This window comes from Marmota monax, unplaced genomic scaffold (genome assembly GCF_021218885.2).
Source record: "Marmota monax isolate L192 unplaced genomic scaffold, Marmota_monax_Labrador192_F-V1.1 WCK01_AAM20220418_F8-fsc00667, whole genome shotgun sequence".
NCBI lineage: Eukaryota > Metazoa > Chordata > Mammalia > Rodentia > Sciuridae > Marmota > Marmota monax.
The window spans coordinates 1,318-73,406 of record NW_026694790.1 but is presented as its reverse complement, the minus strand read 5'-3'; the positions used below and the strand labels follow the sequence as shown (position 1 = coordinate 73,406).

The window sequence follows — 72,089 nt, the reverse complement described above, 5'->3', positions numbered from 1 at the left end:
CTATCTCACAACTTGAGAGCTACTCCCTGCAAAACGACAATATATAAATTTTATCATAAACAAGTCAGCACAAAAGTCCTCCCCTCCTCACTTAATTTCAGAAGACACTATGCTAATCCTTTAATTAAGCAGCATGTTTATCTGTCAAACTGACTTTCCCTCTGCTGAAAAGTATTTTGTTATCACAGAAGCTGTTGATAAATATCCTGCTCAAAGAATTTATACTGTTACAGAAAAATTCCCTTTAAAAAAACAACAGCAGAATGGAAAACTTAATCTTTTAATCCTTTCAAGAAAGCAAGCATTACCCAGGCCTAATCAGGAGCCACTACCCTCATGCCAGCTTCCTGCTGAAGGAGATGCAGACATACACCCTGGAACATGGTCTCAGTACAGGCAGCCACTCAGGGTATATTTCCAAAAGGATGTTGGAGGATTTAACTGAGTAGAAGCCACAAAAAAAGGTCTCAGATCCAGCTGAAGCATCGCCTGCTCCCAGGCTGGAAGAAGGTATGCCTCGTGGTGGGACTAAGACTGAGTGGAAATGGGCCAGCTGCTGTTCAGAGGAAACATAGTGGCCTGAGTCCCAGCTCTGCCATTTGGGAGCTGTATGAGGCTGACAAAAATCCCATAATCTCTATGTGAGGCACTTTCCAAAAGTAGGAATAGCAGCTCTGTCTGGGAAGTCTTTTGTTAGGAAATGAGAGAGTGCATATGAAAGCACTTTGCAAAGTATAAAATAATGGTAGAATTAGCTGGTTGCTCCAGTGGATTGTGTTTACAGGTATGTAGAACCCAATCAAAAAAAAAAACTAAGCTTATCTATCTTACTCTACTTAGTTCTCCTAGGTCCCAGAAACTCAAAAGAAAAACAAAAAAAAACTTTATTCTGGGAACCTGTACATAGTTGATTACATTCTAACAATGAAACCTTTCTGGTATTAAAGCCAGAAATCAGGATAGACTAAAATGCCCAGGAAAAAAAAAAAAAAAAAGGAAGGCATCTCAAATAAATGAGAAAAAAAAAGGTACGGGGAAAACTTGCTAGTAAAAAAAAAATCAGAAAAACAACTTCATACTTCAGTTCTGAATCAAATTGATTTTAAATGTATGGAAGATCTAAGCATTAAATAAATCATAAAAAGTACCATAAAAGGCATGATAAGGAATGCTTACAATTTTACTGAGGATATCTAAGCATAATTTTTAAAAAAAAAGAAATATTGATAAATTCAACCACAAAAAGACATTTAGTATTGGAAGTGGTTAAAAAAACACACACACAAAGCAAATACACACACACACACAAAGCAAATGTAACCAAAATTTTAAAAAACTCACAACATACCACAGCAGACAGAAAATTAAAGAACACTATTTTAGGGTCTGGGGTTGTGGCTCAGTGGTAAAGCGCTTCCCTGGCATGTGTGAGGCACTGGATTCAATCCTCAGCACCAAATAACAATAAATACATAAAATAAAGGTATATATATTTTTTTTTAAAAAAGAACACTATTCTACAATAAGAAAAAGCTGGGCAATCTAATTGGGGGAAAACATGTCAAGAGTTTTTCAATACTTTTCGAGAAAAAGAAATCCAAAACACACTAAATAAGTGAGGGGTTCTGCATGATAATGAAATTCATATAAAAACAGGCATGAAATACCATTTTCACCTATCATACAGGAAATAAAGTTTTTGAGTATATCCAGTCTTTGGGAGCAAGAGGATAGAAATAACTTTTTGTTAGAAGACTATTATGAAAGGCCATTTAACAGAAAATTTTAAATCATATATTCAGCAATAATATTTCCAGAAAAGTATATTGCTTACAAGTGTACAAAAATTACATGAAGAAGAACATTTAGGCCAGGCATGGTGGTACACACCTGTAATCCCAGTGGCTCCGGAGGCTGAGGCAGGAGGATTGTAAATTCAAAGCCAGCTTCAGCAAAAGTGAGGTGCTAAGCAACTCAGTGAGACCCTGTCTCTAAATAAAATACAAAATAGGGCTGGGGATGTGGCTCAGTGGTTGAGTACCCCCGAGTTCAATCACTGGTACCCCACCCACCCCAAAAAGAACATTTGTTGAAATAATGTTTGCTTTCAAAAAAAAAAGCATCTTAAGTGCCCATTAGTAGACAAATAAGGTAGGAAGTATTCATACAACAGAATTCTAAATGCCTATTGAAAGAAAAAGAGAAAGTTATTTATACTGACATGAAAAAATGCTCATATATTGTCAACTGACAAATCCTACTTTGCAGAAGAATACAGTTTATTCAGGTTAACACTAACATGTACTTTGATTATATAAATATATAAAATATATAAATGGTCTTATAAGTGCATAGAAAAATCTATAATGCTACCCAATAGAAGTGAAATTTAGAAAACTGGGAAAGAAAAAGTACTTTTATTTATTTTTATTTTTTACTGATTTTTAAAAAAATAAATGACAATGGAATGCATTACAATTCTTATTACATGTATACAGCACAATTTTTCATATTTCTGGTTGTATATAAATGTCAATTTATATATTGTAAGAAAATTTTACCATAAAGAATAGAAGGGAGACCAGTAGAGTAGAGGAAGAGAGCCAGGGGGCGGAAGAAGGAAAAGAAAGGGGGAGGTCCTGGAAAATGAAATTGATCAAATTATACTGTTATATTTGTGTGTATGTACAAACAAAATAAATCAGACTATTATGTATAATTGTAATGCATCAATAAATGAATAAATTTTTTCATTAACTTTTATTAATTTTATAATATAAAATAAGAAAAGATAGTTTCACATTATACATGCATAAAGTCCAACAAAATTAAATGAAGAATATTCTCAGAAATAAACTAAATCTATTGTCCATGATGAGTATAAAACTCTTGGGAAGTATATGAATCTTTACTTGGGAATGTGAAGAACAATAAAAACGTCAAGATGAATTCTTAAAACTTCTAGAACATGGAATATCTGCAATTTTTCTTAAATATAATTGTTCCCTATCTTATTAAATTACTTAGGAATGACTCAATACCATTCCTAAAAGAATTTGGGACTTATTAAAATATGCAAAAGTAGTTTAATAAGATTTAAATATGTGTGAAAAATCAAACAGGAAATAGGGGAGGAAAAATAAATGAAATAATGTTAGTAGGAAAAAAATGTATGTTGTAGCATCATGTCTCCATAACTTAATTTCCTAACATTTCTGCCAACAAGGAAACACATATCTCCCTAGACTTCACAGTGTCCATAAAGTCAAAGCAAAACAATTGCTTATGAAGAGCCCCATTATTGGAGTAGTGATTCCTGAGAAAAATTTCTTTCATGATAAATTAACAAGGTTCTCCAAAAAATTCCTACAGAAATTAATTTCATAGAGTGGTATTTATTGAGGTAAGAAAAGCAGAGAAAAAAAGAAGCTGCTGGTACTCTTTACTTTCTAGTTCAGGATCTTTTTCAAAGCAAGAAAACCAACACTAACTTGCCTACTTCACAGTCATGATATGCAATTTAGATCACTAAAATCCCAAGAATGCTAATGATAAAACAATTTTTGTAAACCTTCAGTCCTTGACACCTCACCCATCCTGGTACATGGTATGCATTCAAAAACTATTTCACAGAAGCATTAGAACACGGTGAACTCGGATTTTATGTGGACAGTCTATGGTCACCTGCTCCTCTGCTAGTCTTCCATGATGCCTTTCATCAATGACAATCAGGATTGCAAAGCAGTAAAACACACAAAGGAAGCTTGGAATGTCTTTCAAAACATACCTTTCTCCTGGCCCTAGGAGTTAGGATGTGGGTACAAAATTGTTAAAAGATATAGTCTTCGGGAACAAGACCAAAACAGTTCAAAAGATGCTATTGTGCAGCTGTCAGCCAAGGGGACTGTGCTGCAGAGCTAATAAGAATGATATGGGAAGCCTGCAACTTAATCAGCTACAGACTCCTGACCCTCAGTGCCTACATGGAGATGCATCCATCAGGTGTGTATTTCACAGAGTGGACATTTAAGAATTAGGGAAGAAGTTGAAGATGGGAATGGTCATTGACCCAGGACCTTCTTGCTATTAGAGAACTTCTCATGGGTAGCAGCTACATTACCTCATTATCTTTAAAAATTAAAAGGTAGATCCACCAAATAGACCTCATAGAGGTTACCCTCAAGTGACTTAATATTCCCTCTTCACTCTTTGGTCATAAAATTCAGTATATGACACTGAAATATTTCAACCTCTAAAGAACTAATTTAGAAGGGGAAATACCTGGGAATAACATTGGCCAAATTATATTGTTACATTGTGACTGTGTATGAATATGTTACAATGAATCCCATCGCTAAAATTATAATGCAGCACTAAAAATGGGGAAAAAATTAAAAAGCAAATTTTAAAAAGTTTTTTTTTTAATTTAAAAAATTTGCATTCACCAGCTAAGCAAGCAGCCTTTCCAAAATGAAGAGTAGGACACAACCATGTAAAAGAGACCTTTGGAAGAAATGTAAGTGCATCAAAATAAGAGGGTCAAACTGAGTGCAACACTGCACTCCTGTAATCCCAGTGTGGTATATGCCTGTAATCCCAACGACTGAGGAGCTTGAAGCAGAAGGATCACAAACTCAAGGCCAAGCTGGGCAATTTAGTGAAATTCTGTCTTGAAATAAAAAAGTAAAAGGTCCAGTGGGCATACTTCAGGGGTAAAGTGCCCCCTGGCTTCAATCCCCAGTACCATAGATAGATAGATAGACAGACAAATAAATAAGTGGATCTGTAACTGAGATATGAGACTAGAAACACCTGAAAGCAGCAAATATTCACTATAACCAAACCAGACAGCAGGCAGGAACAACAATGGGAAAGGTGGAATTATTAAACAGGCTTCCATTAGTATGTTCCTGTCCTTGTAAGATAGTCAACCGCAGTAGCAAAAAATTAAACTCCTGTTGGCAGCTGGGGAAGCCACGCCGCGTGCCCTCAGCCTGGAAAGGACACACACACATCAACAGCCATCTCACCCCGTAGGTCTGTAATAAGAAGGAGCACAGTGCACACAAGTAGCCACAGGTTTACATACTCATTTTTCACACTCCCACTCCTTTCCTTCCCTATTGGATCACAACAAGTTCATGACTTCTCTGTCCTTAACATCTCCATTATCAATAAAGAATCCTGAATAAGCTAAAGACCACTCGTAAATTATTGATCCCATCTGAGTAGTAAATAAAAGACATTTGTGCACACCACCTAGACAAAATAAAACAGGAATTTATTCTATTTTTAAAGTTTCCCAAAAAATAAAATTCCATGTATTTTATTTTGTAATCCAACCCTAAACCTTGGACTTAAAGATCAAAGTTTAAAAATTTTTTCACACAAGTAGGGGGGTATATGCAAGTGGGGAGACTACAAAGTGGTAAAGAATGCAATAAAAATTAACTTCTTTCCCCAGAAGAGCAAAGTTGGCATTGCTGTCTCTTCACAAATGGAAGTCAGCCATATAAGACAGAGCTAAATGAAAAAAGGGGTGTCTAGGGCTTGGCTGGGACTGGAATGGGAGAGTACTTGAGCAGTCCCAGGGTTCTGGCTACCAAATGGCCCTCTCCTTTTTATACCTGATACCTCAGGTCAATTCACTTAGCAGGCCACTGAGGTGTCACTGCTACCAAACAATGTACAGATGCCCCAAGAAAGTTCCTTCTGCCAACAGTATCTCTTACTAGACATAAACACCTACTTTCCAAGCTTGAAATTTATTAGCACCCAAATGATGTTTATTACCCCGCATCTTGTGATCGTGTCATGGATTCTATCAACCGAGGAGACTGGATTAGCTCACATACCTAGGTATTTATGACTCTGAAGTGAGCCAGTTTTCAGAAGGAGTCCTGAGGACACAGGGAACTGATCGCCAACAGGTGGATGAGCTCCCCTGGAACAGGAAGGCCAAAAAAACCAGCTAGGATGAAGGAGAAACTGCAAACTAATAAAGCAAGAGTCTAAACCATAACTAGCAACTGACCAGAACTAAAAGACATGAGCTAACCAGGGTGTAAAAAAAGCAACCAAATATTGCAGTAATATCATTTTTTAAAAAGCAGCAAGATTTTCATTCAAATAAAAAATTTAAAAAAGAACAAATGTCATTGAGATTTATTCTTCATGGAACACTCTGAATTATCTATATATGAATATGAGAGTAATTAATTAAATTTTTTTTGGGTGGTGGGGACTGAATCCAGGGCCTCATGCATGCAAGGCAAGCACTCTGCCAACTGAGCTACATCCCCAGCCCCAAGAGTAATTAATTTTTAAATAGTGGAGGTTTAAAAAGGTTTTTTTTTCAAACCAGAAATATGTATTCTGAAGTGTAATTCAATATCTGTTTAACCAAAACCTTGTAAGAGAAAATGGAAATTTGAAGAAACACTGATGGTTTATATGCTGGATTAGGAGGTCATGGAAATAGAAGCAGAAGGACCACTATGATGGAATAAAATACTAAATTTCCAAAAATATAGATGGTATAAATTATCCTAATCACTTCAGTATTTTGTTATCATCTTCTGCAGTAGTTGTTAATTTTTGTTAACTGTTGCTCATTGTTCTAAGGAACATACAAAAAGACAATTAAACTTGGGCTTTTCTTTTGGAGTCTTCACTCCAGAACAGGGGTAATTGGTATCAGGGTCTTTCAGAAAATTATTTCAGAGAGATTTACACATTCATTTCCTGGGCCTTCTCCCTACCTGACCAGTGTGTCAAGTTCTATCTTCACAGTCCCTTAACTTTGTCTATTTGTGTTCCCCATTATGTAGGTTATAGGAAGTTCAAGGTTCTTCACCAATTTTGAAGATACAATAAAACATTGTTTTCTAAAATATCTACTTCTGTCTGTTGCTGTCCCATCCCAAAACTTATTCTATGTCCAGCCACTAGCAAGTGAATCCATATGGGATATTTACTAATAAGTTTCTGTTCATACTTTCTCAGATATTTTTTTCATCATCAGATTTCCAGCAATGTAACAACTGGAATGTAGGAAATCTGAAAGTTGTAGGGTCAGGAAAAGTATCAAAATAGGCCCAATCACTCATTTCTTGGATCAACATGACCCAGGTTGCCAGACAGTCTATCATTTTCTATTTTGCAAGTTTCTCGCCTACCTGTTTTGCATTTTAACACAAAATTCTGGGAAGGAATCATCACCAGTATGATGAGAGAGAACTTTCTTTTAGTTTGAAATCTGGATGCTGTCAAGTCAATGGAAAAGTCAAATTGAACAATTAACTAAATAGGGGCAAAAGATGTTCATTGCCAATTTGGGTAACCGGCTGTGATTATCAGCAGGTTCTTGAATGCCCACAGGGTACATGTGCATGTCCATATGGAAAGACAACTAATGAGAATGTCTACATGGACTGTCACCCTCATTCTCTACCTCTCTGTCCTAGTGCAGACTGGCCTTGGTTTTTTCAGTGCAGCATCAGTCCCTGCAGAGCCAGATTCCCTTGGAAGAAGGAAAAGTCACCCAGGAATGGAATGTGAGAAGAACTGGGGAAGCCAGGCTCTCCTGATGTCTAACTCAGGGAAGAACTTCAATGTGCCTGTGGCAAAACATTGACCTATTTGTGTTTCCATCTCTCATTTGTAAATGGGGTAATTATAACCTCCCTGCCTCATATGGCTTGGGAAGCTTCATTAAAGTTGGTAAATCATTTTGAAGATGGGAGTTATTGCTCATGGCTCTGGCCATGAGCCTCCCTTGGCATTTCCTGGCAGCTAGCTTTGTCTTAGATGGAAGACAGAGTTCTTTCCTGTCCTTCTATCAACACTGAACATCCAAAGGGAAACTTTATTTATTCCCAAAATCTGTGTTCTCAGTTGTATATTTTTCATCACAATTCAGAAAGTATTAATGATTTTGGATGCAATAACAAAATAAATATCCTTGTAAAAATCCCACAAAGGCTATAGAATTATCATCAATAATAATTTCTATTCATTAAATCATGCTGATATCATGTTCAAGTGTATATTTCTATAAATTCAGAAACAAAGGAATCTTGAATATTCTCTCCATTGGGATTAATACCTAAATCAATTTGCCTTTGTTATATAGTCCCTTAAGGTCCATGTGTTAAGGTCATAGTCCCCAGCTTAGAGCTTTCAGGAGGAAGAAGAACCTTTAAGAGGTGGGGACTAGTAGAAGTTTTCTGGTCATTGGGGGCATACCCTCGAAAAGAATTGTGGGACACTGGTCTCTTTTTTGCTCTTTGCATCCCAACCACGAGCACTTTACTCTGCCACATGCTCCCTGCCATGGCTGAGAGCATGATGTGTTGCCTTGCCATGGGACCAAAGAAGCAGGGCCACTGAACTGAAACCTCCAAAACCGTGAGCTAAAATAAAACTTTTCCTTTTATAAGCTGATTATCTCAAGTATTTGTTATGGTAATGGAAAGCTAACACAACCTTCTTTAAAAAAAAAAAAGCATTACCATTTTTAAGTTGCTCTTCCATACCCATATACACACACCAATGTGCAAGGAACTCTTAAATATTTTCTTATATATTGAAACAAAAACAAAAATGCCAAAATATCTTTAAAACTAATTTTTGTGTTAGGATATTTCAAAAGAACTACATTTTAACCAAAAATCTATGGATATATTAGCTTGCTTTGGATGGTTGTTTTTAGTTTGGTTTCAGTTTTGGTTGTGTTAGGGGATGATGGATACATGAGCCTCATGCATGCAAGCATGAAGTATGTGCTCCCCCACCAAGCCACAACCCCAGCCCAGCTGCTTTTTTAGATATTTAAAAACATAAAGTTAAAAATAAATTTACTTAAAAATGCATGTTTACTTAAGTAATCACTATTAAGATGCTAGTTACATAAAACATGGTACATCCACTTTGTATATATGAACACATACATATATGCACAGAATAAAATTCTAGATATGTTTTAATTTTAAAAAAATATAAAATAATGCTTATTTTATCATATATATTTTATTTTTATATATGCTAAAAATGAGGTAATAAATTATAACATGTAATAAAGGAAATATTTATATTTATAAAACATAACATGCAGACTATCTCTGGAAGAACAAAAATAAAATAGGTAACAGTAGTGAAGAAATGAACAGCCTCAGTCATTTGAAGGAAACATGCTGATACTGGGCACTTTTTGCCTTTGCAAGTATAGTAGTAATTTCAGAAGGGTTTGTCCAATTTTAATCCTAAATAAATCCTAAAAGGCCTGGTGATACTTTCTGAACACACTAGGCCACGTGCAACCTTTCTCTTTGGATCTGTAAGGTTTTGTTTTAATCCAATATAATTCTGTATAACAAGACAGAAGAAATATTCCTGGACATATTGAATGCAAATTTGCCCCAAATTAGTTGCTTTTACTGTCTGAATTACTCCATACTCAATATGTCCAGGAATATTTCTGCTCTCTTGTTATACAGAATTATATTGGAAAAAAAAAAAAACACCTTACAGATCCAAAGAGAAAGGTTGCACGTGTCCTAGTGTGTTCAGAAATTATCACCAGGCCTTTTCAATCAATGCCCTTATCCCTGATTGTCAATGTTAGGCAGTGTCTGTATGGATTTTCTGGGATAGGACTACTTAGTAGATCAGAGCCCTTTACTGATTGATACTTACCAATGAAAGAAATATTCATAATATGAAATGCCATTGCAGTTATGGTCCTGGACTCAATATCTAATAACTGCCTTGTGAAATGATAAACTGAGGAGGAAACAAATGTTGGAAATGTGGGGGCAAAATGCATAAGAGACCAAATGTTATCTCTGATATGTGGATGCTAACCCACAATAAGAGAGGGTAAGGAAGGGAAGAACAGAAGTCCAATGGATTAAACAAATGAAGGGAAGGGGGAGATAGGAAGGACAATAGAATTAATCGAACATCACTTTCTAATCCTTGTTTTTGAATACACAAGCAGGATTACTCTGCATCATGTACAACCACAAAAATAGGATCCTAATTATAATAAGTTATATTTCATATATGTTTAATATACCAAAATGCATTCTACTGTCATGTATATCTAAAAGGAACAAATAAAATAAGAATCTAAAAAGAAGCATATTAGTTCACTATTCATTTTGAGGAGTGAGAAATCAGGATAATGGGAGCTACTCAATGCCCCATCTCTCTGAATCCAAGGGTCTCTTCTTAAAGAAAAAAAGATTTAAATAATCACAGTGATCCAAAAGAGGCTGAAATTCCAATCCAGGCTATCGGACAAACCCCAAGTCCTGGGAAAACAAAATCATTCATTAATTTTCTGTCAAATGTTCTAATGATCTACATGTTTGCTTGATCATCTATCCATAGCCACATAATAGAAGTATGTCTCCCCTCCTCTTTCTGCTCCTCCCACTAAAGCAGAAAGCATTTTTTAAAAGTTGTTTGGAGAGGTTGTTCTCAAGTTTGTGTGTGAGGTTAAATTTGTTTAACCTCAAGTTTACACAACACTTGGGGCTCTTCATGGAAGGTAAAATAACGTCCAATCTTAAATCCCATTTGCTAAGCAAGAAAACCTCATACCCTAGATAGGCCTGTGGTCAGCTAGACACTACCTTTGAAAGATAAGTGCCTCAGAGACTGAGGCCAAGGTCAGAATGTTCTGTTACAGCTTGGTTCTTCTGGCTGAAACTCATGTGCACTAAGAAGGATCTGGCCCAAAGTGAATGTTAGATACTAAATTCTTTCTTATTATTTCTACTTTTAGCTCACTCATAACTTATTTTACATTATTAAGGCCCATTAAGGCAGGAAACCAGTTTCTCTTCTGAAATAATTATAAATGACCTCTGAGCTTTGGCAACCATTAGTTCACAAAGGTTTCTGGTTCTTTTAAAATTGTTCTTTGCTTTGTCAAATAATTTTTCAAATTATAAAAGTATGCCACCATAAGATATAGGAAGGAACATCTATCCAATTCTTCCATGTGCATCTTCCATAATGTTTCTAGGCTCAAATAAAAGCACAAATTAAACACGAAAAGACACAGGACATATATTTAGACGGGTAGAATGATGGGCTTATCGTTAAATCATGCATGATTTAATAGCTTTGGCTTTGCAAATTAAAATACTACTTCCATTACTCTGGTATATTTTTTTCTTTTGCTTTTCTAGTATATAAGAATAGATTATCAATATATAACTTGATCAATAGATAGCAATACATACATGATCCATAGATCAAGTACTAACATATCTACATACATATACTAATTGTATGTAAATGAATCCTATCATCTTTGATAGAGATCTGCTTTGTGCAACTTTTTTTTTCTGTTTTTGCTTGCCTTCATTTTCCCTAAGCCCATAATTCCTTAGCATCCCATAACTGCAGCTAAAAACCATTGTCTTTGTGTTCATGTCATCATAGAAATACACACACATACACACACATAGAGAATTAATGGTCCATGTTTATTTTACAAATTGGATGATTTTATACAGTTTTTGTTCGTATCCCCTTTTTCCCCCCTCTTATTTAGTAATACTCTGCCAACAAGGATGACTCCAATCTATATCTAAAAATGTACCTCGGTGAAGTGATACCAATTATTTAACCAACAATTCCCTCAGATCCTCTTTGTTTACAGCTTATATTTTTTTTTTGTGGTTTTGCTCTTTGCCTTTATGAATGATGCTTCAATAAATATCCATGTAAATATAGCTTTCCATATTAATTTTGGTGATTTTAAAGCCACCTACCCTAAGGAGGACTGATTCGTAAGAGAGTTTTAATAATTATTGAGTGCCAAGAACATTATATGAAACTGAATTACTAAATTAGAGTTGGCTGGGCACATGAGGATGGTGTTGATCATGAGAATGCATAAGCAGGGCTTTTCAGAATGTTTACATTTCTGAGGAATACAGTCAGAAGAATGGACTGTTAGCATATGTATTTATAAATTTTAGTGGCTAAATTCATTGTTTCTTCCCCCTGAACATGGTAACAACTTAACTTGTTATTAGCCATGCATGAAAATGCCCTTTTCCCAGCCACCCCACAGCAACAGGTAGGAGAGCTTTAAATTTCTGCCAGTGTTATCTCATTGCTACTTTTTTTTTTTTTGGTACCAGGAATTGAACCCAGGGGTGCTTAACCATTGAGCCACAATCCTAGCCCTTTTTATTTTTCATTCTGAAATGGGGTCTCGCTAAGTTTCTGAGGCTAACTTTGAACTTGTAATTCCCCAGCCTCAGATTCCACAACCACTAGGATAACAGACATGTGCCATCATGCCCAGCTCGTATTATTTCTTTTATCTGTGTGCTCCTCATTACCAGTGGGTTTGAGCATCTTTTTATGATTCTTTAGCCCATCTGGAACTGTCAATATTTTTACTCAGTTGTCTTTTCCCACCTTGCCTCTTGAGTGATGTACCTGAAACGTGAGCAGAAAGTGGGTGGAAATTACAGCTAAAATTAAGAATAACCAAGAGTTACACGTGTAAATAAAAGAGCTAGGAAAGGGAGATCACACACAATTTTGCCAAAAGGCCAGTGATGACTAGGAGGCAGTTCTACTTTACACACAGATCTATGATGGGCTTTTGTCCTCTATTTTTTTTTTTTTTTTGCAGGAACAGATCAAGAAGACTTTCCCAAGAGCCCAGGAGCTGAGTTGACCTAGATTATGGAGGAAGTGTCTAGTGGAAGAAGAGGGAACAAAAAGCAAAGAGGTAAAGTGAAGGAAAGGAACACATAGTGAATACTTGGGCCAGATACTGTGAACATTTTAGAGTTATAATCTCAGTTATTCCTTGAAATAAACCTACAAGATGAGGTAGGTTCTTGTCTCCATGAAAATGCAAAAACAGAATTAGCGATGCCAAGTACCTTCTTCTGCATCATTCAATTAGTGAGGGATGGATCTCAGAGCACAAGCCAGGCCTCACTCCCACATCTATGCCCTTTACTAGTCATAGTGAAGATGCCAGAGGAAACCCAAGCAATGCACTTGGCCTGAATATAAAAGCCAGGGAGACATAGGCTCTGTAAACATCCTGAAAAGCCCTGCTTATGCATTCTCATGATCAACACTATCCTCATGTGCCCAGCCAACTCTAATTTAGTAATTCAGTTTCATATAATGTTCTTGGCACTCAGTAATTATTAAAACTCTCTTATGAATCAGTCCTCCTTAGGGTAGGTGGCTTTAAAATCACCAAAATCAACAAATTAAAAACAAATACTGGTATTGCCACAGGCTGAATATCTCAATTTTTGATCAGTTATGATTACAGTAAGATTTATCATTTACCAATTATTATTACACAATATGTCCTTAAAGTGAAAGATGGCTTTTGCAACAAGAACGTCTAATAAGACATCTCTCCAAAGGAATGTCCTTGGAATAACAGCTTCAGATACCAATCTAAATATTACATGTCTATTAAGGATTTCAGGGATTTGGGGGATTTGGAGTATTTATTAATACTTCAAATCCCCCAAATTTCTGGATAATGAGTATTATTTTTCTCCTTTTGTAACTTGACAGTTACCTCACTAATCAGTACCTTTTTCTTGTATCCTTGCTAATTCAAACTTTTTTGATCACAGAAGTCCACTAAAATCTCATTCTGGAATAAAATCCAATTGTTCAATGTTAATTCTCCATTTAGGGCTCCAGAAAATAACTTTGGATTTTTCCATGGAATAATTAATTATGCAAAATATAAATGATTACACATAATATGGAAGTTATCAGCACTGTACTGGAACAGATATGATGCAGCCAGCCCATCCAACCCATTTCAAAGGCTGTAAGGGACAGACACCCATTTGAGACATCTGCTTCGATTTCTCATTGCATTGTCAAGCCTCATTACATAAAGGTGGTTTGTGTTTCATATTAATTAGCCAATCCAATACCCAATAAGCATCCCTCTGCAATGAGTTAGTCTTTGAAAAAAAAAAAACAGTCCTGGCTTTCTTATATTTATTAAAGTGAGAAAATAGACATGCCATTCTCTTGAATGTCAGCTGAAGATATTCCTGCTTTATTCTTTTACATGAGTAATATTTCCTTCTCGTTCCATGTGCCTTGTGGGCACATCATTCAAGTGCAAAGACAGTGGGGAATGTCATCTGAAAAAGTTCAGTAAAAGGAAGCTGTGCGTATATGATGAGGGGCTTTCACCAAAAATACATGAAGTACCCCTACAACTCAATAATAAAAAGAATACAATTAAAATGTCAGAAGTAGACATTTTTCCAAGGAAGGTACACAAATGACCATTAAGCACAAGAAAAGATACTGGTCATCATTAGTCACTAGGGAAATGCAGACTAGAAATATAAACACATATACCACTTCATGCCTATTAGAATGGCTAGAATAAAAAAGACAGATAATGACAAGTGGTGGAAATGATGTGGCAAAGACTGAACCCTTATATGCTGTGGTGAAAGTATAAAATAGTGATTTGGAAAACCATCTGGTGATTCCTCAAAAAGTAAAACAAAATGACCCAAAAATTCTATTTTTAGGTATCTAAAAAATTAAATATATACAAAAACGTGTACATGAATGTTTATAACAACATTATTCATAATAGCTCAAAATTGGAAACAACCCAGATGTCCATCAACTGATGAACAGATAAACAAAATGTGGCAAATGAAGGAAAATGAATACATGCTACAAAATGAATGAACCTTGAAAATGATATGCCAAGTAAAAGAAGGTAATCAAAAATGTTCACATATTATAATTCCATTTATATAAAATTTCCATAACCAGGAAATCTATAAAGACAGAAAGAAGAGGTTTCTTCAAAATGGGGGTAGACAGTGAGGAGAGAAATGGGAGTAATAGCTACAGTCAATGGGACTTCTTTTTGAGGTAATTAAAATGTTCTAAAATTGACTTTGATGATAATTGTGCAAATCTGGGAATAGAACTAGAAAGCTATTAAATCATACATTTTAAATGGCTGAATTATAAAGTATATGAATTATAACTCAATAAAGCTATTTCTAAAAACACGTAAAAAGAAATCTATGAGTTCTGTGAATATAAGACCACTTGTTGGATGCTCCAGGTAAAAGCAAATGGTAGGGTAACCGGAGAATTGTATTAGAGTTAGAGGAACAGAACCATACGACTAATAGGTGATGTGGACAAATGATTGACAAATAGATAGATAGATAGATAGATAGATAGATAGATAGATAGATATAATAAAATGGGATTTGTTTATTAGATTGGCTTTCAGGACCAGAAGCTGAATAGTCCCATGATAGATGACTGCAGACTAGAGAGCTGGAGGAACCAGTATCTGCTCAGTCCAAGAAGCTGGAGTCTCATAAGAAGAGGGACCAATTTTGCACCCAATCTAGGACTAGAGCCTGGGAACTGCCTGGAGAGTTACTGGTCAGAGGCTGCTTTGGGGAGAATAAAGGAGCTCAACTCTGATATCCTCAGATTATGGCAGTAGCAATCCAAGATCTGTTCCAGAGAGAGAAAACAGCAACTGCAATGATGTTGGCTTCCTCCTTCCTCCACCCTCCTTCCATCTATGCCCCAGTCCATTGGGCTGCACCATCCACATTCAGGGTGGGTCTATCCTCCTCATGTGCTATCGCACATGTCAATGATCTCTAGAAACACCCTCACACACAAAAATCTCTGAATCAAATCGACAATTCATATTAACCATCATTGGGATGTAGGAAGATAAAGAATGGAGATGCCCAATTTAAAAGGGGATTATATGCTAATAAACACATTGTAAGTTTGAAATATTATAGGTAAAAAATGCATTTAAGTTGGAGATGTAGCTCAGTGGTAGAGTGCTTGCTTAGCTTGCATGAGGCCATGGATCCAACCTCCAGTACCGAAAAAAAAATTATTTACTACACCAAACATCATAGCTTAGCCACATAATACACCAGAGAGTATCTATTGCTTTCCCTTAGAATCATGTGGCTGACTGGGAGTTGAAGCTCTGCTGGCACCATGAGTGTATTGTACCATATTTCACTAAGTTCAGAAAAAGACCAGAATTCAAAATTCAAACTACAATTTCTACTAAATGTATATTGCTTTAGCACCTCTATAAAGTCAAAAAGCATAAGTCAGGAACCATCTGTATATGTGAAGAACTCGTGAACCCATCTAATCACAAGGGGCAAACCAGATGAACAGCATACAATTCACATAGCTGGTGTGAAAGTGTTAGAACTCCACCAATTTAGTCACTCAACAAATGTTTATTGAGCATGTTCCATGTGCAAAGTTATGTTCTAAGAAATTGGGATACAGCCATGAGCAACTGTTTTAAAAAGAGACTTCTGTTTCTTGTCTGGTATGTAAAAAGCTTATAAGTTGTTGCTCCAACAAATAAAAAGCTGAAAATCTGAAAAAAATAGCAGTTATTCTTAGAACCATAAGAGAAATCACAGGAAAAACGACTACTCTCATAATTGGAAAGAAAGACAGGTAAATCAAAGGATCACAACTTAACTAGAAGAGAACAGAAACCTCCCTGGGAGCCAGTGTTGGGGTAGGGAAATCTGAATTATAATAAATTGCTTGAAGCTCAATGTGGACAAGTCTGAAAGATCAAAACCTCCAGGAGACACATCATAGGAGAGTCCCCACACTTTCATGAGTTCTAACTCCTGGACCTCTGCTAGGTTCTCAAGGTGAATATCAGAGGAAAATCTCCTCATGCTTACAGAATGGGAGGAGAAAAGGAATCATTTTGAAATACCACAGACTATTCTGTTCTTAAAAATGCCTGCCCTCAGGAGAAACTATTTAATCAGAGCCTAACCTACTGGAGTTTTGTCATAGATTAACTGACCAGAGGGAAAGGAAATAGCCAATTCCCTTTTTTAAAATTTTTAATTGATTTTTTAAAAATAAATGACAGTGGAATGCATTACAATTCTTATTACACTTATACAGCACAATTTTTCATATTTCTGGTTGTATATAAAGTATGCTCACACCAATTCATGTCTTCATACATGTACTTTGGATAATAATGTTCATCAAATTCCACCATCCTTGCTAACCCCCTGAACCCTCCCTTAACCTTCAACCCCTCTGCCCTATCTAGAATTCCTCTATTCCTCCCATGCTCCCTCTCCCTATCCCACTATGAATCAGCCTCCTTATATCAGAGATAACATTCGGCATTTGTTTTTTGGTGATTGGCTAACTTCACTTAGCATCATTTTTCTCCAACGCCATCCGTTTAGCTGCAAATGCCATGATTTTATTCTCTTTTATTGCTGAGTAATATTCCATTGTGTATATAAGTCACTGTTTTTATCCATTCATCTATTGAAGGGCATCTAGGTTGGTTCCACAATTTAGCTATTGTGAATTGTGCTGCTATAAACATTGATGTGGCTGTGTCCCTGTAGTATGCTGTTTTTAAGTCCTTTGAATATAGACGGAGGAGAGGGATAGCTGGGTCAAATGGTGGTTCCATTCCCAGTTTTCCAAGGGATCTCCATACTGCTTTCCATATTGGCTGTACCACTTTGCAGTCTCACCAGCAATGTAAGAGTGTACTTTTCCCCCCACATCCTTATGAAGTTCACAGTCCAGAGCCATTGGTTCACTGAAAGACTGAGACATAACCACAGGACAATAGAATGATTCTCCTCCCAACAAGTTACACTCACATTACTAAAGGCCTGTTTACAGGACATCATGTCTGGCTATCAAGAAAAAATTATAAGTTACACCAAAGTAAAAAATATTTAAAGATGGCTAGGGATATAACCCAGAGTCAGAGGACTTGCCTAGCATTCATGAAGCCCTGGGTTCCATTCTGAGCACCAATACATCTGTGTGTGTGTGTATGTGTGTGTGTGTGTTTAAGAGACACCAGGCCTATAGTAGGGATGTAGGGATGTTGGAATTATCAAGCTGGGAATTTAAAACAACTATGATTAATATGATAAGGTCTCTAATGTATAATGTAAATAACAATTTAAGTAATGTGAAAGGCAACATAAACAAAAGATGGAAGTTCTAGGAAAAAAAAAACAAAAACACTGTAACACAAATGAAAAATACTTTTGATAGGCTTATGAGCAGATTGGACATCGCTAAAGAAAGAATCTCTGAACCTCAGGATATCTCACTAGATACCTCCAAAACTTAAAAGCAAAGAAAAAAAAAAAAAGAACAGCACATCCTATAACTGTAGAACAACTACAAAAGGTGTAATACATATGTAATGTGAATATCAAAAAAAAAAAGGAAATAAAGGGAAATGAGCAATGTTTGAAGCATAAAAACTACAATGAAAACTAAAATGAAATCCATGATTCAGATTCATGATTCCTTATCTTCAAGCTTAATATTATGTAATGTGCAATATTATGGGTTGACTGTCTAGATGTGAACACCCACCACACTAAGGAAGTTGCATAGAAATGGGAATTAGCTCTGAAAATGTCTCAATAAGTGCTCTGAAGGAAATACGATAAAAATAGTTTTGGAACACTTGTGATAAGATTACAAAGATTGATCACTTGACATCATTGTATCAAGTACTTTTCATTGTATCAAGTACTTTTGTCCATCTAGGGACAAAGAAGTTCAGAAGCATTTCATGTTGTACATGAAATACAAGATAGGAAATCTGTAGAGATAAGATTTCAGGACATTGCTGGGTTGCATGGATGCCATTCATTCTACACAACTCCCAAACTAAATCCCAGAACTTGCTTCAAATATGGAATAGACTTGGAACTAAGACTTTTTTCTTTTTTTAATGAATTGCACTTTATATATGATCCTTCTCCTGAGTAGGCAGTACTGTGAACATTGACAGTATCATATCTAGAAAGTATGTGGCTTAAGACACAATCCCAAAGCACAGAATAACTGCATTCAAATCACTGCTCTATTTTTCACTGGCTTAGACAACTCATTCAACCTCCTTGTGAAATTAGCTTCCCCTTCCATAAGGTGGGAATCATGATAAAAATCACCTCTAGGGACTGCTATAAAGATTAAACATTGATGGTGCATGCCCATAATCCAAAAGACTCAGGAGACTGAGACAAAAGGATTGCAAGTTTGAGGCCAGCCTTGGACACTTAGCAGGACCTGTGTTGAAATAAAAAATAAAGAAGACTGGAAGTATACCTCAATGGGAAAGCATCCTGGTATTGCAAAATAATAATAATAATAATAATTATTATTATTATTATTATTAAGTGTGTTAATATATGTAAAGAATTTGAAATTGTGCCTGACTCTAAACTCTGTAAGTATATGTGCATTCAGAAATTAAAATCACAGTGTTGCTACACTTTTCCAAAACTGGTTATAATGTGATATTTTCTCTGAACATTCATGTTTTGATTAAATGCCTCCTGCCTACCAGGCATTGTGCAAGACATTTAGAATAATAAATTAATTAATAAATATAGTTCATAATCTCTACGCTGAATGGTCCATTGTACATTTCATAATGTGCATAGAATACCCTTTTTACCACTGTCTCTTTTCAAAGCATATGACAAATGGAAGTTGCTATTATTGTTTAAAATAAATGGTAAAGACCATCCAAGCTAGGAGTAGGATAGCACAAGCTGCATCCTCAAGAAGGAACACCACTAATAAAGTGTAGCCATACGGTTTGATACCCCAACTATCCCAACTCAGCATTTGTGTTGTGACTACAAATTATTGAGCCTAGAGTCACAATCTAAAGCAGAATAATATGATCCTGTTCCTTATGAGTTTGGTGAGTTACATTAATGCCCAGTCAAGTTTAGAACACTGTGTCTCCAGGTAAACATGAAAATTCACACTGTGCAGGCCTGAGAGAAATCAAGGCTGACAGAAAGACCCAGAATATAGATCTAACAAAAAATGATAAACTGTACACCACTCTTTCTACATCTTTTCCTGCTGAGTTTTATGGAATGCAGAGACCTCTTCAGTGTATCTGGTTTGTGATTTTTGTTAAGCCTTTGGATTGGCAAACAAAGGAAGAGATGATGACCATGGAAATGCTCATTGACCATTTTTTTGCAGCTCAATGATTTCCCCAAATCAGTGAGGCTCAACATGAGAACTTTCTAAGCTATCTGTGGTTTCAATGAGACTTCACAGCAACGCAGCAGCTCCATACAATACAATGCACAGTATGGCCCACTAGCATGATGGTCATTCCACTCATTCCTTTGTGTAGTCATTCTGCAGGGACAGCACTTTCCATGTGCTGGATAGGGTGCTAAAAATCAATATTAAAAAGGTTGTTTTAATTTTTTAATTTAGAGCAAAAATAAGTATAAATGTCAAAAGTTTAATGTTCAGTCAGAAAAGAATTAAAGTTTCTAGCAAAATAAATACATAATTTGATGGTGTTTTTATGAGGAACCATCAGCCTAATATATCATTGTGTTATATGCCCATACTTCAAGTGCAAATTTCTTAGGAGCTGGTGCAAAGCAAAAGTCTTGGGAAGGTGTAATTTCCCTTTTCCATCATTGTTTCTGAAGGAACACTACTCAAAATTATCCTCAGAAATGTTGCACCAACTGAGGATAAGCAATATTGACCTGGAAACTGTGCTAACATCACGCGCCTTTCTGTTTGTCACAACTCAAAGTTTAGGTGTAACCTGTTTTTGATCTGTTCTACTTGGGGGTCATCCTCATGAGTAGACCTCCTCATCTGAAGTCATTCTTGAATGCCTAGACTTATCTAGGGGCCTCAGAGTCATGTTATCACAGGACAGCTATAAAATTTTTATAGTAGCAAGACTCCATTGATCAGTGGGTCAACCATACATGCAGTAAAAATTGTGTGTCAGACAGAATTCAGAAGCCAGGCCACAGAGGTCATGCCTGCTGTTTGACTGCTGGTGTAGAGTTTCTTAATGCCAAAGAATCCCTTCAAAAATGTGTTCCCACCTGTTTACATACCTCCCTCCAAAAAGATGAATAAACAATCAAAAATCAAAATAAAGACAGCCATTTAAAGAATATTAAGTCAAATACAGACATTAGATGGTAAGGAAGTCATATTTGTATGAGGTCTTGAACTGTCCAGATATAACCCTTGAACTGTCCAAGAAAGATGAAAATTGAGGTAGAGGGACATAGAAGGAAAATGAATTTGTGATATTTACCAGGCTTGTTGCAGGCAGAAGGAGGGGAGTCTCCTTTTCAATGCAGGATCACTTTGTTTTCACAGTTGTGTTGTAAAAACAACTGATAATGCCTGGAATGGCCTAATTCTTCCACTTACAAAGAAGAGTTCTCTGTGGCTTATCTAAATAGCCCACTGGTCCCAGCCTTACACACCCTGTCTAGACTAAGCTGAGCATTATCAGCAACCTCTAAGTATTAGTTAAGAACCTACTCTGACAGGTTCAGCCTAATAACCTTGGTATGATAGAAGATGTAGGAAGACAGAGACTGATTTCCATTTCCTCCAAGTTTTTCATTGATGATAACTATGAAACAAGAAACCCCTCTGCTTGATGTTCTCCACTGCATCAGAGAGAATGACAGCAGGTGCTCTTTCAGTCCTTGGAAACAAGAACACATTTTCTCCAACTCCTTACTTAATGATATTTCTGACTCTAATAGGAGAGGAGAAGCAGTCTCCAGCCCTTCCACCCTGAGGGTTCTCAATCAACAGGTCAAGGGTTGCACACACATCTCAGATCTTATAGAATCCTAAAGTACCTGCCTCTGCTACCCACCTCTCACCCAAATCTTCTAATGGACATGGATGGAGAACAGCTGTTGATGGTTCCCTCTTCTTAGCCCCAATGGGGTGGGCCCCACCCACTTACAAGTTATGTGGTCAGCTCCACAGAAAAATTAAAAGTGTTATTCCTCACATTCAGGTTGGGAGCAATTATATCTAAAGGAATATAATACCCAGGAAAAAGAGATACTCACATGAAAACTCTGCCTATACTCTGACCTCTTTATCTGCTCTACCCATCCCTTCTGGGGAGCTCTGTGATATAGACTGAGCAGGCCGGCCTGTGGGATACCTGTCCTAATTCAGAGATTGGACATTCATTAAGCATAAGCTATATGTCTGGCATTGTCAATTTATGGCAGAGTCTGATTCCCAAGTATGAACTGAAAAGAGGGAAAGACAGGATGAAACAAAGCTGTGCAAGTGATAAGCACCCAGCCAAGGAAGTGAGTGGGGATTGACATACAGCCCATGCTTCTCCATATAGCACATGCACCATATATGGGGCTATATCTTCCCAGAAGGGGTAACTTTTCCTACTGTCTAGTCAAATAGAGGCCCTGTGTAAGAGGTTTGGCATGTGATCAGATACCAATGGACTACAGTTTCCCATTATCAGACTATTGCTAACAGATGACATGAAAGGGGGTATATCTCTTAATTTGTCATTGCCTCCATCCATAAAATGGGGATAGTAATGTTTCTCCATATTTTATGCCTTGAGATAGTCATTTTAAGGAGCAATATCAAAATTTATTTCCTCCTGTTGCCCCAAGTGCTACTTACTAGCTATAAATCACTATATGATCAGAGAATAAATCTATTTTGTAGTCCCTATCAAGGAAAATTAGTGGAAGCTCTTATTTCACTAGCTAGGCAGTGGTCATGGAAAGTTCTCACTAGGCACTGGCCAAACAGCTAACTGCCTGTTCAGAGATTGAACTAAAATTTCAGATCAATTCTTCATCAATTGTCCTTTTTCAATTTTAACATGCAAACTAAGGTCATAAACATGGCCACCAACAAACTTTTGGAAAGAGATGCAGAAAGGACTTTCTTATCTCAAGAGCAGACAATGTATCTTTCTCATCCTTGGATTTCAGGGCCCAAATTGAAATGTGGGAGCTCAATCAATATTTGTTGACACATATGCTAAGTGGTCCATATATGCTCCTAAGCACATGACCCTCCTGAAGGGTCTTGAAAAATTCATACAAAATAACAAAATTCAGAAGGGTCCTGAGTAATTCATACAAAATAATGCAGTTTGGGTAGGTCTTCAGGAAAGGACCTTCGATTCCTGTTTAAAAATCTTCTCATATCTAGAAAACTCTTGCATGTTTCCCTCTAGTTTTAAAAGTCAGAAAACATGGCTATAAATTTATTGATTCTGCATATCCAGGCTACATAAGAGACTAAAAGTTTCACATTTTAAGTTCAAATCTAATAATTCTAATATACTGTGTCTGACTTACATATGAATTGTCTTTCTAGGTAAAAATGAAAACAATTTAATGTTAGTGCCACAGGCATGCTATGACCACTTGCTCTATGTACAGCACTTCTAAATATTTTTGTCCATTTTATCTTTCAGTCATAAACCATATTTTCAGTCTCGAAAGTCCAAAGAATGCATATTATTGAACCTCAATAGACCTCAAAACCATAGTGGAGAGAAAGCATATTCCATGGTCTCCAGCCGAAGGTCTCATTTCTGGAGGACAGCAGAGCCTCATAACATACAGGCAAACTGCAAGTCTATTCTCTCATTTCTCTCCTAACATCTAAGGACAGGGTTTGCAGAGGGAGATTCCCATGAGCAGCCCTCACCCAGTCTTTAAATGTATTTATTCTGATTTCAATAGCATTAATTCCCTCATCAGTGATTAAATAATTCTTTGCCACTTAGTGGCTTCATTCTTCTGGAAGCAGATGGCCACTTGTGAATGTGTTTACTGCCACCTTGTGGAATAGGTAAAAACATTTGTAAAGGGTTGACTAGTCAATTTTTGGTCACACTCAAAAAACATTTTTCTCATTTTTTTACAACTTTTCTGTACAGGATCTCAGACCTAGCAGGAGAAACAACAACAACAACAACAAATTATTGGCTTCATGGACTGTTGTTCTCTGCCAAAATGGAGGTATAATACACAGAAAGCAAAATCTTCCAGTCCCAGGAACATCCCTAAACTTCACTGACAGTGCCAGGAACTGAACCATAATCCCAGACAATTAGATTTACAAGAAAGGGACTGGCCATAATCTCTCCAAAAATAATGTTATTCACATTCATTTTGTATAGAAATACAACATACATTGGTTTCGTTAGCCATGTTTGAATTTTGATCTTAGCCTAGAAAATTAGCCTGACCTAACAGAAGTGTTTAAAATAGCCTGTTCTACAATGGATCACATCATTTTATTTCAATGCTGTTCATGTCTAGCTTTTCATTGCATTTTTCCTTTTGCAAATATATTTCTATGGTTGTATGTATCTCTATAGATGGCTCTAGGAAAAGTGTTTTCTTAGAAGCAAGACTGTACCCATTTGCTAGTTAAGGTGTCACCTCTTTCTCATTCTTTCATTTCATATGATAAATCACATGAAATGCAAGTCTCCCTGATCTAGCTTCAGTTGGCCACCGAAAACGAGTGAAAGCAAGCCCTTGGTTTCCAAGCTATATGAATGTGTTTTAGAGCTTGGCACCAGAAAATTTATGTTCTATTTTCCCAACCCATTCTGTAAAATATACCCTCTAACTGACCCAGAGAGTAATGATGACATTTAAAATGCCAGCAAGAGAAATATTTAAGGATTTCAGACCTAAACAAACTATTAATTCATTGGTTTTTTTTTTAGTAGTCTTTTGTTTTGTTTTGTTTTTTTTGTTTGTTTGTTTTTGTAGTTGTAGATAGAAACAATGCCTTCACTTTATCTATTTTTATGTGGTGCTAAGGATCAAACCCAGCACCTCACGCATGCTAGGCAAGCACTCTGCCACTGAACTAGAGCCCCAGCCCCTAGTTTACTGTTTTTTATATTGTGTCTATTATTAAATAATTTATAGTTACTGTCTTTATTATATACAGCAACCCCTATAAAGCATTAGATATCATTGTCTACATTTTATGTATGAGGAAAATAAGGCTTTAGAGAGGGTAAAGAAACTGCCTGAGGTAACATCTTAGTTTATATTTAAAGACAATTCTAATTTTGAAGCATATGCATGTATTTAATCATTCCACTTTGCCAACTCCTCCCAGAAACTACATTCATCTGATTTGGGACATTGTGGACTACTAAAGAATATCAGAGAAGTTTGACTCATGAAATTGAAGACCTAGAAAGAACCTTACCACTAAACATTGATGTGGTGGACTCAATCCTCATGCACTGCAGAGAAATAGACAAGATAGTGATTGAAAACTCATACAGGTGTCTTAACAGCCAACTGAACTATAGACAGACATCCAAATAAGTGTTATCTCCTGAAAATGCCATCAAATGACAGAGCACTAATTCTATTGGTGCTTCCAGTGCTCAGCACATATTTGGAACATCATATTTCAGAAACTCCTTCAAAGTTCATTTACAAAGCATCTAGGAAAAGATCTCATTACTATATAATCCCTCCCCTCTTTGTCTAAATATAGTATTATCTGGCTTAATTACCCTCTCATTTACCAAACTTGGTTCTAAATGAGTCTTGGTTGTTTTCAAAACTAAATCCAACTTCTAAAGATGAAAATTACCCACCAATCTAAGAATATTCAGTAGAAAATTTTCAAATAAGAACTATCAAAAACTTTTTGAATTGAAGCTACATTTTGTTTGTTTGTTTGTTTGTTTGTGACAAGATCTTCCTGAACCTGTTTTTGTTTGTTTGTTTGGTGGTTCTGGGGATCAAACCCCAGGCTTCACACATGCTAGGGAACTGCTCTACCATTGAGCTACAGCCCAGCCCCAGCTACATTTCAGAAAATGCACACAGTCTTCTAAAGTGAGCACGCATTTTTTCCAGCTTTACGGAGTTATGATTGACAGTAAAAATTGAATATATTCAAAGGGTACAACATGATAATTAGGTATATGGACACACTGTAAAATGAATACCACAATCAAATTAATTAGCACATCATCATAATATGTAGTTACCATTTGTGTGTGTGTATGTCTGTCTGTAGTGAGCACAGTTAAGATCTACTATGTAGCAAAATTCAAGTAAACAATACAGTTTTGTTGACTATATACCATGCTGTACATTAGATCCCCAGAACTTATTCATCTTACAACTGAAAGTTTGACCAACATCTCTTTTTCCCCAAACCCTAACAACCACCATTCTACTCTCTGTTTCTATGATAACATTTTAGATCCCATATATGAGTAAGATCATGGGGTATTTGTCCTTCTGTGTCTAGCTTATTTCACTTAGTCCAGGTTTACCCATGTTGTAACAAAGAATTTCCTTCTTTTTCATAATTGAATAATAGTCCATAATATATTTCAAATTTTCTTTATGTATTCACCTCTCCACAAACAATTAGGTGGTTTCCACAGCTTGGCTATTGTGAATAATGCTGAAATGAACATGGAGGTACAGATATTTTTTTGAGATTCTGATTTCATTTCCTTTCGATGCATACCTAGGAGTAGGATTGATGGATCAGACAGTAGTTATGTTTCTAAGTTTTTAAGGAACCTCAATATTATTTTCCACAATGACTGTACTGATTTACAGTCCCACAGCAATGTATATAAGGGTTCTCTTTTCTCCACATCCTTGCCAACAATTATCACTTATCTTTTTGTGACAGCCACCCTAACAGTGATATGTTACTGTGGTTTTGACTTGCATTTCCCTCATTAGTGATGTTGTCCGTTGTATATCCTCTTTGATCCATCGCTCATTTCTTAATCAAATTGTTGGTTCTTGCTATAGAGTTTCGTTGGTTCGCTATATATTTTAGGTATTAACCTTCTATCAGATACACAATTTGCAAATATTTTCTCTCATTCCACAGGTTGCCTTTGAATTTCGTTGATTGTTTCCTTTGTTCTACAGAAGCTTTTTAGTTTGACGTAGTCTAAATTGTTTATTTTTACTTTGTTACTTAAACAGATATTTCAATGTATAACTTCTAAGTTGTTTATTTTTGAAACTAACCACTTTACTGGATCAGTCCTTGCACATTCATTGTAATTAATGAATCTAAATATCAACTACAGTAGTTTTAGTCGGGGTTCTCTAGGGGAACAGAATCAATAGGAAGCATGATTATAAAAAGGGGATTTATTAGATTGCCTTATGCAACCAGAAGCTAGAGAGTCCACAATGGCCGTCTACTGGCTGGAGACTTGAAAGAGCCAGTAGGTACGCAGTCCAAGAGGCTGAAGCCTCAGAGCAAAGGGATCAATGGTGCTAACCTCATCTGAGACCAAAGGCTTCTGGAAACTCCCTGGAGAATCATTGGCAGAGTCTACTTTGGAAGAGTGAAGAATCAATCCTCAGGCGATCGCAGCAGCATTCAAGAACCCATTCAAGAAGAATAGAGCTTGCATCTGCTACTGCTTCCTTGTTCTTCCAACTTTCACTCCATTCAAGCCATCATCCTATTGAATGGTGCTGCCCATGTTTAGGGAGGGTTTCCACGTTAGTTCACTATACCACATGCCAATTATTCCTAGACACACCCTCATCGACATGCCCAGAAACCTCTTAATCATCAGCATCTCTTAATACAATCAAGTTGACAATTCAAATTAACCATTACAATAGTCAACACCATATTTCTAACTGCACCATCACAAAAATAAAACTTTCTTCATTTGAAACATTTTCCCTGTATTTATATTATATAAATATGTATGTATTTTTTTAATAAATACAACATTGTCTTTCAATGCTTTTGCTTTCATTTTATGGATATTTTATTTGATAAGCTCTTTTTCTATTTTTACCAGACAAGTCAATTCAAAAATGTATCTATTCTCTGTGTTTATCTTAAAAGGTACTGAATAACCACAATGACACACTTATGGTTATTCATGTACTCAGATTTTTGGTGTTTGATTGTTAGATTTTTTTTTTTTGGATTTTGGAACATTTGCATATGCATGATATCTTGGGAATGTGACCCAAGTCTAACCAGGAAAATGATTTATGTTTCATTTGCAACATACACACATAGCCTGAAGATAATCATGTACAAAATTTTTAGTACACCTGAATTTTGGCTGCAACTCATCACATGAGGTCAATTGTGGGATTTTCCACTAGTAGTATCATGGGGGTGCTCAAAAAGTTTTAGATTTTGGAGCATTTCAGCTTTTATATTTTTGGATTAGGGATGCTCACACTGTAATGCACTTTCTCATCCCTAATTATGTGCTCAGTTATTCTCAATTATCTTCTGCTTACTATTTAAAAAATTTGAATTAAAGAATCCCTCCAAGAATATCATTACAGATAGATATCGCACTGGGAAAACACCAATTTGAGCTAAATATTGATGTCAGGTCAAAAATAACCTTCATGGGCTGGGGTTGTGGCTCAGTGGTAGCATGTTTACCTAACATGCATGGGGCACTGGGTTTGATCCTCAGGACCTCATTAAGAAATAAAAAATAAAGGTATTGCATCCATCTACAACAACAACAAAAATATTTTTAAATAACCTTCACAATGTTACCTTAACAAAGTTTAAGTGTACTATGTATTTGGGTGCTTTTCTTTTATCTCATATTTTAAAATGACATTGAAGCAATAAACATGATTTGTCCTTCCGACCCCACTATGAATCAGCCTCCTAGTGGTTAAGCACTCCTGGGTTCAATACCCAGTACCAAATAAATAAATAAGCAAAAGGAAGGTCAGTAGAATAGAGGAAGGAGAATGGGGAAGGGAGGAAGAGAGGGAAAGGCAGGGGGTACTAGGAATGAAATGGAGTAATTCAAATTCCATACATAAAGATTTTGTCAAAATGAACCCAACTACTATGTATAACTATAATAATTCAAAGAAAGAGAGAGACAGCATTGAGTGTTCAGCATCATGAATTTTCATGAATGAAACCACAATGTAACTAGCCTCTAGATAGCACACACACACACACACACACACACAGGTATCATCCAAATCCCAGGAACTCTACCTACTGCCTTCAAGGTTACAGGCCAGGTGTAAGCTTTCTCCTCACTTACAGCAATGTATACTACCTATACTACATATGTCCTCTTTTGTGTTCAGTTGCATTCACTCAACACCGTTTTCCAGATTCATTCATCTTATTATTGGTAAATGTGATTTTCTCATTGTTAACTATGGTACTATTACATTGAGTGATCACATTTAGTTGTACTTTATTATACATTTGAGCATTGAAATCATGTCCAGATTTGTAGATGTAGAGAATAGTGCTGCTACATGTATTCCTGTAAAAAACCTTTGTGCACAGAAATTATTCAAATCAATATTGAATAGTGGTAGGAATTGGTATCCTTATTTTCAATAATTGATCACTAAATATATGTTTTCTGTTCTGTGTAAGTTACATGTAGAAATTCCTTTTCAGGTTAAGAAAGTACCCTTGTATTTATGATTTGTTAAAGCTTTCTCTGTTTTGTTTTGGTTTTGGTTTGGTATATTAGACAATACATTTGAAGAAGCATAAAAAAATAAAATAAAATAAACATGATTTGTGGAGAACAGAAATTCGGGATACATATCTGATTTTTCAGTCAATAACTAAAGGAAGGCCTATTTTGGTTAAGAAAAAAATATTTGATGAACAATAAATCCTTAAAACTAATGATAAAGTTATAAAATCACAGAAAAATAATGCAGAAAAGCAGAGTGACAATATCAAGTGCAATTTGAAAATGTATTTCCAGCTCTTGGAATGTTTCCTAGAAACAATATAACATCAATAAGAACAAAAGGCAAACAAATTTAAAGATGATATTAATAAATTATAGTATAGCCAGGTATATTTTGAGTACTATTAGAGAAACAACTGAAATACATTTATTCCCAATCAAATTTGTAAAATAGTGTAAATATTACATGAGAAGATAGTAATCATAGGGTGCAATCAGAAAGCAATTTCATTCTTATTTCCCACTGTTCCTTTAAACCTGCTCTGTGGAGGGGCTCCAACGTAGCTCAGTGGGAACTTCCTTAGCAGCATTTCCTAGTATCCACAGGCCCCAAGTTCAATCTCTAGTGTGATAGATAATAGATAATAGATAGATAGATGATAGATAGATAGATAGATAGATAGATAGATAGATAGATAGATAGATAGATATTCTCTATGGAGATATTTCTTCTCATGACCACGGATGAAAACTTGGTCATCCCTTTTATTTTTCTGATCCCTTTTACATAATAGAAACCAGGTGCATTCCAAGTAACCATAGCACAGTGTCAGATTTAAAATGTTCAGAGTCATTTAATGGTTTTACTTTATTCTAAATTTTAAATAATGTTTCACCACCCCTAAATCTGGACCACTACAGAGAGGAAGCCTGCAATTGGAGGAGGAGATGTAGCAGGTATGATTCTGTTTCCTCTGTTGGATCTACTGTTCCCCTGCTAGCCATGGTCCCTGACCCCTCCGAGGCTGGACTGTGGGGAGAGAAAAAGAAAAGGAAGCAGGCAAGCTCTTCCTTGACTGGTACTGCCCTAGGACCTGACTGTGGTCACATTTGCACTTGACAGTTATTTAAAACTGACTTTCTCTCTCTTGAACACTTTTGTGGGTTTTTTCAGAAACCCTTTCCCTTGATTACTAGAAATTGCTTACTTACAGTTCTTTTTCCTTGAGCAAACGATTCTCTGGACCAGCTGGTTGCTCTAGCTTGTCCCAGAAAATGGACTTCCAGTGACACTCCTCTGGTCCTTCCGTAGAAAAGACTTTGCCCCTCCAAAAGGACCTTTGGGGAAGGAATTAAGGCAGTCCTACTCTGGCTTTTCTTCCTGAGCAGCCCACATCTATATCCTTTGCTCCTGCAGACTAGACTGCAGGATAATCCAGGGAAGAAGTAAACTCTCCTGTGGTCCACTCTCACAGAAGCAGTCAGTTGCTCAGCTTTGGATTCTTCAAGCTGGAGTCAAACATCAGTTCTCTCCATCTACCAAACTACCAGGACCTCATATTAAACTCTCTAAATTGTCCCCCTCAAGTACATTTTTCCTGGGCTTTAGGTAAGAGATGGGCACCCATAGTACTCACCTATAGCTGAGAGAGGAATCATAACATATAGAAAGATGATCCTCAAATCCTCTATTCTAAAATCTGACTCTATTCTAAACTTCACATGGGTAAGAAGAGCAATGAAATCAAGTTTTTCCCATATTTTTTAAAAATTCTGCAACCTGGTTTCCACCTCCACTATGGAGATTGATCTCTCTCTCTCTCTCTCTCTCTCTCTCTCTCTCTCTCTCTCTCTCTGTGTGTGTGTGTGTGTGTGGGGGGGAGAGAGAGAGAGAGAGAGAGAGAGAAAGAGAGAGAGAAAGAGAGAGAGAGAGAGGGAGAGAAAATATCTTGGCTAGAGCCAATTCTATATAATATATATAATACAGGGTTGGCTTTAGCTAGTATTTCCATTTTAATATCTCATTGCACTGATTCCTTCAAAGTATCCACTGCCCAAGCTGGTTTGAGTCTCCAGATGAATCAGCTGCTGGATATGATTGGGAGGAAAGACTCTACAATAACATAGTAAAACAAGATCCCATGGGCCATCAGGACATCAGCATATGTCTACTTGAGGCAAAAGGAGAAATCATATCAACTTCTCAGACCATGCCTGACTCTAAAATACTATACTCATGATTCAATCAAACACTGTTGGGAGATCCCCTAGGCCTTTCTATAACTAGGCTTCAAGTCATTTCCAATACCACCAAGTTTATTCCTTAAGGTCCTTACCCCCTAATACTGAAAACCCTTCAATATCTTTCCCACCTGCCTCTTTGCTGACTCTGATGACAAATTCACAGGTTCTAAGAACAGTATTTTGGTGAATAGAAGGATTCATATCAGCAATAATTACAAAAACTGGGGAATGGTAAAGGTTCTTATGGCCCTGGTAACCCTCCTGAGGAATGCAGATGGAAGTTATGGTGTCTTAAAGCTCCCAACTTTTATTACTCATAATAATATTCCCTAAAATTTTGGTGGCCATATAATACATCATCCATACTCAGGCATTTTGAACATCCAAACAGGTGCAAACAATAATTATGCTGAGACAGACATATTCATGAGCTTTCCAGATAAGCTTAAAGGGTAGTCATTTTCTCTTCTTTTCTGACTACCTCTGAAAAGTCTGTACAGAAAGATCACCTTCCTCCGTAGAGGAAGGGCACCATCTTGAACACGAATTTATTCTTGCTTTGGTTGGCCAGTTGCAGTTTTGTCCAAAACTAAAATTGATCACTCAGAGCATTTTTTCACAGGTCAGGTCTTTTCCAAAGAAAAATCTTACCTGGTTTCTGAATTTTCTCATAGTTTATAATTTTAAAAAATACACTGCAAATAATGAAACCTCTCAGTGTTTTAAAGTCCCAGAAATATCCAAATATTCATCATGATTTTTCTACACATATGGAAATTCTCTTCCCAGTGAAAAAGAAAAAAACAAATCCTTAAAGAAACATCCTTATGAGTTAAAGTGTGTGTGAGAATTGTTTAACAGCCTGCATTATTCATTGCCAAACCCATACAAAAACACATGTATGAGAATTTCAATGTGAATATCCTTATCTGATTATTACACAAAACCACATTTCTTTCTCTCTTTTTTTGGAGCATAGATCTTAACTGTATTTTAATCTAATTGTGTTAATAAATAATTATATAGTTTTTTATGACAGTAGAATGCATTACAATTCTTATTACATATGTAGAGAACAATTTTTCATATCTCTGGTTGTATACAAAGTATATTTATATCAATTCGTGTCTTCATCCATGTACTTTGGATAATAATGATCATAACATTACACCATCATTAATTACTCCATGCCCCCTCCCTTCCCCTCCAATCCCTCTGCCCTATCTAGAGTTCATTTGTTCCTACCATGCTCCCCCTCCCTATCCCACTATGAATCAGCCTCCTTATATCAGAGAAAACATTCAACATTTGTTTTTGGGGGGATTGGCTAACTTCACTTAGCATTATCTTCTCTAACTCCATCTATTTACCTACAAATGCCATGATTTTATTCTCTTTTATTGCTGAGTAATATTCCATTGTGTATATATGCCACATTTTTTTTTATCCATTCATCTATTGAAGGGCATCTAGGTTGGTTCCACAGTTTAGCTATTGTGAATTGTGCTGCTATAAATATTGATGTGGCTGTGTCCCTGTAGTATGCTGTTTTTAAGTCAGCTGGACAAAACCACATTTCTACATCTTTAGAAAGTATTGATCCTTTTCTGTTACTATGAAAAAAATCAGTGTTGTTTATAAGTCTTCCACTTTTGACTGTCACAATCTTTATTAAGGAACATAAGCCTATATTATTAACCCTGACTGAAGAACATCTGTTTGAGATGAGAAGCAGAAACATATTTATATATTAATATATTTCAACTAGATAAGATGTGTGAAATACACCATTGTCAGCCAGGTCTTTTCCTGAGCCTTATTGCAACTTGAACTTCAATTACCAAAAAACAAACAAACAAACAAACAAAAAACACAGGTTTATTTTTCTATTTGCTTAAAATAAATATTATATGGATCAATCTATTCCTAACAACTACTAACATCAAGTTACTTTTCCTTTGTACAATTTGTGAAGATCATCTAAATTCTACACACTCCTTCCCATATATTTTTTCTGTAGTTGTTAGGGAAGTTCCACTTTTTTTGCACTTTGCAAAAGACAGTTTGAGTTCGTCCTCATAAAACAATTGTTTATGAAGATCAAAGACAGTTGAATATTGGCAGCACCACATGGTTCCATGTAATAGTATCTCATTTGATCCTCACAATTACCTGGCAGATGGCTATCATTATTATTTCTGTTTTAATAATGATAAGAATGAGATTCATAAGGATTAAATTCTTGGTACAAAACCATTCAGTGAGTACATGGCCAATACTTAGGACCCAAGCCTTTCAATCCTAAATCATTTTTTGTTATTATTGTTTTTTCATTATGGTGAACTTAATTCATGACATAGCTCAGGGATTTTGAGAAATCTTGTACAGAAAGTCCAGATTCTAAGCAATCTCTTTTCCCTGTGCCCACTGATGTATTATAAGGAAAAGATCCAAACCCAAGAACCACAGAGATCGCTTTATGTAGGTTCTTGGAGGCAAATTCTGAAGACAAGGGGGGGAAGAAGCAAAAGGAATGTAAAGAGTCCTATTGTTCTCAGAACTGTCAGGGGCTATCAATTTTCCCTTCATTAGGGAATTAATGCATAAAACTACATGGCTTTCCAGGCCACCTGCTTGCCCTTTAATTTAAAGTTTATCCCCTTTTCAAAAATGGATTTTTAAAAAGTGATATATAACAAGGATCAGTTCTTCATAGGGAAAGGGAAACAAAAGCCAGCATCATCTAATTTACATCCTGGATCAAGCACGTGAGTTTCATTCAAAGAAGATTCCCACAGACTTTGACCCACACACATTGCTGGTTCTCTCAACACACTGATGGCTGCTGGACAATAATCACTTTATAACCTGGAAGGCAGCCCTTCCTCCTTTTGTGGGCTGCCTCCCAAGAATTAGAACCTGCAGGTAGCAAAAAGAACGGGACAACTGTGGGTTCAAGAACAAAAAATAATGGATCTAAATCAATCAGACATTATCTTCATACCTCCTCCAAATTATGGGCCTCTTCCCTATGACATCTTTCACACTAGAAATTCAGGATTGCACTGGAAAGGAAAGGAAATTTCAGATACATCTTGCCTAATTAAACAAAAGACATACTTCACTGGGCTGGCATTTTATGAAACATCCTGTATTCCATTAAGAGATCCTTACCTTGAAGAAATTCAAATAAAAAAAAAAAACCCTCTCACATCTGGTCAACACATCTTTAAAATGCAGCATGTTCCCAGGGAAATGGAAACATATTTATGATCCCTAAGTTATAGGTGAGTAACACAAGATAGGGAAGACCTACATTTAATTCTCTTTTTAAACCTAATAGGTAAAATATGTTCTATCTGAGGAAAAAATAGCACAGGCTCACATGCTCACTAAACCTTCTGGAATGTTCCAGGGTTGATGAACTCAAGATAAAAGAGTGCAGATGAGTCTGAAAGAAGAACAAAGTGAGCATAATGGGTTCTATTTTCAATTTCCATTTTTAAAAATAGGCTTGGTCTGATTTTCTTTTCAGCTCTGTCTAAAGTTCTCTTTGGACCTGGAGCCGGGGGGATGAGTACTAAATGTTCATGGCTGGGAAAAGTGACTCTCTCCATGGAGGCCATTCTTCCTGTTTCTTATTTAAGGCACTAGAAATTAATCTGAACTGTATCCTTCCAGACATAGAGAAACCAGATTCTCTCCTTTCCTTCCTGCCCTCCCCTCCACCCTTTAAGGAGAAATGGGAAACATTTTTTTCTGTCATCATAACCCTTTTTTTTTGGGGGGGGGGGAAGGGATTTCTGATGAATATGGCATTAAGCTTTAGGCAGTTGGGACTCTGAGGTATCTAAATGGCAGGAAGTGATTTACTATGATTTATCCCCAGAGAACAAAGATTGGAACACAATAGTGATTTTTGTTAATAATATGAAAAGAGGTTTTCTACATACAAATTACATTGGCATATGTTTCTAGGTTAAATGTCCATAAGGTTCCAATTTAGGCTTTAAATTCTTTAAAAATCATACTCAACAATCTCATATTGTAAATTTGATATGAAATTAGCGAATTTTATTCAACAAAAATGTTCACCTCTAAGGAGAAAAACACTAGTACAATCAGTTGACTAAATCCCAAATATTGTTAAGGCAAATTGCTAAAATATTTTCAAGAAAAAAAAAAACATAAGAATTCTCTTATACAAATTTTAGATTCATGTTAATTTATAGTGCATTTGACATTTAATAGGATATTTCTCATTAGCTGCTTTATCAAAATTGTCTGCAGATAATATATTCTTTACTAAAAAGTAAAGAATTTCTAAAAAGTCAAAGAAGAGAAGAAAGGGGGAAAAATCTGGCATCCATGTTTTCTCAAATTATTTTCCAAAAAATATTTTAAGTACCACTGAAATTATTTGAGTTCATTCCTTTATTTATTAACATGCATCAAAAACATGCACCTATTAAATATCAGAGACCAAAAAGGCCCTGCCTACCCTTAAATAGTTCACAGACTAATGGAAGAAAACAGCATGTAAGCATTTAGAATACAACATCTAAGTGCTATCACCAGGACCAATGCTCCACAAACAACTCCATTCACAACTGTTCTTCTCATAAACATCTTTGTACATAAGAAACACAGGAATCTATCATAAGCATTTTATGAGCATTATATTAAGCCTAACATCCACAATTCAGAGAGGTATTATTTATTTCATTTTACAGATAAGGAGGCTGCTGATTCAGAATGTTTAACTCATATAACTATTAGATAGCTTAGGCAATCCCTGAGGCTCCTCTGGTTTTACATTCCATGCCAATTTAGCCAAGTCCCATGCTATTGTCTCATTGTAGATTGTCTCAGTCCATTTTCTGTTGCTTATAACCAATACCATAGACTGGATAACTTGTAAAGAAAAGAGGTTTATTTAGGCTCACAGTTCTGGTCCACAGTCAAGGGGCTGCATGTGGTGACAGTGTTATTACTTCACAGTCTTACTGGCAGAGTCCTGAGGTGGTGAGGGCAAGATATGGTGAGAAACAGGGACTGTACATGTATATCTCTTCCAGTCTCTCTCCCTTTTCTTAGAAACACCAGTACTAAATCATGGGGTCTCTACCCTAATGACTTTATCTCATCCTTTATGTAATCCCCTCCCAAAGGCCTCACCTCTAAACACTGTAGTCACATTAAATTTCCACCCTATTAGTACCTCACAATGGAGATTAACCATATGCAAATCATAGTTTAAGATTAAACCAAAATCTGGACACAAGGATGCATGCCTGCGATCCCAACAACTCCAGAGGCTGAGGCATGATGATCTCAAATTCAAGGCCAGCCTCAGCAACTTAGAAAGATCCTGTCTCAAAATCTAAATAAATAAAAAGTATGTGACTTAGTGATGAAGCACCCCTGGGATCAATCCCCAGTACCAAAAGATTAAACAAAACTTCACTACAAACTAATAATACTGTTGCCGTAAAAGGACCACTTGCTGAATTCTCAAGATAATTTACTAATATTTCTTTATTCAACCATTGCATGATTTATAATAGATTATTAAAGTTTTAGGACTTAAAAATCCATTCTAATATGAGAGCTAGAAGTAAAGATTCTAACCATTCTGAGATGCATAAGACACTTTTTACCTTATTGAAACCTTGTACATCCCAGTATATCTGAAACCTCATGGAGTTAGTTGTGCTCATATAAAAGTACCCCTAAAGAGACCATCAGTTTTTCAGAAGAATTAGAAAGTTGGTATTTAACTAGTTGAATTAGATGTTTATTTGTCAAACTGATGTGGAAGAAATCCTTCCTTAATGGGTTCACCCACCACTTAACTCCACATTAAACCAAACTTAGAGACAAGATGGGGTTTAGCCACAAAAATGTGGCATCTATCTATCAGAAGGTCTTCCCTCTACTGCCTACTTCCTAAGCATCAATTATGTCTTAGAGACTTAACTCTAATGGCCTAGACAACAGTCTAGGTTTACCTTCTTCACCTGGTTTCTTAAGGGGCTTTTATAAGGGGGTACTGTTTTTTTCTTTTAAATTCTATAAAATATCCTCAGTTATTATAGTTTAAATCTGGAATATCCCCCAAAGGCCCATATGGTAAAGGCTTAATTTCCATCCAGTAGCACTGTTGGGAGGTGGTGGAGACTTTGAGAGGTGAGGCCAAGTAGGAGGTTTAAGTTCACTGGAGGAATTTCCCTGAAGAGAACTGTGGGACCATAGATTCTTCCTTTTTCATTGCTCCTGCTCATCAGTATGAATGGCTTCCTTCCACCACATGCTCTGGCCATGATGTACTATCTCACCACAGGTCCAACAGCAAAAGGACCAATCAGCCTGGGACTAAAAACTCCAAAACTCTGAACCAAAATAAACCTTTACTCTTTATTTTCTGGTTTTTTTTTTTTTTTTTTTTTTGTGATACTAAGGGTTGAAAACAGGCCCTTGCTCATGCTCTACCATTGAAATATGCCTTTCAATCCTCAATCTTTTTTTTTTTTTAGACAGGGTTTTACTAAATCGATCACAAATTCAAATTTGTGATCCTCCTCCCTCAGCCTCCCCAGTAGCTGAGACTGCAGGTATGTGCCACCATATCCAGCTCACCTTTACTTTATTATTTTTAAATTTATTGTGCCAGGTATTTTGTTATAGTTATGGAAAGCTTATCAACATATGAGAGTACAATGCAGTGAATAGCCACAATCTTTAAAACAATTACACATACTGATTTTCTTACTCTGCACTAAAGAAGACTACATATGCACTTGTAGCAAATTCACAAAATGTGCTCTCCAAACATAGGCTAGAAAAATGTGTTCTAATAGTGGCTAAATTAAAACTTCCTTTAATTTGGCTATTGGACATACTGAAAAATGACAAATGAAATATGTAACAGAAAACTTCTCTTCTTGTTGGGATGAGGAATATTAGAAAAGTATTTCTATTAACATTTTCTAATACAATTTTTCTAAAGAAAAACAACAGGTCTCATTATACCCATCCCTTTTATCTATCTCCATTAACATTAAAACTATTAGAGGTTTAGTGTTTAATGTTATATTTGAGTTGATGGATGTTCAGGGTGGGAAGACATAAGGATGATTCCAGTTCAGGAACTGGATGGATGATTCATTAATAGAAACATAAATTAAAGGAGGGTCATTTTGAAGAGAAGATAGGAATCAGAGGCAAAGGAGAAAGATCTAGACTGGAACCACAAATTTTTAAATTATTCTACAAAATAAATGAACCAAACAGGCTCTAGAATTTTTACCCTGAAAAAAAAAATAGGTCTGTCCTTTTCTGTGTAGGTGAGGCCAAGACCTTGTTCTGATCAGTGTGTTGAAAAGATTCACAAAATGCTGCACTCTTAGTTCACATTTGTGTCTACATGCATTGGAGTTAGTGCACACAGTTATGCTAATTCCATTGTACTTACCCTGAAACTGTCACATCTCAAGCACACCTGAACATGTCTGAGAACATGATGTAGACACAAAGGACCAAGGAGACAACAGGGAAATAACATGGCAAGTTGAGGTAAGATCCGTGGCAGGGTATCAAGCCAAGGTAAGAGGAAGCTTGTTTCTGAATAAATCATGTGCCTATTGCTCACTTTACCCTCCCAGGCCTCAGGATCACTCATATTCCTCATGTCCTCTACTGAATCTTGTTCACTGAAAGGAAACACAGATACGGCCATGAAGCTTTAAGAACACAAAATAAAGCCACACTAGGACAGGTGCTTTTTCAGAATGATCATGGCAAAGATTAATGCCATGAACCAGAGCCCTCAGTCTTGATGGAAGTATGGCAGAGGCCATCATCCTTTCAGAAAGCATTGTGTTGGCAGTGCTGTTTTCAGGGATGAGGCCATCAGGCACTGATACCCTGGAGAGACCCCAGAGCCTCGTTATCAGATGCCAGGGAAATCAGGAGACTAGTTCCTCACTTTGCCATCAGCAGAGACAGACCATATTATAGTCCCATGTGAACAAAATGCCATAGAATGGTAATTTATTGTTTTAGTCAAGATTTTCATTGCTGTGAGCAAAATACCTGACTAGAATAACTTGGAGGAGGAAAATTTTATTTTGGCTCACAGTTTCAGAGGTTCAGTCCATGGTCTGTTATCCCCATTGCTCTGAGCCTGAGAGGAGGCCGGACATGATAGTGGAAGGGTGTGGCAGAAAAAGCTACTCAGATCATGACAGCCAGGAAACAGAAAAAAATGTGTGTCAGGAAGGACAGATATAGTCCTTAAGATAACGCCCCCAGGGAACTACTTCCTTCCAGCCCCAGGGAACTACTTCCATCAAAAGGATTAATATATTGACATAATCCAATTGTTGCCTAAAATCCCCACCTCTGTACCTTGGGTACCATGCTTTCAACACATGAGCTTTTGGTGGGGGGACATTCCAGATCCAGACTATAACATTTATGAACAACAGAAATTTATTTCTCACAATTACAAAGGCTGGAAAGTCCAAGATCAAGGGGATGGCAGATTTGTTGTCTATCAAGGACCTATTTTCTGTTTCATAGAGTGCTCTTTCTCACTAAGTCCTCACATGATGGAAGAAGGAAGGAGTATCTCTAGGGCTTCTTTTATAAGGGCACTAATCACATTCAAAAGGGCTCCATCTTCATCACCTAATCACCTTCCAAAGGCCCCCACCTCCTAATACCATCACCTTGAGCATTAAGAATTCAACATTTGGATTTGGAGAGGGAACATAACCATTGAGACTAAAGCAATGGCCCTAGGGATTTCAACAACACCATGGCTTGCTTTATTTGATCCTTTTTATTTGGTTTTCATGGAATTTTTAACAAAACTATAACTGTCAAATGTTATGCACTGTCTATACAAAAGTAGGACAAACCACACCTGGAAAAGTGGGACATGTTAGATGCTTCATATTACCCAAGAAGAACATGTTAAATTATTCCATGCTTCCAAAGCCATGTAAGAAGAACCTGAGAATTTAGAATTTTCAGAGTTTGTAGAGGCAGAGGCAGAACCAGAGAAATGCTACTTTGTGATTAATTTTAATTTTAATCCTAGTCTAGCATGTCTTCAGAAATAGAAGTGGTATACATCTGTAATCCCAGCAACTCAGAAGACCAAGACAGAAGAATCACAAGTTCAAAGTCAGCCTAGACAACTTTGTGAAATTTTGCCTCAAAATAAAAAATAAAAAGGACTGGGAATATAGCTCAGTAGTAGAATCACCCTGGATTCAATCCCTAGCAACACATGAAAAGGAAGGCAGGAAGGAGGGAAGGAAGGCAGGAAGGAAGGAAGGAAGGAAGGAAGGAAGGAAGGAAGGAAGGAAGGAAGGAAGGAAGGAAGGAAAGGGGCTATACAAACAGAACAAACAAGAAATTTTATAACTCTTACCAATTCCTGTACATTAAAAGTGTTGATATTTAAACAAACATACCTCATAGTTCAGAAATTTCTGATTTTTTTCTAGGAAAATATTTGAATTATATCTCAGTTCCCTATTCCACCCCTGGCAATGAAATGCTCATAGCAATTGTTCTTCTCTTACTGTCTTTGTAGTTGTATGGGCCTCTTATACTTAAAAACAGAAAGAAGAAAGTGAAGGCTCTTGCTCTCTAAAATTCAGTGATCAGAAAAGAAAGTTCCCTAGGAAAATTCAAGGTAAGCCTGACACACAATAGCAGGCACTGTTCTCACAGCTAACTAGGAAACCTGGATGGTACCCAGGTTTGAATCACACAGAAGTAATTATCCCTTCCCTTCACAGATAACTTTAGAAAAGCATTCCCTTAACATTCATGAACTTTTCCCACTGCATCAAGAGAAACACAGGAATGTAGCTCAGTCTGCCTTGCCCAGAGGAAGATGTTTCTCAAAATTGAGTGCATTTGTTTAAGTGCATCCTGTTTCAAAAGAAAGAAAGAAAAAAAAAAAGGTAGTTTAACTCTAGGGTTTTTTTTTCAAGGGGTGGATTAATGGACTTTTATCAGATGACTGAGAAAATAATGCTAAGTATCTGATGAAGAATCATATTGCTTTGTATTTCTTTTACAAAAAAAAATCAAGCTGATTGTGCAATGAGAAGGCATCCCACATGACAAATCAGTCAAGATGAATTGCAGTGGTTTGGCATTTCTGGAAATTTAATTCTCAGGTTTTGAAAAATCTTGGAAAAAGAAGAAATCTCATTGCTAAAGTGGAATAGGTTAGCATAATGGCAGCAACCCACTTGTAAGAAAAACTGATTTGCAAACAGAAAAGAAAATTTCAAAGCAAAAGGTTGTCTGTAAAGCAGCCATGTAAGAGATAATTCATACACAACAAAAGCCCAATAGCAAGAATGAGGAGGGTGCACTGGAGAAGCTAAGTCCTACACAGTTTTTATCCCCTTGATTATTTTTACCCAGCTTTCATGAATAAGGTACACAAGTTCCTCTGCTTAAGATTTTTTTCCATATTACTTACTGGTAGCATTATAATTATACACAATAGTGGGATTCCTTGTTACACATTTGCACATGCACACAATATAACAATATAATATGATCAATATCATTCACCAGTTCCTCCCTATTTCTCTCCTTCTCCCTTCCCTTAGGCCCCTACCTCTATTCTACTATCTCCCATCTATTTTCATGAGATCCCAACACATACACACACTTTTCTTTTCTTTTTTTTTTTCTAACTTCCACATATGAGAGAAAGCATATGATCTTTGATTTTCTGAGTTTGGTTTATTTGGTTTAACATAATACTCTCAAGTTCCACTGATTTTTCTACAAATGTCATAATTTCATTTTTCTTTATGGCTGAATGAAACCCCATTGTGTTCACACACCACATTTTTTTAACCATTCATCCACTGATAGACACATAGACTAGTTCCATAATTTGACTGTTGTGAATTGTATGCTATAAGCAGGTGTATACATGTATCACTATAGTATGCTGACTTTTTTTTTTTTAGTATATTGACCATTTGTATTTCTTCTTTTGAGAACTGTCTCTTTAGTTCATATGCCCATTTACTGATTGGATTTGGGATGGTAAGTTTTTTGAGGTCTTTATATATTCTGGATATATATGAATCCTCTATTGAAAGAGTAACTGATACAGATTTTCTCCCATTCTGTAGGTACTCTCTCTTTCTCTTTTTAAAATATTTTAGTTATAGATGGACACAGTACCTTTGTTTTATTTATTTATGGATGTGGTGCTAAGAATTGAACCCAGTGCCTCACACGTGCTAGGCAAGTGCTCTACCACTGAGCCACAACCCCAGCCCTAAATGTTCTCTCTTCACACTCTTGTTTCCTTTGCTGTGCAAGAAGCTTTTGAATTTGATACCATCCATTTGTTAATTCTTGGCATTATTTCCTGAGCTTTAGGAATCCTATTGAGAAAGTAGTTGCCTGTGTCTATATGTTGGAGTGTTGACCCTACATTTTCTTATAGCAATTGAAAAGTTTCTGTCTAATTTCTAGGTCTTTAATCCATTCTGAGATGACTTTTGTGCAGGATGAGAGATAAAGGTATTGTCTCATTGTTCTACATATGAATAATCAGTTTTCCCAGGACCATTTGTTAAAAAGGCTGTCTTTTCTCCAACCTTGGCACCTTTGCCAAGGATCAGATGTCCATATCTTTGTGAGTGTGCCTCTTATTCTGTATCACTGATCTATATGCCTGTCTTTATGTTAATACAATGCAGTTTCTGTTACTATAGCTCTGTAATATAATTTGAAGTAAAATATTGTGATGCCTCCATTATTGCTTTTATTGATTTAGACTTGCTTTTGTTATTCTAGGTCTTTTTTTCTCTAAATGAATATTGGGACTATTTTTTCTAGTTCTGTGAAGAATGGCATTGGTATTTGATGAGAATCACATTAAATCTGTATATTGTTTTTGGAAGCATGACCATTTTAACAATATTAAGTCTGCCTATCTGTGAACATGGGCAGTCAGTCTTTCCATCTTCTAGTGTCTTTTTAATTTCTTTCTTCAAAATTCTATAATTGTGGATGTCTTTCACCTCTTTGGTTAGATTTATTCCTAGATTTTTTGTTTATTTGTTTGTTTTGTGAATCATTTGTAAATGGGATTGTTTTCCTGTTTTCTTGGTATATAAATAATCTATTGATCTTTACACATTGATTTTTTTTTTACCCTGGTACTTTGTTGAATTTGTTCATTAGTTCTAGCAGTCTTCTGGTGGAACTTTTTGAATCTTCTAAGATCATATCATCTGTCCTCCATGATAATTTGACTTTTTTCTTTCCTATTTGTATCCCTTTTCTTTCCTTATCTTGCCTAATTTCTCTGCTGCCTAAGATTTTAAACAGAATGAGGACACAAATACAGGGGTAAAAAAACAGACAAAAATCTGAAGCAAAAGAGAATCAGAAAAAAAGAGGCAAGTTCAGAAACAGAAGAGGTGAGAGTGAGGTCATTATGCCAAGATCAGGAACACCCTGGGTCAGAGGAAAGTGCTTTTCAGACTTTTCCAAAGGACCTCTAATGACAGAGAACAGATTCATATCCTTGAAGATTCTGTAGAGCCCAAAGCCAGAAACAAATGGGCTTTGAGGTAGCATTTGTAAATACCATAATCAGAAAAAATTCATGTACAAGTTGCAGTTTGTTCCATATCTTACCTTTAAAATAAAAGATAATATTAAACCAGTTTCTTACTACTCAGTAAAGAGGACTGCTCAGGAGATAATAAAAATACAGGATAACCCCTTCCCCCATGCATCTAGGAAATTGGAACTATTTGAAAAGCACAGGGCTCAATCATTGTCTCTGGCTGTACCTCCACCTGATACTGTACCTCCCATCCTTAGGAGTAAGGATTAACTCTTCTTGATTCCACAGCCATCAAGGTAGTCAGAGATCACAAATTCAGATGGCAAAGGGAACTAGGAAGCTAACACACTATTCAAGCAACTTGTTTCTAAGCCAATCATAATGTCTGAAAATGAAAGTCTTTCTTAGAATTCCATTGAAACCCATTGAAAGTCAAATAAAGAAGACACAGGGCCATCTGTAGCTCTATCCCTTTTACTTTAGTCTGAATGTTTGTATTCCTCAAAAATCCATATATTGAAATTGTAACCTCCAAGATGACGTATAAGGAAATGGGGTTTGGGGGAGGTAATTAGACTATGAGGATGGAGGCCTTGTGAATGGCATTAGTGTCCTTCTAAAAGAGGCCCCAGAGAGATCCCTGCTTCTTCTATCATGTGAGGAAACAGTGAGGAGAAGCTCTCTATGAACCAGGAGATAGGCCTTCCCAGACACTGACTCTGCAACAACCTTGATCCTGAACTTTTCAGCTTCCAAAACTGTAAGAAATGAATTTCTGTTGTTCATAAGTTATCCATTGTGTGGTATTTTGGTTTAGAAGCATGAATAGACTAACCATACTTAACAACTTCTAGCAGTTCAGGTCCCCGTCCCATAGTAAAAACTCAATTAATACTGAGTGAAAGACAAAATCTGAGAGCTGGATGGAAGATTTTTTTAAGGGGAAGAAACTGAGTCCAAGAGATAGTAAATGAAATTATAATTTACATTTTAGCATATCAAGTGTATGTTTTAGCAGATTATCCATTTTAATAAAGGACAAAATATGTTAGTTATGGAATAGAGTCTTGCCATGAGTTCCTCAGAGAAAAGGATCCTAAACAAATGTCACTGTGTGAAAACTTTATTAAGGAGTGTGATCCTAGGAGCAGGAATGAGGGCAAGGGGAAGAAAAACAGGGTCCGGTTAAGCACCAGTACAAAGAGCCTTGCATGAGTTGGCCACCACAGCAGGAATCTGTTTCCTTGCAGGATTGTTTCAAGAATTTTATGAAATTATCATCCGACATTTCTGGTTATACAGCAGTTGGAGCTAAATTGTTTCATTGCCTTCACTATTTTTAAAAAGGGATGAGGAGGAATGAGACACTATTGACTTGCACGGGTGTGTAGCTGGTTAGAGCTGCTATGGAACTGATTATTGATTACAGTGGTGGCTGGAATAAGAGATAGATGAGACCATAGGAGCCTGAAATGGTGTTTATATATATACATACACACACACACTAGAGAAACAAAGAGAGGTGCTATAGATTAGATTTTTCCTTCTATTTTATTTATTTAATTCATTTGAGTACTGGAGATTGAACCCAAAGTCTGTACTTGTGAGACAAGTGCTCTACCCCAGCTCTGTAATTTGGAACTTAAATGTCCCCAAAAGCCCTGTGTTCAAGGCTAGGTCCTCAGCTTGGCTCTATTGGAAGATGGTGGAATCTTTAAAAAGTGGGACCTAGTGGAAGGTCTTAGGTCATTGAGGGCATGCTCTTGAAGAAGACTGTGGGACTCCAGTCTTTCTTTGTTTCCTAGTTCCCATGAAGTGAGAAGCTTCCTCAACCTCATGTTCTTACTATGTTATACAGCCTTACCACAGGATCAAAAGCAATAGGGTCAACTAACTATAGACTAAAACTCCAAAACCGTGCTAAAATCAACCTTTCCTCTCTTAAGTTAATTATCTCGGGTATTTTGTTATAGTAACACAAAGCTGACTAACATAGGAGGCAAATATACCAATCTAAGTAATGCTTCATTTTTTAGATCATTGTTAAATATGGTATTTCCCAACTTTTGACCATTTTCCTACCATATGACCATTTTCCTACCAATGAATTTCTGTTGTTCATAAGTTATCCATTGTGTGGTATTACTATCATAATTATTTATTTGATATTTTCTCTAAATTCACTCATTCTTCTGACATAAATTTTTGGCCAATAATTAAGATATAATCTACCTGCAGAGTAATATTCACTCTTCTAAGGTGTGTAGCTCAATAAATTTTGGCAAACAGTCACAAAACCAACACAAATTATGCACACCTCTACCACCTCAGAAATTTCCACTGAATCCTGTTATAGTCCATGTTCTTCTGATCCCAAGCCTCTGGCAACTTACAGATCTGATTTCTGTCCCTATAAATTTGCCTCTTCCAAACTGACACTTTAAAAAAAGGAATTGAATGTCATCTTTTTAGTGAAATTTGACTTTAAAATGGAACCATAATCTCACTATTATAAAGTGTGAGTGTGATGTGCTAGTCATATTGTAATAAACACTAAAGGACGAACTGATTCAATATGTACCACCTAAGTCATGTCTTCTACCATACTTTGGGAAACACCAAATGCATTTGGCTGGGCTGATATGGGAGTGAGTGTAAATTAGTGTGAAACCACATGTGGGTGTGGAATACACAGGCAGCCATTGGCTGCTGAAGGCAGAGATGGAATAGAGTCTAACACACAGACAAAGGATATTTGAGCAGGAAGGTGTGTGAGGGGAAGAAGTAATCCTTGAAGAATTGAACCCTGGGTTTCTAGGTACGTACTCTTTGATACAACCCAAGCTTGACAAGCTGTTAACAATCTCATGTGTACACTGGCAAGCAAAGAAGAGAACTCTGAATTCAGAGCTTCTGGAACATTGTGCAAGTATCTAATAGTTGAGCAAAGAGAAAAAGGGTGTGGTAAGAATGGAGAAGCCTCTCTGAACACTACAAAAAGGGTACCAGATATAAAAGTCCCCAAGAAACTAAAAGTATATGGATTATAATTTTGAAAAAAAGAACAAGATATAAATGGGAGAGGGAAGCATTCTATGGCTAAGAAAAAAAATCAGCCCTTAAGGAGTTTGGTTCCTAACACATATTTACAATGGGTCCTTAACAGTTACTTTTCTGAGGCTATAAATGTAAAGGTTAAGAACTAACATTATGCTACTTCTTATATATTTTTTGTTGGGGGGTGGGGATACCAGGATTGAACTCTGGGGCACTTGACCACTGAGCCCTATTTTGTATTTTATTTAGGGACAGGGTCTCACACAGTTGCTTAGTGCCTCACTTTTGCTAAATCTGGCTTTGAACTCACAATCCTCCTGCTTCCGTTTCCCAAGTCACTGGGATTACAGGTGTGTGCCACTGCACCTGGCACTTGTATCTTTTTGAACTCCATGTTGTCCAAGCTTTTCCTAAAATAACATCGAAATAGTGATTCTTTCTTAAGTTTTGGATATGAAGTGTCCCCTAAAAACTCGTATGTGAGGCAATGCAGGAATGCTCAGAGGTAAATTATTAGATTATGAAAGATGTAACCTAATCACTAGATTAATCCAATTAATGAAGTAATATTTTGAAAGGACTATTGTACTTTGTGGTAACTATAGGCAGGTAGGGTGTGGTTGGAGGAAGTAGATCACTGGGGGCATACCCTTGGGGATTAATGATATTTTGCCCCTAGTGCCCCCACCTCTGCTTCCTAGCCACCATGAGTGAAGTAGTGCTCCTCCATTACACCTTTCCACCACAATGTTCTGCCTCACCTTAATATCAAAGTAATTGATTTGGCCACCATGGACTGAATTTCTGAAACTGTGAGGCAAAATAAACTTTCCTCTTCTAAGTTGTTCTTGTCCATATTTCGATTACAGTGACAAAAAGCTGACTAACATATTCTTCAATATGATCATAAATCATAACACACTGATGAAATATGTCTTTAGATAAAACACTATCTCCATCTTTGCAGGCTACCATACAAAGTAGCACACAGTAAAGGGCTTAAACAAAAGAGATCTATCATGTCATAATTCTAAAAGATAGGTATCCAAGTTCAAGGTGCCAGCATGGTCAGTTCCTAGCTTGCAGATGGTACCCTTCTCACTGTGTGCTCACAAGACCTCTCCTCCCTATATGCTTGTAGAATGAAAGAGATAGAGAAAGAGACAGACAGGGACAGAGATACAATTCTAGTCTTTCTTCTTATAAGGTTATCAATCCCATCTGACCAGGATCCACTCTCATGACTTCATCAAACTCTGATTACTCCCCAAAGAGGTTACCTGTCCAAACATGACATTGAGGGTTAGAGCTCCACTCCATTGGGAGTGGGCACAAACATTCAGTTTTAAGTCAGTAATTTTTTTCAATGAAAACTAATGTTTCTGTTCCCAAGAGTAATCTCTGAGGAATCTCAGCTGGCTCTTAATAGTAGAAAGGAATAAGGTCAATTTTGACAAAGGTGGTCTCAAACACCTGGCAGAAGAGTATAGCCTAAGAACTGTTGTCCTACATGAACATTTAAAAGGAAAAATAATAGTTTTTCTGTTTTGGTACTGGGGATTGAACTCAGGGGCACTAGACCACTGAACCACATCCCTAGCCCTATTTTGTATTTTATTTAGAAACAGGGTCTCACTGAGTTGCTCAGCACCTCGCTTTTGCTGAGGCTGACTTTGAATTCATGATCCTCCCGCCTCAGTCTCCCGAGATGCTGGAATACAGGCGTGCACCACCATGCCTGGCAATAATTTTTTTTTTCAAATGAAACTTAAGATGTACACTTGTGTCAGCCCAACCAAAAGTAAGTAAAGCTGGAGGCTATAATGGAAGGGTTCTTCTATGGGTGTGCCTAATAAAAATGATCACAAAGGACTTGAGAGTCACAAGTTTGTCCTGAGTTAATTTGAGCCTGATCTCAGAGCCTTACAAATCTTCCTAACCTTGTACATTGATAAACTCAATCTGTTTTTCACTGATGTGAGTTATTGTCTTCATGGTTTTCAGAGACTGGCTTAAATACTAATTGCTTTTGTGTTAATTGTTTATGAAAAAAAAAGTAATGCTTTGCTGTCTTGTTTATTGTTGTCTTAGCATGATCCCTGCCCTGTGTATGCTTTGTCCAGTCACCTGCCATCTGTCACTGTGGACCTCTGGACTGCTCTGATGTTGAATATCCTTAACTGTCCACCTCTCCACCCCCATAGAAAACAAGGACTTTGGGTTACTTCCCACAACTTCACCCTCTTTCAGCAAGAAGCAGCTTGGAGGTGTCTTTGCCCATTTCCCATAGAAATGGAATGTAGAAATTGACAGTAGGGAAATGTAACAGTGACCCACTTTGTACTTTGAATGTAGTTCTTGCTGTTCTACTACTGCAACTTATTTTTAAAATGGACATGTTTCTTTCCCTTCCTCTCTCCCTGCTCCTCCTTAATCTCTCCCCCTCCCTAATCTCAGGGGAAACAGGATTACCTTTCTTTCCCACTTTGGGGATGGTACCAGAAGATCTCAGAAATAACTAGTTCCCAAATTAACAAGTGAATTACAACTCCAACAGACAACACATGGAATGTAGACTTTGAGTCACCTCTTTAAAAGCCCCCTGTTCCTGCTGAAGGGCAGAATCATAGCCTCTGGGATAGGAGCCCCCTATGTTTCTCCCTAGCTAGCAAAGCAATAAATCTTCTTTTTGAGAGAGAGAGAGAGAGAGAGAGAGAGAGAGAGAGAGAGAGAGAGAGAGAGAAGAGAGAAGAGAGAAGAGAGAAGAGAGAAGAGAGAACAAAACCAGTGTTTCAGCTAAATCTCATTTTATCTGTTTGGAAATTCTTTTTCAGACCAGTTTCTCAAGCACCACAACAAACCACTTTCTAGTCAGAACAAGGATTAAATGTCACTTCATTTCTCAGTTAAAAGTAGGTCCTTTGTGTGTGAGTTTGTGTGTGTGTGTGTGTGTGTGTACTGAGGATTGAACCCAGAGTGCTCAACCACAGAGCTACATCTTCAACTCTTTTTATTTTGAGGTAGGGTCTTGCTAGTTTACAAAAGTTGGCCTACAATTTGCAATCCTCTTGCGTCAGCCCCCTAAATCGCTGGGATAATAAACATATGCCACCATACCTGGCTAAAAGTAGTTCTTTAATTACATGCTGAATCAAAGGAGATTTTATATTGCATCCAAAAAATCCAGTAAGTGTTCATTTAGTTCCCACAGTAGACAGAACACTTGAGAGATTACAACTTGAAATTCAGATCAATCTTCTTTACTTTGGTGGATTTTCATCTCCCCCCCCCCATGCCATTTCCTTCCACCTAACTCCAGCCTCTGTTTGGTTCTCCTATTCTCCATCAAAAGGTAAACTATAAGAGATAGAAAACCAAAAGAATTATATAATCAAAAGATGAGATGAGCCAGGCTGTGGCACACACCTGTAATTCAAATGGCTCAGGAAGCTAAGGCAAGAGGATTAAAAGTTCAAAGCCAACCTCAGCAATTTAGTGAGACCCTGTCTCAAAATAAAAAAACATAGAAGACTGGAGATGTGGCTCAGTGGTTAAGCAACCCTGGATTCAATCTCTAGTACCAAAAAAAAAAAAAAAATGCAGGGGACATGAAAGGTGGTATATGATGTTTTCCTCCCATATGTGTCTCCAAATAGAGACACATCTCCTTTTGAAATTGTATTCATTCAATTGTCTTCTAGACCTGAGATTCCCATTCATCTCTCTCAGCAAGTTGGAGACAATGGATGAAAAATCTGAATAGCCAGGCATAGTGGCACAGGCCTATAATCCCAGAGACTCAGGAGGCTAAGGCAGAAGGATCATAAGTTCCAGGTTAGCCTGCACAACTTAGTGAGACCCTGTCTCAAAATAAAAATTAAGGCACTGGAGTTATGGCTTAGTAGTAAAGCACTAGCCTAGCATGTGGGAAGCACTGGGTTCAACTCTCAGCACCACCTATAAAAAATAAGTAAAAATCCATCAACAACTAAAGTATTTCAAAATAAATAAATAAATAAAATAAAATAAAAAGAAAGGGCTGGAGATGTATCTCAGTGGTAAGTACCCATGGGTTTAATATTCAGTACCAAGTGAAAAAGAAAAGTGAACAGGATCGCTTCTCGGCCTTTTGGCTAAGATCAAGTCTAGTATCTGTTCTTAAGTTATACAAAATTACATATAAGAGGAAGTGAGGGGAAAGGGAAAAAAATCAAGAGAGAGAAATGAATTACAGTAGATGGGGTAGAGAGAGAAGATGGGAGGGGAGGAGAGGGGAGGGTGATAGTAGAGGATAGGAAGGGCAGCAGAATACAACATACACTAGTATGGCAGTATGTAAAAACATGGATGTGTAACCAATTTGATTCTGCAATCTGTATACGGGGTAAAAATAATCCACTTGAGTCAAATGTATGAAATATGATATGTCAAGAGCTTTGTAATGTTTTGAACTTCAGTTATAAAAATTATGCACATCTTATTGACTGAACCTGTCGGGATCAAAACCAATAAACATTCTAAATATTCTACAAGAAAAAAAAGAGAGCTTTGTAATGTTTTGAACAACTAATAATAAAATTTTTTTTTTAAAAAAATACTTGAACCCAGGATAAAAGAAAAGAAAAGAAAAGAAAAGTTAACAGGAGATGGGGGACTTGTGATTGAATTGTATACCACTGCCCTATCCTCATCTCAAATAGCAAATTAACACCAGGTGGGGATAATATAAACTATTTTTCATACTTTTTAAATATAATTTTTCATACTTTTTAAATATAATTTTCATTTTATTTTTTTCCAGAGGATACCTCATTTATTTTGTCCTTAAAGACTTGACTCTTTACAAGGACTTTGTTGGAGACCATGGGGCAACAGCAGCTGTTCTAAATCAGGGTGTTGGATTCAGTCTTTCTGGGCCTCCCAAGATCAATTCCTGACCACCTTGCTGTGAATGGCATAACTCAGGTAGTAATATTATTTTTTTATAAAGCTTAGGAAGCACATAGGCATTGAAAATACTCATTTCAGATATGTCCCTGATGGTTGTGGCTTCTCTTGGGTTTCTAATGACAAATTTTTAAATGTCTTGTCTTTGGACATACATAACGTACAGTTGAAGCAAGAATAGCTGCAGGTGGTTGAGGCCCTTTTGGGCATGGCCATTGTATCTTCTTTTCTTTGTCATCATGGAAGTGAGAACTTGAGAGCTGTATCAGTCTTTTAATATAGAACCAGCTAGAAAGATGGCACCTTGAAGTCAGAATGACCCTTAAGCCCTCTCCCCCTTTCTAAAGCAGCAGAACAGCTTGAGCAGGCAAGGCAATAAGAATCGGTGAGTTTGTAAAGACAATCTGCCACTCTTCATTACATTGTAAAATGTGCATACCCCCTAGCTCAGAAACCTGAGTAACATAGCAGTATATACGAATGCATGTATTAGTACTTCAATTGCAGGTTATTTATAGTGAGTTTATTTAGTATTGTGGAAGGAAAAGCTAACCAAAGACAAAACACATTGACATTCTAGAAAGAAACTGCTTTATTTTTTAAAATCTACTATACACACAAGATATCTTAGTGCATTATTCATTTTAACACTCCATGACAAAATGAGCATCAATAGCTTTTCAGTGTAATGTGGACATTTATGAAAACTTAAGAAACCTTGACATGAGCTATTATACTTTTGATTTGCCAATAGTTTTCACCACAACACTCTTTTGTTACTTTTGTAATTATCTAAACAGTGTTCCTCAAACATTTGAAACAATTAAGATCACTAAAGAGTCTACATGTGTGCAGAGAAGCAGAGTTTATTAGCATTAAGAAAGTTCTTCCTTTTTTCCTTGTGTGACAGGAATCTGAGGATAAAGCTGAAATACATTTGTTCTTTGAATTTTCCTTAGCCTTCAAAATCTAGCTAGCAAAAACTTTATTGTTGGAAGTCATCCTTAATTTTTAGAAATAAAAATTCCTACTTACCTAACATTACAATGTCTATCAATTAGCTGAATAAATTGTAAAGTCCAAATAATATAAACTATCACACACTTTTATTTTTAGGTGTTTAATTAACATTTTTATTAAGTGAATTTTTCTTGTTACTATACTCATTTTATCTCTTACATTAACATTACTAAAAGAAATAAAATAATTAATGAATTTTAATTAATTAAAACAAAAATGCTGCTGTAGACATACTTAGAAGATTTTCCTGTCATTAGTACTTTCAGAGGCATGGTATTGTACCTTTAAGCAATTGGTCAGTCCCACCCAACTGCTTCAAAAAGACAATCTACTTTTCATAAAAGCATGGCATACTAGGTAGTGATTTTTTTATTGTTCAAGTTTCTCACACTCAGAGACTTTATCTTCAAACTATAGTTCTGTTACTTCTTAAAGTTCTTAGTCTGTTCTTCTGTGAGACTGCAATTGGTTATCCTATGTTTGATTATTTTTGTGTATTTTACTTAATGCTAATTTTAGATGTTGTAATTTGTTGCTCTGAAGGCATCTAACAGATATATACTCAAACCAGCTCAAGTAAAAAGTGGACTTAATGCAAGAATGAATGAAAACAAAGAACTTCAGTCTTATTCAGGTATGTCTGAACAGAGACAAACCCAACTCCTAAGCCACATTCCCAATTTCAAATTCTTGAGAAAAAAATCCAGTTGATTCAGTGATCCAGTTCATCTTCAGACCATGGTCATAGAATTCTGAGTGATCTATTTATTGGTGACTCTCAAGCTGATGATGATTCCTCCTCCAATCAACTACACCTGAGGTAAACATTTTCCTGGTACACAAATATAACTTTTAAACATTGCATAAGAGATATTGCCTTAGGAATGTAAAAATACATTTCATCTACAATATATATTGATAGTAGCAAAGGCATTGCATGTGTTGTTCATGAAATAGATTCTTTTATTCATTTATCTATTCCACAAACACTTGTTGAGTTATATTATCAGCAGGTATTAGGGATATATATAACTGACTAAAAATAGGCAAGATATTTTTCATAACTCTTACCAACTTGGAAAGAGACAGATATTAATCAACTAAAAGTACGAACAAAATAATTGCAGACAGTGCTAAGTTACTGCAAAAATAAGCAGAATAATATTACAACATAAGAATCCACAAACTTTTTCTTTAAGGGGTTAGATAGAAAATATTTCAGTCATTGCAAGATATATGGTAACTCATAGCTTCTCAACTATGTCACTGTAGGGTGAAAGCAGCCATAAATAGCATTAAACAAATGAGTGTGGCTGCATTTCCAAAAAAAACCTTGTTTATAAAATCAGGTGGTAGACAGATGATGTGCTGGGTTTAGCCTGATGCAATAATTTATTGATTCTTGTTATAAAGACTAACAGTGTGGTGGTTGGTAAGTAGGTGGGTGAGTATATTTACTATAGATAGTATAGTCTGAAGAAACCTCTCTGGTGCTCACTTTGGCAGCTGTTTTAACCAGCTATTTCATCACTGTGACTAAAGGACAAGCGTCATTTTTATTGTTTTTGTTTTAACAGGACAGAAATTAAAATTCTTTTAGTAAAGAAATAAAAAACTTTTTCTGTAGGGGAGAAAAAGTTTACTTGAGGGCTCACAGTTTCAGAGGTCTCAATCCACAGACAGCAGACTCTGTTCCTCCATCTCAAGGTGAGGCTGAACATTATGGCAGAAAAAAGTATAGGGTAAGTTGAGCAACTAATAAAAAAAATTAAAAAGGAAAAAAAGAGTTAATGGGACAACATCAAATTAAACAGCTTCTGCACAGCCAAAAAATCAATTAAGAAGAGAGAACTGGACATAATATAAGTTACTGTTCTGTAGAAATATCCTATTAAATATTGTATGTCCCTCCCTCTGTATACTTTGTAAAAAAGAAAAAGGAAAATACATAAAAAGGAAAAAATAGTATAGGGTAAGGAAGTGGCTCACATGATGATCAGAAAGCAGAGAGAGGGACAAAATATATACCCCAAAGCCACACAATGACCCACCACCTCCAGCCACACCCCATCTGCCTCATTACCACTCAGGTAAAATCTTCAGGGATTAATTCACTGATTAATTTAAGGCTCTCACAGTCTAAACATTTCTCCTCTGAACCCTCTTGCATTGTCTCATGCTTGAGTTTTGGGGGGACACCTCACAAACCATAACAGCAGCACATATACTAAAATCGGAATGATAAAGAGAAGATTAGCATGGGCCCTGCACAAGGAGGACACACAAACTCAGGAAACATTTCATATTTTAAAAAAACATAAAAGCAACCTCTCTAAAGAAGTAACATTTGAAAAAGATGCAAAGGATGATGAGCCAGGTATAGTGTCACTGCCAGAATCTCTCGTCAGGCAAAGAGATCATCAGATTCAAAAAGAAAAAGAAGGAGTTAGTTTGAAATATTCCCAAAAAGAGAGAACTGAGATAGCCAGAGTTTAATGATAATTCCTTGAGAATTCATTAATATTCCCTGAGAATACTCTTTCCTCTGAAATCTTTTTTTGCTTGAAATCATAGCCATGTTTGTTATATTTTGATCCAGGGCAGTTTGGTCTAATATTTTTCTTCCATTTATGTTTAGCTTATTTGTGCCTTTATGTTTAAAGAGGGTATCTTTCAGGCACTCCATAATTGAATGTTTTATTTTTTAGCCAACTTTAAAATCCCTATCTTGTACTTAGTTTGATTAGGATACTTACATTAACATAATTTTTTATTTTTTATTTACAAATAATGTGTATATTTATGTGGTACAAAATGATGTTTGATTTTATATATACATTGTAGAAAGTTTCAATTAAGTTAATTAATATATCTATTACCTCACTAACATAATTTTGTGGGGAGAATATTAAAATCTATTCTTTCAGTAAATTTATATACTATTGTTAACTGTGGTCACCATACAGTACAAAAGATCATTAAAATATATTCCTTGACCTAACAAAAACTCTGTCCCCTTTGGTCAATATCTTCCATTTCATTATCCCTCCTTCTCCCCTCAGACTCTGGTAACCACCTTTCTACTCTTTATTTCTGTGAGTTTGATTTTTCTAGACTTCACATATAAGAAAGGTCATATAGTATTTGTCTTTTGTGCCTGGCTTACTTTACCTAGCATAATGTTCTCCAATTCCATCCATGTTGTCATAAATTACAGAATTTCTCTTTAAGGTTGCATAGTAGTCAGATGTGTGTGTGTGTGTGTGTGTGTGTGTGTATAAAATAAGTGTATATATGTATATATATGCCACATTTTATTTATTTATTCATCCATTAGTAGATATTTATATTGCTTTCATATCTTGATTATTGTAAATGATGCTGAAATGTATATGAGAATGCAAATATCTCCAAAAACAGATACCTCTTCAACATGCCCATTTCAAGTCCTTTGGATATATAAACACAAAAGTGGGTTGTTAGGTCAGATTATTATTCACCTTTTTGATAACAGCCAATCTAATGGGTATGAAGTAACATCTCATTGTGGTTTTTAATCCACATTTACCTGAAGATTAAAGTATTGAGCATTTTTCATATGTCTGAAGGTCATGCATATCTCTTTTTTTAAGAAATGTCTGTTCAAATCATTGGTCCATTTTTTTCAATCAAATGGTTTTCTTGCTTTTTAGTTGTTTGTATTCCTTATAGATTTTGAATATTAGCCCTTTATCAGATGTATAGTTTTCAAATATTGATTTTCAATTGTTGTCTCCACACTGTGTTGATTGTTTCCATGTCTGTGCAAAAACTGTTTAGTTTACCGAAATCCTTTGCCTATTTTTGCTTTTGCTGTCTGTGCTTTGAGTCTTATCCAAAAAATCATGACCTACAGTAATTTTGTGGAGATTTTTCCCTGTATTTTCTTCTGGTAAATTTATTGTTTCACACCTCATGCTTAAGTCCTTTATCCATTTTGAGTTGAATTTTTATATGTAGTGTGAGATGAGTTCAATTTTACTGTCCTACACGTGTATATCCAGTTTTCCCAGCACTATTTATGAAAAGACTGTCCTTTCCTCCACTGTGTGTTCATGCTACCTTTTCTAAAACTGCATGATCATAAATACTTGGTCTTATTTTGTGCTTCCATTTCTGTTGCACTGGCGTGTGTGTGTGTGTGTGTGTGTGTGTGTGTTTATTCCAGTACCATGCTGTTTTGATTACAATAGCTTCACATAATATTTTGAAATCATAGAGTATGATGCCTGCAGCTTTTCTGTCTTTGTTCAAGATTGCTTTGTCTAATCAGGGTCTTTCTGACTGCATATGCATTTTAGCATTTTGTGTGTGTGTGTGTGAAAATGATATTGGAATTTAGGAATTTCATTGAATCTGATGACTTTGAGCCATATGCCCATTTGAACAATAAATAATTCCTTCATTCCATAAACATGGTTTATCTTTCCATTTATTTTCGTCTTCAATTTTTTTTTCTGCTTTTTATTGTACAGATCTTTTATCTCTTTGGTTAAATTTAGTAAGTATTTTGCTGCAATTATAAATAGAATTGTTCTCTTAATTTCTTTTGTAGATAGTTCATTGTTACCATATAGAAATGCTACTGATTTTTGTATGTTGATTTTGCAGTCTACAACTTTACTGAATTTGTCTATCAGTAATAAAATATTTTGATGGAGTGTTCAGGATTTTCTCTATATATGATCATATCATGAGCAAAGACAATTCCACTTCTTCCTTTTCTGTGGATAACTTTTACTTCTTTTCCCTACCTAATTGCTCTGGCTAGAACTTCCACTACTGAGTGTGCATCCTTGTCTTATTCCTGATCTGAAAGAAAAAGCTTCCAACTTTTTACCAGTGAGTATGATCATATATGGCCTTTATTGTATTGAGGTATATTCTTTCTACACCTATTTTTGAGAGGTTTTTAACATGATCAGATATTAAATTTTATCACTTTTTTTTCTGAGATGATGGTGTGATTTTTGTCCTTTATTTTTGTTAATGAGGTGGATCACATTTACTGATTTACATATGTTGAACTATCCTTTTATCCATGGGAAAAATCCCATTTGACATGGTAAATGATCTTTTTAATGGGCTCTTTAATTCAGTCTGCTAATATTTTGCTCGGAATTTTTGTATCTGTATTTATCATGAATACTGGCCTATAGTTTTCTTTCTTGTAATGTCTTTGCCTGGCTTTAATATTAAGATAATGTCAGACTTATAAAATGACTTTATAAGAGCTAAGCACCCTGGTGCATGCCTGTAATCCTAGCAACTCTGGAGGCTGAAGCAGGAGAATCTGAAGTTCAAGGTCAGCCTAGGCGGTTTAGCAAAGCCCTAAGCAACCTAGCAAGACCCTGCCTCAAAATAAAAAGTAAAAAGGACTAGAGATGTAGCTCAGTGGTAAGGTACCTCTGTGTTCAATTCCCAGCACTCCCCCAAAATAATAAATGAATTTGAAAGTACTCTCTCATCTTCAATTTTTTGGAAGAATTTGAGAAAGATGTGTATTATTTCTTCTTTAAAAGTTTGATAGAATTCAGCAATGAAACCATCAGACCCTGGACTTTTCTTTGATGGGAGAATTTCTATTATTGATTTAATGTACTCATGCATTATTGACCCATTAGATTTTCTATTTTTTTTCTGTTTAATATTGTTAGGTTGCATGTTTCTAGAAATTCATCCTTTTCTTCTAGGTTGTATAGTTGTTTATAGTAGTGTCCTATGACCCCTTGTATTTCTATAGTAGTCTCCTCTTTTATTTCTTATTTTGTTTACTTAAGTCTTCTATTTTTCTCTTAGTCTAGCCAAAAGTTTGCTGATGTTCCTTATCTTTTCAAAGAAGCAACTTTTGGTTTCATGATCTTTTCTATTGTTTTTCCAGCCTCTGTTCTGTCTATTTCTGCTCTTTGTTGTATTTCTCCTTTGGCAAAGTTGGGATTACTTTGTTCTTTTTCTAGTTCCTTAGATATAACACTAAGTTTTATTTGAGGTCTTTCTTCATTTTTCATGTAGCCATTTATTGCTATAAAATTTCCTCTCAGGGCTGCTTTTATTGTACCCCATGAGTTTTGGTATTTTGTGTCTCCATTTGTCTCAAGATATTTTTTAATTACCTTTTTAAATATCTTATTTTACCCATTGGTTATTGAGGAGCATTTTTTTAAAATTTCCACATATTTGTGAATTTTACAAGATTCTTGCAATTGATTTATACTCTCATAACACTGTGATGAATTGACCTTTACCATTATATGATGATCAACTTTGTCTCTTGTGTTAGTCAACCTTATGTCACTTTAACCAAAATACCCAACAGGACCAACTTAAGAGTGGGAAAAGTTTATTTGGGGTTCACAGCGGGTTGAGTCCATCGTTGGCACGCTCCGTTACACTGGGTCCAAAGTGGGGCAGAATATTATGGCATAAGAGAATGGGAGTGAAATTTGCTCTCTCATGGTGTCTGGGAAGCAAAGTTGTTAGGGGCAATTACTAGAGGCATTCACTGGAAGGGTTCATCTTGCATGGAAGATGAACCCTTCCAGGGAATGCCTCTAATAATCCACCTCATCTAGCCACAACTCACCTCCTTATAATTACCACTCAATTAGTCCATTCAAGTTAAGATGAACTGATTATGGCTCTCATAATCCTATCATTTCACCTCCTACAATAACACAGGAGCTTTGGGGGGATACCTCATATCCAAACCATAACATTTTGCCCCAGCCCCCAAAATCTCATGTCCATCTCACAATGCAAAATGCATTTAGTTCATTTCCAAGGGTCTCCATAATCTTAAGAGTACCAGCACTGCCCCAAAACCCAAGTTCCAAGTCTCAGGATTTTCTTGGGAACACCTCATATCCAAGTAATAACATTTCTTTTTGCAGTTTTGGACCTAAATTATATTTTTTCTGACATAAGTATACTTATCCGTGCTTTCTTCAGCTTCAATTTACATGAAATATTCTTTTCTACCTCTTCACTATCAGTCTATGTATATTTTTAAAGAAGAAGTGATTATCTTGAAGACAACATGTAGTTGAGTCTTATTTGAAGTCCATTCAGCCATTCAATGATTTTTGATTAGATAATTTAATCCATTTACATCATAATAATTACTGAAAAAAAAAGCCAAGTACTGATAGGTACTTACTATTGGCAATTTTTATATCATTTTCTGATTTATTTATGGATCCTTTGTTGCTATCTTCATCTCTTTTCCATCTACTTTTGTGGTTTAATAATTTCAAAGTGGTATGCTTTGAATCCCATTTTTTAAAGTGCTTACATATCTACTAAGGGTTTTTTATTTTGTGGTTACTGGGAAGCTTACTAAAATATTTTAAACAAATAAAAGGCTACTTTAGGCTAATCATGACTTAAGTTTCATCACATGTACAAACTACACATATAATCCCCCCAATTGTTTTGCTTTGTTTTATTTTGATTTCTTTTGCCTCACTTTTTGGCACTAGGGATTCAACTCAGAGGCACTTTATCACTGAGCTACATTCTCAAAACTTTTTACTTTCTATTTTGAGACAGAGTCTCACTAAGTTGCTTGGGGCCTACGTTGCTGAGATTGGCTTCAAACTTTCAATACTCCTGCCTCAGACTTCAAAGTCACTGGGAATACAGGCATGCACTACCATGCCCAGTGCCAATTTGTTTTTGATGACACATTTTGTATTTTTTATATAGTTTATGTCCCTTAACAAATTATTGTAGGTATAATGGTTTTCAATAGTTTTGTCTTTAATATTCATATTAAAGATATTATTTTTATACCAACAGTAAAGTATAAGAGTGTTATGAGTTTGACTATACACTATTACCAGTGAGTTTCACATTTTCACATATTTTCACGTTGCTACTTAACAACCTTGTAAGGTGCTATACTCAGGGTGAGGTTAATACACAAGTCTGTCTCTACTTTTCTATCCATTTTGATGTGGATGTTTTCATAGTTGCCCAGTGTGTAGGAATCTTACAACTGGATTCTAGCTTTCCCTTAGGGAGAACTGATTTGGGTGTAGGTATTTACTGCATCTGTGGAAGGAGGGATAATCAGGAGTCTCATATTCTTCCATATTGCTGACCCACATCTTTAATTTTTTTTAATATTTATTTTTAGTTGTAGTTGGACACAATACTTTTATTTTATTTATTTATTTTTTATGTGGTGCTGATGACTGAACCCAGGGTCTTGCACATGCGAGGCAAGTGCTCTACTGCTGAGTCACAACCTCAGTCCATACTTTAAATTTTTAAAATGAGTTTGGATCTACAACTATCATTCCAGAGGTAAATGTACATTGTTAAAATAAGAAAGGAAATTTGCAATAGAATCTGTATATTATAATCCTCATTTTACAAAAACAAATAACCATGACTCCCCATGTAGGAGTCATGGTTTATCTGTCGTGTCTGTGTGTAGCTGGGGTGTGTGTTTGTGTGTGTGTGTGTGTGTGCATGTTTTAAAGAAAATTAGTGGAAACATTCTAGAATATTAACACTAAGTTACTGCAAATGAAGTTGGAGGACATCACTAATTTTTACTTAAAATTTTGTAATTTTTATTAGTTATAATGATCATAACCTACCCTTGTAAATAACAGAAAAAAATATGTAAATGGAAAATAGAGGCTGTAGAAATTCAATTTTTATTACTGTGATGAAACACCCAAAGCTGGCTAATTTTATTTTTAAAGAGGGTTATTTAGTTAACAGTTCTAGAGATGCAAGGGCAAGGTACCAGCATTGGTTCAGCTCAAGTGAGGATCTCATGGAAGATGGTATAACAAGAGTAGGAGGATGTGTGGGAAAAAGATATCCTATCTCAAAATAGGAAGCCAAAGAGACACTGGAGTCTCACAATCCTTTCCAAAGACATGCATCCAATTAACCTAAGTCTTCCCACTAGGTCTTTCTAGGCCAAACTGAAGACTAAGCCACCATACATAAACCCTTATGTACATACTCAAACCATATGTAAACCATAGTTTACTTTATTTATTATTTATTAATATGTGGTGCTGAGAATCGAACCCAGTGCCTCACACATGCCAGGCAAGTGTGCTACCACTGAGCTACAGCCCCAGCCCTCCAAGTTTTAACTGAAAATCAATGACATACCATAGGCTTTTGACAATAACTTCATCAAGTGCTGGGGGTGTAGCTCAGGATAAAGTGCTTGCCTCGCATGTATAAGGGCCCTGGGTTCAATAACACCTTCAGATAAATACTTAGGGAATACACTAACCCACCTAGATTCAGCAAGTAAAATTACTTTCAAAGTTCAAGTAAACATATATAAATGTGCTCCTAATGAAAGTATCAAATAACATTCTGACAGGTCTATAGGAAAAAAATATTACTACCTTAAGTAGCATAGCTTTAAACTGTGCTTTTAAAAGGCTGACCTTGAAAATGAGAAAATGAGGACATAAGACTAAGAGAGGATAAAAGGCCCACAACCTTCAGTACTTTCCATTTTATACATTCCATTTCAGTTTAGGGAGGTTTAAACATAATCCTAACACCCTTCCAGCTGCTCTGGAAGACCTGAGGCCGTGGGGTACTAAAGAGAAAAGGGAAACCAAGGGCCTGAAGTGGAATTAGAGAAAGGGTTTAGTCAGTCCCACACAATTCAAGAAACACCTTGGGGGACTCAGGGAACATACCAAAGCCCCATCAACTTCAGGAGGAAATTCGTTACCTGAGTGGTATTTGTGGAACCCGAGTTGGATAACAAAAACAACAAGAATCACCACACTATCCAACAAAAAACTGTTGTAAAAAAGGTGGTTTCAGAAACTCTGAGATAAATGTGATAGCTGTCCTGTGCTCCATTTGCTCATTAAAAGTAAATGGCAGGGCTGGGGATGTGGCTCAAGCGGTAGTGCACTCACCTGGCATGCGTGAGGCCTGGGTTCGATCCTCAGCACCACATACAAACAAAGATGTTGTGTCCGCCGAAAAACTAAAAATAAATAAATAAATAAAAATAAATAAATATTTTAAAAATCTCTCTCTCTCCTCTCTCTCTCTCTTAAAAAAAAAAAAAGTAAGTGGCACATCCTATATCCCAGCAACTCTGAAGGCTAAAGCAGGACCAAAGTCAGCCTCATCAACTTAGTGAGACCCTGCCTCAAACTGAAAAATAAAAAATGGGCTAGGTGTGTAGCTCAGTGGCAAAGGATCTCTGAGTTCAATCCTCAGTAGTATAAAAATAAAAATTTTAAAAATTAACTTGGGCTCTTCCTTCTTATAAGCAAGTCTATATTTTCAACTCATTCTACCACACTATATCATAAGAACTTACTAATCTAATATTTCTTCCATCTGGTGATAAAACACTGACTTGAGTTTTTACTTCAAAGGACAGCAGACACCTTGAGCTACTGCTTTACTAAGGAAGGGGTGATGTTGGCTTTGATTCTCCATGTAGTACTTTATGCTATTTCATAAAAAAAAAAATTCACAACAAACAAACAAACTTATATAAGATCTTTGCTCAAGTGTAGTTCATACCTTCCTGTGTAAACTGGAGCTGTCAAAAACAAATTAAGGGCTGGGGATGTGACTCAAGCGGTAATGCGCTTGCCTGGCATGTGTGGGGCGCTGGGTTCTATCCTCAGCACCACATAAAAATAAAATATTGTGTCCACCGAAAACTGAAAAATAAATATTTAAAAATTATCTCTCTCTTTCTCTCCTCTCTCTCTTAAAAAAAAAAAAAAAAAAAAAGTAATTACCTGGTGTTGCTGCAGCTGTGTGTGTCCTCCATTACATTATATGACTGGTTCAGGGATGACTCTGTCCTGCCTAGTTTTTAAAATATTGACAATGGAAGGTGTGTTACCAGAGCAGGTTAAACTACTGCCAGAAAAAAAATATAAATAAATAAAATAAATGAAAACTACATTGATGGCATGGCACAGTTCCATAGGGGTGTGTGTGTGTGTGTGTGTGTGTGTGTGTGTGTACAGCAGATGCTGTGTTATCCTGTAAAATTTATTCTTAGGGTTGGTGTTTCCTGGGCCGAACCGGGATGAGGGGGTGCGGGGCCTGGGCAGGGGCAGTAACTGAGAGCCCTCTGCGACAGCATGGGTGAAGGGGAGCGGCGAGGGGGAGGCCTTGGGCTTCTTTGGGTGGTGGGTGGGTCCGAAGGGCAGGCGGGCCAGAGTCCCGGGTCCAGGCCGGGGATCTGACCCATGGTGCCTACTCCCCAACTCCCCGAACTCGCAGCGCAGCCGGTTCTGTCCCGGCCATGAGGCCGCAGCAGGCGCCCGTGTTCGGGAAGGTATTCATTCAAGGAGACTACAGCAGTGGTACACGCTGCCCTTCCAGAATAAGTTCCCCGCGGAGCTGGAGAACCGGATTGATAGGCAGCAGTTTGAAGAGACAGTTCGAACTCTCAATAACCTTCTTGCAGAAGCAGAGAAGCTTGGGGGCCCATCGTATCTTGAAGGCTGTTTGGCTTGTTTAACAGCATATACCATCTTCTTATGTATGGAAACTCATTATGAGAAGATCCCACATCCAGCTGGGACCCTCATCTACCCACTGGCTGATCCCAGAGTGTCCCTACCTCCTCTCCAGAGCATCATTCCTTTGTATCTGCTGCCAGAGCCGCGGTGCCATTTACTCCAAGGACTAACTTTCTAAAATTCCACGCCTGGAGTGACCTCTAGTCACTCAGCATCCACTTTGTGTCTAAATTGTGTAGGATTCTGTAATCTTTTGATTCGTTTCTGAGAAAACACAATGAAGCATTTCACATTTTTTTTTATTCAAAGTGATTATGAAATATGCAACTGGTCAGCCCAATGCAAAGTTTTATTTATTTCTTACTTGCCACCAGTACCATGAAATCTATTCATTCCTTGGGCCAGTTTTCCAGGTGGCTTTAGACTTCATCGAGTTTATATTAGTGAATGTTCAGTCTTATTCCCCCAAATTAATAAATGGCTTTTTTCCAGGTGAGGGATAGACTATGTCTGTGGTTATGCTGATGCATTTCCCAGATTTCAAAGAACTACCAGTTTTGCCATGATTCAAATCTTGAGATTGATTTCTGTTGTTCAGTTTTCAAGCCAAAGCTCATTGAAAAACTACTGTATAATATTATTTGTTTTACTATAGCAGTTATATCTAATTAAAGCAGTATTGGATGCAATTTCCAGTTATTTTCTTTGGAGACTTTTATGTTATTATTGCAATACCTTGAATGTTGGAAAGATGTGGTATGTGTTGCTTGTTCATTACACAAATAAGTAAGCACAATAAGGTGAATACTAAACCATCAAACACATATGTCCCTGCTGTGTCCCTGAATGTGTAATAAGCAAGTATAGTAAATATTTTAATTATAGTTTTGTTATAAATATAACTTATGAGGAAAAAAAAATTGATAGGCATAGTACTGTATATTGCTAATTTTTAACCCTACTGGCAACTTTATGATTTATAGATTCTTAACATCTATAAGCCAATCATCTTATGCCTAATGTAACCGCACTATGAGGAAGCACTAAATATTGCTGTCATGATGGAAGCAGTCTGGAAGGGTCTTTGTCCTAAGGGAGGGGGGCTCTGAGTTGGGGGGTTACATGCCCTGAAGCATTTGACTCTCGGTTTCCTGACCTGGTAGTCTGGTAACTTGGCAACGCTGACCACAAGTGCTGAGGGTGTGGTTTCACAGAAGGCTTGGTAGGGCAGAGTGCCCCGTCCTGCAGGTGTTCCTGTCAGACCTGTATGAGCGTAGGTTTTCCTAGCACTCTGAGCTGCTCATAGCTACTAGCTGTGAACCAAAAGTGATTCCAACACAGAACTAAAAAATACAATTAATAATTTAGACTTAACAGACATATATAGAATAATTCATCCATTAATGACTGAATACACTTTCTTCTCAGCAGCACATGGATCCTTCCCTAAAATACACCATATCTTATGCCATAAAGCAAATCTAAGCAAATACAAAAAAAAGATATGCATCCTATCAGATAATAATGGAATAAAATCAGAAATCAATGACAGAAAATAGAAGCTACTATAACACCTGGAGACTAAATAATACCCTATCGAATGGCAAATGGATAAGAAATCAGTGATGAAATTAAAAAAAAAAAAACTTAAGAGGTAAATGAGAATAGTTATACAATATATCAAAATCCCTGGGACACTATGATGGCAGTTCTAAGAAGAAAATTCATTGCATTAAGCTCATTTATTAAAAGAATAGAAAGTCACCAAGTAAATAACCTAACATTACATCTCAAAGGTCTAGAAAAAGAAGACAAAATCAACACCAAAAGCAGAAGACAGGAAATCATTAAAATCAGAGACAAAAATCACTGAAATTAAAACAAACAATTTTTTTAAAAAAATAATAAAACTAAAAGTTGAAAAAATAAATAAAATTGATAAATCCTTAGCCAAGCTAATGAAAAGAAAGAAAGAAAACGCAAAACAATTACAATTAATGATGAAACAGGAAATATCATAAAAGACATTACTGAATTAGACAATAATCAGGAACTATTTTGAAAATCTATACTCTAATAAAATAGAAAAATCTTGAAGATATTGACAAATTTCTACAGATACATGACCTACCCAAAATGAATCAGGAAAATATACATGATTTCAACAGATCAATTTCAAACAATTAAATTGAAGAACCACCAAAAGCCTACCAATAATGAAAAGCCCAAGACCAGACAGAAAATCAGCCAAGTTCTACCAGACCTCAAAGAAGAACTAATACCAGTTCTCCTCAAATTATTCCATAAAATAGAAAAGGAGGAAACCCTTCCAAACTCATTCTATGAGACTAGTATCACCAGATAAAACCAGATAAAGACACATTAAGGTAAGAAAACTTGCGACCAATATCCTTAATAAACAGAGATGTAAAAATTTTTAATAAAATATTGTCAAATTTTGCACAAAAACATATTTAAAAGATAGTGCACCATGATCAAGTGAGGTTTATCCCAGGAATGCAAGGTTGGTTCAACATATGGAAATGAATAATTATAATTCATCACATCAACAGACATAAAGTCAAGAATTGCATGGTTATCTCAATAAATGCAGAAAAAGCACTTGACAAAATACATCATCCATTCATGTCAAAAACACTAGAAAAACTAGGGATACTAGGAACATACCTCAACACTGTGAAAGCTATCTATACTAAGCCTAAGGCCAACATCATTCTAAATGGAGAAAAATTGAAAGCATTGCCCCTAAAAAATGGAACAAGACAGGGATGCCCTCTTTCATCACTTCTATTCAACATAGTCCTTGAAACTCTAGCCAGAGCAATTGGACAGATGAAAGAAATTACAGGGATACAAATACAAAAGGAAGAACTCAAACTATCGCTATTTGCTGATTCTGTATTTAGAAGACCCAAAAAGCTCCACAGAAAACTTCAAGAACTCATAAATGAATTAGCAAAGTAACAGGATATAAAATTAACAGCCATAAATCAATTGTGTTCCTAAACATCAGTGATGAATCAACTGAAAAATAAATTAGGAAGACTATCCCATTCACAATAGCCTCAAAGAAAATAAAATACTTAGGAATCAATCTAACAAAAGAGGTGAATGACCTCTCCAATGAAAACTACAGAACACTAAAGAAAGAAATCTAAGACCTTAGAAGATGAAAAGATCTTCCACATTCTTGGTTAGGCAGAATATTGTCAAAATGGCCATACTATCAAAAGCACTATACAGATTTAATGCAATTCCTATTAAGGTTCCAATGACATTTTTCATAGAAATACAAAAAGCAGTAATGAAATTCATTTGGGAAAATAAGAGGCCCAGAATAGCCAAAGCAATACTTAGCAAGAAAAGTGAAGCAGAGGGCATCACAATACCAGACTTTAAAATTATACTACAAAGCTATAATAACAAAAATGGCATGGTATTGGCACCAAAACAGGCAGAAAGACCAATGGTACAGAAGAGAAGACACAGAGACAAACCCACTTAAACAGTTATCTCATATTAGACAAAGGCACATAAACATACATTGGAGAAAAGATAGCCTATTCAACAAACAGTGCTAGGAAAACTAGAAATCTGTAAGTAATAAAATGAAATTAGACCCCTATCTCTCACTCTGCATGAAACTCAACTCAAAGTGGATCAAGAACCTAGGAATTAGACCAGAGACCCTGTGCCTACTAGAAGAAAAAGTAGGCTCAACTCTCCATCATGTCGGCTTAGGAACCGAATTTCTCAATAAGACTCCTAAAGTCAAGAAATAAAATCAAGAATCAATAAATGGGATGGCATCAAACTAAAAGGCTTCTTCACAGCAAAGAAAACAATCAAGAACATGAAGAGAGAGCCTACAGAATTGGAGAAAATGTTTGCCACCTGCACTAATCTCTCTATGATACATAAAGAACTCAAAAAAACCTAACCCCAAACAACAAAAAAAAAAAAACCTCAACCATAAATAGGCTAAGGAACTAAACAGATACTTCACAGAAGAAGAAATATGAATGGTAAACAAATATTTGGAAAATATTTAGCAATTAGAGACAGGCAAATTAAAACTACACTGAGATTTCTTCTTACTCCAGTCAGAATGGCAATTATCAAGAATACAAGCAATAATAAGTGTTGGCAACAATGTGGGGAAAATGGTACACTCATACATTGCTGGTGGGCCTGCAAATTGATGCAACCACTATGGAAAGTAGTATGGAAGATTCCTCAGAAAACTTGGAATGGAACAACCATTTGACCCAACTATCCTACTCTTCAGTATATACTCAAAGGACTTAAAATTAGCATACTATAGTCTAGCAGTCACATCAATGTTTATAGCAACTGAATTCACAATAGCTTAGCTATGGAACCAACCTAGGTGCCCTTCAATGATGAATGAATAAAGAAAATGTGATATATATACACAATGGAGTATTACTCAGCCATAAAGAAAAATGAAATGATGGCATTTGCTGGTAAGTAGATGGAATGGAGACCATCATGCTATGTGAAAGAAGCCAATACCAAAAAATCAAAGGCCAAATGTTCTCTCTGATATGTGGATGCTAACACACAATAAGGGAGGGATGGGAACAGGAAAGACAGAATGAATTGAACATAATTTTCCCATGTTCATATATGAATACACGACCAGTGTAACTCCGCATCTTGTATAACCACAAGAATGGGAAATTATACTCCATGTGTGTATAATATGTCAAAATACACTTTACTCTCATGTATATTTAAAAAGAACAAATTAAAAAATCTCTGCAAGAAAATTATTTTTAGAGATGATCAAATATCATTGGCACATGCAACCAAAATAAATGGAATCAAGTGGTAAGTGGTATTTTATCGACATTCTGAAATATTTATAGAAACTATTAAGTATTGCTAACAAAGGATAAAAACTACACTTACAAATTATTTCTGCCATAAATTAAATGAATAGTTTTAGCCAGTATAAACACAATTCTAAAGAGGAGAAAGGCTTGAGATTACATATCATCCTCTAAGCAATAGGTTTTCATATGTTCAGAATGCTTTCCTAGAATAGAAATAAAAGTTTCTATTTAACCTTTTATAGAGCCCTGTTTTTTCTGTATGGATGATGGCATGTCAAGTTTAAATAGGTACATCCTTCCAAAAATTGACTGTTTCTTCATCAAAACAGGAATCAAGTAACTTTGAGCTACATCTAAAGTTAAACACCCACCACCCACCCACCACAACCTCCCCATAGATATCTATCATTTGAATGGAAGAAGCTTTCCTTGAGTGTAAGATTCTGATAATCATGGCTTTGGAACAACTGCCATCTCTTTTGCCCATTTTAACCAACCAACTCCACTCAGAATCTCTGTGCATAAGTCACTTACCTTGCTAAAATTCCTAGGGAAGGGAATAGGCAAATAACAAACCTAACTTCCTGTGAAGTTTCCTGTGCATTCCTGGAGTCACTAAGCTACTACTTGTCTGTCTGCCAGGGGAAGGTATTACATTAAGAGCGATGATGAAGGGCCATGCATGGTGGTGTATGCCTGTAATTCCAGTGGCTCAGGAGGCTGAGGCAGAAGGGTCGCAGGTTCAAAGCCAGCCTCAGCCACTTAGAAGCCTGTAAGCAACCTAGCGAGACCCTGTCTCAAAAAATAAAAGGGGCTGGGGATGTGACTCAGTGGTTAAGTGCCCTTGGATTCAATCCCTGGTACCAAAGAGAAAGGGGAGGGGGGTGGTGATAAAGAGTGACATAGTAGTGTATGCCCAGTGGCACATACCTGTAATCCTAGGAATGGGGAGGGTGAGGCAGAAGGATCACAAATTGAAGACCAGCATTAAAAAATTAGTGAGATCCTGCTCAAAATAAATAAAAAGGGCTGGGGATGTAGGTCAGTGGAGGACATGCCTGGGTTCGATCCCCAATACCACGAGAGAGAGGTACAGAGTGATGAAGCCCAAGGCCTCCCAAACTAGAGACTGTGATGTAAAATAGCTGCATAAAGCTGAGACATCCTGTAGAGGAGGAAAAGAACTAAACTCTACCACACAGAAAGTACATGAAAAGTAAACTTTCCTACCCCATCCTGATGCAAAATGAAGAAACAGAAAGAATAACGTCTCCTGAAGGTTAATACCCACAAGGTGGCCCTCCCCATGATCTATGGTACCAACTTATAGAACTGTGAAAGTCTAAAGAATCTTAAGTGGAGAATTTAAAGTAGTTGAACAAGGAATTATTAGAGAGAATAAGGAAGAGATATTAAATAAAAAGATAATGTCATCATGGTACTATATGCTTGAAAATTGCTAAGAATTGATCTTAAATGTTTCATAACATTTAAGAAATTATAAATATTTATAAAAATTATAAATATTTATAAATATAAAAGAAATTATAAATATTGAGATGATGAATGCTAATGAGCTTTATTTCACATTGTATACAAATGTCAAAACTTTACTTTGTACACTATAAATATATACAATTTTTATTTGTCAATTTAAAAATGTTAAAAAGTAAAAAAATAAAATTTTAAGAGAGAAAATGGAGAATCATGCTGGAGCTCAGGCCCCAGCCCAGGACCGCCTCCACCGCCACCGGCCTAGGACTGCCCCCTGCCACTCGTGCAGGAGTCCAGGCCTAAGTTAGCCCCAGGTCCGTCCCGCTGACTAGCAGATCCACTCTGGAGCCCAGGCCCTAGCATAAGACCACCTTTGCCACCTGGCAGGAGAGCCCTGACCCAGGCCTAGGACTGCCCCCACCACCTGTGGGGGAGCCCAGGTTAGGCCCAGCACCATCCCCTGGGCCCACCTTGGAGCCCAGGCCTAGCCCACCTCCATCTTGGGACACTGCAGCCATGGCCATAACCCTCCTCATGCAGTAACCACCACTTTGTGACAACAGACAGGGCCCAAAAGCAGCTGCATCTTGGAACAGGCAGCTTGAAGCCACTGCAAGGCCCACCCTTTCAGCCCCATCTCTAAAAGTGGTTACAGCCACCTTGGGAACCCCCCTCCATCTCAAGTTACCCCTGCTATTGCAACCACTACCTTTAGTTCCAGTAGCATCCATCACAGGACACCAGCAGGGTCTGGAAGCCCAACATCAAGGTGAGGTACAGATAATCTGCACAGATACTATAAGACTATAAGGTAGAAATGTATAATGTCTCAGATCCGCACGGCAGTAAAGGAAGACAATAGACAACATGAAAAAATAAGGGAA

The 72,089-nt window shown here is 36.4% G+C and overlaps 3 pseudogenes; all 3 read left to right on the top strand.

The window, feature by feature from the left end:
* Window positions 1-51,443: 51,443 nt before the first annotated feature.
* On the top strand, window positions 51,444-51,541 carry LOC124080019 (U2 spliceosomal RNA; annotated as a pseudogene).
* A 3,971-nt stretch (window positions 51,542-55,512) lies between these two features.
* On the top strand, window positions 55,513-55,607 carry LOC124080020 (U6 spliceosomal RNA; annotated as a pseudogene).
* Window positions 55,608-64,498: 8,891 nt separating this feature from the next.
* LOC124080018 (golgin subfamily A member 7-like) lies at window positions 64,499-65,009 on the top strand (annotated as a pseudogene).
* Window positions 65,010-72,089: the final 7,080 nt, after the last annotated feature.